Source organism: Hirundo rustica, chromosome 6, assembly GCF_015227805.2.
Source record: "Hirundo rustica isolate bHirRus1 chromosome 6, bHirRus1.pri.v3, whole genome shotgun sequence".
In the NCBI taxonomy this organism is placed as follows: domain Eukaryota; kingdom Metazoa; phylum Chordata; class Aves; order Passeriformes; family Hirundinidae; genus Hirundo; species Hirundo rustica.
The window spans coordinates 8199762-8270174 of record NC_053455.1 but is presented as its reverse complement, the minus strand read 5'-3'; the positions used below and the strand labels follow the sequence as shown (position 1 = coordinate 8270174).

Sequence of the window (70413 nt, the reverse complement as noted above, 5' to 3'; positions counted from 1 at the left end):
GAGAAGCTGATTTGTTACTCACTGTCTTGGTGAGATGAAACAAATTGCAGGAAATTGAGCTTGGATGGATGCATGGATGGATGGGAACTCTGGCTGACACCGAGTGGCACTGAGTCCGTGCTGAATCCCTCAGGTTTTAATTAAGGGGCCTTTTTCCTTCTTGTTCAATTTCCCTGCTTTAAACCATATGGAATTAACTGTCCTTGGACGAGGGAGGAATGAGGTGAGAAACTCCACCAGCTTTGTGCTTTTCTTGTCCTGCCAGAGCTAACTTCTGGACAGGATCACGGGTCTTGCTTTCGGTGGTCCCCTTCTCTAGGCATTATGAAGTGCTGCACTGTCCTGACCCTTGTCTTTAATTCTCCAAAACAAGAAAATCGTTAAAGAGACACTCAGTGTCAATAATTTATAGCAGTATTATCTCTTCTTGGGCAATTACTACCTGAGAAAAGAATTCAAATCTGTTAATCCTGAACTGAAGATTGTGGCAGAAAGTCTGGTCCTGGCAGAACCAGCAGGAGACTGAGCCTGTCCTGCCCATGCCCTGCTGCTCCCACAGCGTCTCACATGCAGCTCCTGACAGCACAGGACCTGCCACTACTGGCCAGCTCAGAGCTGGAGGCCATCTGCAGGGAGAGGATGTGGGAGGATTGATTTTTTGGAAATTATAATCCCTTTTAGCTTTATGCCCTTTCCTACATGAGAAATACTCCTTTAAACAACAGTTCTACAACCTTCCTGTTCATATCAGCAGCTCCACAGAATGTCCCCAACAGAACATCCCCACCCCCAGCTCCCAGCAGCTCGGTTTGAAGGGATCTTGTTAAAAGTGACAGCTCTTACTCGACAAACCAAAAGCGGTTTGAGTTCAAGCCAAGTAACTTAAGCCATTTGGGAAGCACATATGAATTGTGGATGAACTGCTTGAAAAGACAGGATGGGGAGGCACAAACTGCTCCCATCTCCCCTTTGCTGCCTCCAGAGCCTGCTCGCTCCAACGCAGTTCCATGTGCACTGTGAGCACATAAAACCCACAGACAGCACCCTCAGTGGCTGGAATGTTGCACACTGGGGCACAAGAACTGTGCAGAGCCTCCAAAGACCCCTCTGCAGCCACCATTTCCTTGCATCCCCCTGTCCTGTGGCAGCTCTGTGCTGTAAGATGTGCATGATGCATCATCCCATGAAGCTTTTAGGTTTGTTCCCTCAAGCTACAGCAAGACCCCGTTAGACTAGACCTGTGTGGCTGCCCTTTCTTAATGGGAAAAAAATCTCCACTACATTTCTTATATTGTTTTGGTTTTTTTTTTCTTCTGGATCAAATGTAATTTGCCCTGCCCTGCAATGCAGAATTTCACAAATTTGAACTGACTGGATTGCCTATCCAATTGCATAATTGTTTTGACTACAAAAATCTAAATAAGGAGTTTCCAGAGATTTGTATTTTGCCATGTTTAAGTGGGTTTGAAGTGCTAGAATTCAACTGAGCTTTAAAAAACCCAAAAACCCCTTATGCTTTGGAAGATGTTAACTTTGGCTCCTATAATGGACTAGCCATAATACTAAACACATGCTGTCATAACTCAGGAAAACAGAGACACACTGACTTTTTTTTTCAGTAATTTTGGACATTGTCTCTGTGTGTAACTTTATACACAAATAAGAATTCTTTCTCTCTCACTCCACCCATGCATTTTTAATATTCTCTCTGGAAAGGGTTTCCTTAAACACTTTAAGGAAGCTGCTGCTTCTTCAAAGACTTTTTCCTGCCTCCTCAGTTAAAACAAGAACTTGGGTGGCCTCTTTGCTGATAAAGGGCGTCAGCTCTGTGAGCTTTGGGGTTTCAGCTCTTTCTCTCCCTGAGCATCTGTCCTGGCTGATGCCTGCACACACGCTGAAGGAAGCAGGTGCTCTAGAAAGACTCCAGGAGAAAATGTTTTGCCAGCAATGTTCCTGTAGCATTAACTGCAATGAGCAGAAATTTAGAACTACTTTGGCAGCACACTCATGAGCACTTTGAATCCAGAGACTACAGCATTTTACAAATTGCTGGTTCTGGAGGAGTGTTTTGGAGCTCAGAGAGCTCTGATAATGCCCCAATAACCTCAGTGCAGTTGTTCCTCTCTCCAGTAGGGCACAATTTGGACAGTGGGTCGCTGTCCAGCCGGACTTGTCTATCCTTGATTCAAACATGCTGGAAAATGAGGGGGTTCAGCAGACAGGATGGGTGGGCATCTGGAGAACATGAGGTACAGGGAGGGATTTGGGGAACTGGGCTTGTTTCAGCCCTAAAAAGCAAAAGCTGAGGGTGATTTTTCCTGCTCTCCTCAGCTCCCTTGTGGCAGGGTATTGCATGATGCAGTCAGACTTTTCCTGGAGGTGCACAGCAATAGGACAAAACACAATGGGCAAAAGTAGGAGAGTGAGAAGCTCATCTACTAAGGAAAATTACTAGGAGAACTGACAAGCACTGGGCAAGGCAGAGGAAGGGAAATCTCCATCATGGAAGATGGTAAAAACCTGGACAAAGTCCAGAGAAACCCATATAGTTTGCTCTGCTTTGAGGAAAGACCTGAACTAGATGACAGCTAGAGGTTCCTTCCAATCTGAATTTCCAGTGTTTCTGTTATTTCTCATCTATTATTCCTTTCAATTTTCCTCTGTGTTTGTAGTTTCATGTCCTTTGCCCAATCATTTTATCTGAAACATGCATGACAAACAATTTTGTCTGGCCCAGATTTCAGGATCTACTGAATGATGATTTTGGGATTCGGCAGAAGCGGCCAATATTTCACCTTAACAAATGTCTCACTTCTACATCATGGTTTGCTTGTTTCATTGGCATTCCAATCTCTAAGAACTCCTGCTGTGATACCAGAGTGGTAAAATAAAAGAATCTGTTACACATGTAGGGATGGTGAGAGTGTCATACACCACTAGAAGATTCTGGAGCAATTTCATTAATTCTGCCTTTACACACGGACTTCTCTCTACAGTAGTACAGTTCCTCCTTTTGATTGCTCCAGCACACTACCAAATGTGAAGATAGGGATCTTGAGCCACCTCTCTTAACTCAGTGAAATCTGTGGTCTAATCCAGCAGCCTATCAAAAGCACTGAAATAGAGACCCAGGAGGAGCTTTGTCTCACAGAGGTTAGAGCAAAGAAGAGAATAAAATGGACTGCCAACATTGCATCCAGTCAAGCCAGTGAGAGGAATGACAAGATTTGTCTTTACAAACAAGTCCTGGGTCTGCTGGTAGATAAAACTAGCACTGAGAGATAAGAGAAACAATGGGAAGGATTCTACTGATTGATGAATGGAAAAGAAGATACTTGCCTTTACAAACAAGCTGTAGGTTTGTTTGTAAATGAAAATGAATATTGAAAGATGAAAGCAACAATGGGGAAAACCCCATCAATCCCATAAAAATTAAAAATTAGCGGGGGGTTATACATTAAATGGGGAATCTTAGGCATATCGGGAAGTCTGTACCTCTCAAGTACCTCAGCCAATGGGGAAAGAGAGAGGGAAATGCGGCCGGGAAATTGGGATAAAAAGGAGGCTGCGTCCTCCGAAAATCTGAGAGACCCCAGGGGAAATGCCCCATGGCCTCTCCCTTTATTCGAATAAAGTAAAAGGACTCCTCTGTCTCCTTTTTGGACATAAACCTCTGGTGTTCATGGATTAATTTTCCTAACACCAGGAATGCCAGGCCTTCTCTGAAAAGAAGCCACAGATGGTTCACTCATCTTTTTTGTTGCCATTGGTAGGAAATAAGAAAATGTTCCTATTCCTTCTACATAAATATTTCTAATACATCGATATGAGGGTGTAAGAGCATGAATTATTCCTATGCTTGCCAAATACTTTGATATCTCTGTAAAAAAAAGTCTGTGAAGGTTTTAGCCATTATTAATTACCATAATCATTGATTTTTGCAAAATATTGCCTGCTTGGAATAGCGCAATGTCACTATAAGTGCTACAATGGAGCAACATAAACCAGAGCATGGTCTGTGTTTCTCAGGCATGTGTGAGACACAAACACACCCAAACATACAGAGCAAGCGCTCTGTGGTCCAGCCATCTCTCCTTCCTACCCTGGCTTCAGGGAGACAAAGGCAATATTTAGGAACCTCAACGGTTCCAGTGGGCATTTAACGTCTCAGTAACCAACAGAGGAGCTGGTGGGCCAAAGAGATGAGCCACCAGCAGTGTGTTTGCTCAATCAGTGCCTAACAGCTCCTCCATGTGCTCAAGCAGTGCTTTATGAGCAAATTGTGTCATTTCCTACTAAGTTTGCACAGCACACTTTGGTTTGGGATGTCGACCTGTGGTTTGTGTTGGCTGCATCCAGCCACCCATTTCAGCATCCCTGCAGCACTACAGGCTCAGGAGCTGATGGAAGAGTGTCATTAGCACAGCAATGTATCCCCCCAGCTCACAGAGAAATCCACCATCAGCGCTGGGCACTTGGGCTCCTCAGGCAAGGAGCAGGTCCTCTATGTGCAGGATCACCAGGTTGCTAGGGGAAGAGCAGAAAGGACTGCATAAACTTCACCCACAGGCAGTGATGAAACACCTTCCTAGTTCTGTTAGCCTGGGCCTTTATCCATTTGGGATCCATATTCTGCACCCTGTCAAGAGAGGGGCCTCAGCACCCTCAAGGGCTTTTTCTTAGAAATAAATCCAGTCTTTTCTTTCAAAATATGTGAGACAGCATCGTACTGAGGAAGGAGGAGTATGCACTCTTCCATGAGGAATATTCAGAGCACTGAATGCAGGGGGCAGCCAGCACCTGTCCCTGACTAAGGTTTAGGACAGTCTAAGTGACTTTCAAACTAATTTTCAACCTCTTTCTAGCGCTATTCATGCACTACATCTGAAAATCATCTGCACGAGCAGATGAGCAGGAGCAAAGTTCATACTACAGGATTCCTGACTCTGAGGGCACTGCCATAATATTGTACTTGCTCTCTTCCTGACAAGATGTGTCTCGAATACCTCTCAGGTGGAAGCTGGGACAGACATTCTCTTTGAGGACACGGTGGCTTAGACCAAGGGATCTAAGGAGGAATGTTGTCCCTGGTAACTCTGAACATGGGCATGGTGTCCATCAGCAGCTTAGTGAAGGGGATGATGGTGTGCAGTGCTCAGATCCAGGCCTTGCCCTGTTTACTCACAGAGAGTGATCATTTAGCTCCGACTGCAGACTCATCTGTCTATTTAAGGATGTGCTGTGTTTACCTCACAGCATACCAAGGTCCCTTGGGAGATGTTCTGTTTCTGCTGCACTTCCTCCCAGATAATGATTGACGTATTTTCTTTATTTCTCTTTAGTATTTACACCTGATGGTGGACGACAGGTATAGCAATGCTGGCACAGCCATGGCACAGACTCTCTCCCATACAAATGTAATCAGCATTTGAGGTTACACAGTCTTAAATGACAGACAGTGCCTTTCTTGTCGATAGAAAGGTGCTTCCTGGCCAAAGCAGCCTGAACCCTCCCCAGCTAAGTACAATCCTGATCTGTATCCCTGTCTCTTAAGTTAGAAGCTTGGGCATGTTTCACCTCTGAAATTCCTGGAGCAAAACCTTCAGGCCCTGGTCTGCTGTGATTGCTGGAGAGAGGGTCTGCATCTCCAGAGAGCTCACCTGGGCAAGACTCTGCCCAGGTGGAACTCAGAGGCAAGAGAGTGGTGGGGAATATATCTCTGCAGCACAGATGTCAGCATGGAAAGGCCAAATCTGAAAACCACTAGAATGGTTTCATAAACAACATGGAGGATAATTAATGACCCCATTATGAAGACACAGTTTTGGAAACAATTGCAAATTGACTTTTGGCAGACATTTTTGGCAGAACCGATATGAAATACCGGAGAGGGCCTCCCAGGATTGAGATGTTTTTGCTGCACACAGCATTTGCCCATCGATTCCTGGGGAAGCCGAGGGCCAGAATCACTGAATGGGTAAGGCTGAACTGTCCCATGGAGATGGACAATATTCCTTTCACATCTGCCAAGCACTCACTTGCTCTTCCTTGAGCTCGCCTCTGCTGCAGTCCCTTCAGCCGCACACTGTGTGTTGTATTTCCTTCCCACGTTTCACAAATCAGGTTTCATGGCTAGTTTGATAGGCTCTAGGCTCTCTGACTGCTTTACCCTTGTGTAATACAACCATTTCAGGTGCTTCTTGGAATTTTTAGGATTTCAGATGAAGACCCATTAAAAACTCAGTTTCTTCAAGTCTTTTCGTGCTGAGAAGCCTCAGCCTTCTGATGCATTTCGGATTGTAGGTCCCAAGTGATTTGCTGTCTCATTAAAAAAAAACTAAAAAAACCACAAGCAAACCAACAAAGCAGGCAAGGAAATGACACACATCCACCTCTTTTCTCAAGCAAACAAACAGCTTCAGAGTGGTTGTTTGGGTCACAGCTGCCTGAAGGGAGCTGAGTGCTGAGCTCCAGCCTCGCTCACTCAGGACACCAGAGGGATGCTGCCCCTTGTTATAACCAGCAAGCAGAGCTGAACCTGTGGCAGTCTGACCACACCGAGACACACATCTGTCTGTCACTTCGTTCTGCACGAGTCCCTATTTTAAGTAACTGTACACAAAAGCCACTGCAGCCATAGCAACACCTTTTTAAACAAACTGCTCTTCAATGTAGTTTTTTATACATATATGTAACCCCTTCTTAGGCAAATGTAGGGGGGGTTGTGTCTCAAGGGTTAGAATTTAAGCATGCATCTATACATTGATAAATATATAAAGATAGAGATAGATAGAGGTACATACATGTAATGCAGAATTTTGGTGCTGCTCTGTAAGTCAGAGTTCTGTGAAGATGCTCAGTGACTCAAAGCACTGCTCATCACCCTGTGGGAGGGAGCCCTACCTGGAGAAGGCCAAGTCACCCCACTGCCAGCTCAGCCACCTGCCTGGCAGCAGACTAACCCAGCAGAAAAACAGGGAGTCTTTTTCTGCTGGGTTAGGAAGCTGATCTGGCTGGTGGGAAAGCCCAGTGAATGTAAGAGCAAGCTGGAGGGAGCAGACAGACTGGAGGACAAGACATTGCTCTTTCAGCATCTTTTGGTGAGATAATTCAGTGCTTCCAGCTGTTCTCCTGGAAAAGCCTTTTTCTCTCTCCCTTGACTGTAGAAGGAGCCCAGGGAAACCAGTCTTCCCTGTCTCAGCCTTGCTAAATACCCCTCACGTTGCTTACACCAGGATTTACGACAGCTTAACTAAACAGATCGTGGGACCGATTAAAGCGAATCCATGGAATGCGGGATGCGTGGATTTCCACTGTTCAGACACATCAGTTGGCTTTAATTTCTTCCCTCTTCTTGTCCTCTTTTGCAACTTGTCCGAAGGAGCATTGCATGGCCCTGCAGCTTGAGGGTTCCTCAAGTTGTTTCTGGTATTTGCAGACAATTTGTAACTTGGGAGGGTTTCAGAGGAACAGCGCAGAGAGAATATTAACACACTTCAGAGTGGAATTACGTGGCTGTGACAGCGAGAACAGCTTGGACATTTCACCGCAGGCCCCTCTCAAGTAGGAAGATAAGAACATAATCCTCCCCAAGGCAAAATACCGTAGTATTTCTTACTTGTCACCCTGTACACATGAAAAAGGCCTTTCAAAATTGCTCAAATAATATGAAAATAAACATTAAACATTCTTCTAATGTGTGTTTTCTTTAAGATTAATATTTTGCAACTTTATATATACACTGCAAATAATTTAGTCTGATTATTTGCACTGCCACACGCACCTACTCTTTAGCACTATAAATCCACCTCAAAAATGTAAAAATCTGGATTAATTCATTCAGAAGCTCCCCTTGAAAATCTGTAAAATTACTTGATTCATTTTTATATTACAGAAAGATTAATTGGGAAAAACTGTTGGATCATTTGGAACAACCAACGTTTGATGTGAATTTATCATATCATGCAATTATTTCATATGTTGTATTAAGGTAAATTGCTGCCTAAGAGAAGGAAACAATATTTTGTGATGCAATATTTTAGGATGCAAAGACTTTGCAAATCTTTTTTTTCTGATTTTAGCTATTCCAAACTTATGATTATGCTGGTAGAAATTCTGAGCAAATGAAGGAAGGGTTTTTACTGAAACACACGGGGATGAGCTCTGTAGCCACAGAACAGACGCAGTATTCTCAAGTCTCTTGCTGAGCCTTGTTTCTTAGAGTGTCAGGGGCTTCAGGACTGACCTCTAGAAAGCACAGTTGTAAAATCATGGATTCTGTGTCTTGTTGAGAAAGTTTCTTCAGTTCATGGGAAAAGAATAGACATAGAAAGGGGTATAGTGCTAGAACCAGGCTCCACTTCTGTACACACATCATTTCTGCTGGTTGTAATTGATTCAAGACTCTATCCATGCTATACAGCAGACATTTAAAATCAGTTATTTGGTCTGGTTCACTGAATGTTGAAATCCTTGCAGTAAATGAAGCCAAATTAGCTAAGACGCTGCAGAGTGTGGTGGTTTTTGGTGGTTTTTTTTTTGGTTTTTTTTTTTTTTGTTTTTTTTTGTTGTTGTTGTTGTTGTTTTGTTTGTTTGTTTGTTTGTTTTGTTTTTTTTTTTGAGATGTAGCAGAAGAAAAGGGTAAAAACAGCAGTACAACCAGGACAGAAGAGAGAACTGCCTTACACAGAGTACTCCTAGTGGCAGAGTGCCTGCCTGGCTGTCTGAGGAGGGAGGTGCAAAGCATCTATTTATGCCTGTGGCTGAACCACCATCTCATGGACACGAGCCACCAAACTCATGGGCAGTTCAGTTTGAGAAGAGGAACAAGTGATGGGCAGTCATGTTTTTACCCTCATGCCAGTGGGTGAGAAGGGAAAGGACCTCTTGCTGCCCACCCTCAGGGTGAAGTGACAATGAGGAACACAGGGCATGGCTGGGCTCACGGTGTCCTTGTGCGGAGCTGGGTGAAGCCTGGGCAGCAGATCGCTGCAGTGTGCACAAGGAGTGATCCACCAGCAGACACACGCTCCTGCCGAGCAGATGGAGCACAGATCCTCCCCAGACCTACAGCTCATGCTCTGCTGGGTTAGCAAAATCCCCAGCATGAGGGGCAGAGCGCACACACGCTCCTGGCAGCTGAGCTAACCGGTCTGGCCAGTAGTGACCAAGCCTTGTTCAGTGAATCGGCAGGATGGAGGGGTTGGAGGGATGGAGGGATGGAGGGATGGAGGGATTGGAGAGATGGAGGGATGGAGGGATGGAGGGATTGGAGAGATGGCTGCTGGATCCAGCTCTTTGGATGCTTGTGACCTAAGAGCAGCAGATTTTGGCATGTGGTTCACAGAAGAGGGTCAGAGAGCTCCCACCACCACAGCTCCATGGCTAAACTGGCGTTTCCCTTGCAGTACCAACATTTCCCTTGCAGAATAGCGTCTGAGGATTGTTTTCTGTCTGTGCGACCACCTGGGATGCTTTTTCCTATATTACAGGCTCGACTTTGCTGCTTTTCTCTTCCCACAGCATATTGGCCCTTCCAATACTCAGCAGTCCTTCTATGAGATTTTCCCACCATAATTCGCCCCCCTGGGGTAGTATGGAAAACAGGATGCTGTAACACACACACAAAATACACCATCAATCTCAACTGAAGGCTGAGGAAGATTGCACTTCTGTCCTGCATGAGGCTCCAGCCTGGAAAACAGCAGCTTGGAGCTGGCTGTGGCTGGGAAGGGCCCCTGCAGCAGAGCTGTTGGGATGTGCTGATCCTGATGCAGTGACTGCACGCATTTCCCATCTCATGTCACTGACTTCCAAGCCTCTCCCTGGGGCTCTCTGGAAGTTGCTTTGTGCTGCCACAGCCCTTCATGCAGATGTTGTCAAATGAATTCACAGCCCTTACTTAGTGAGGAGCTCTCATTAACTGGAACTAAATTTAGCCCAGTTCTTCCATGTTCAAAGATGCTGTATAGATATGCAAAATGAATACATTAAAAATTAAACAAGGCAAAGATCAAAAATACTAACCTTACCACAATATGTTCAGCTCAGTCTTCTCTGTATTCTCAATATTTTTTGCCAACCAGCTCTACCATATAAATTTATTTGAATATGGAAGCCTTGGTATCATTATTTCAAAAGAGAGGACATTTTTTTCCAGTTATAAATTTATTTGAATATGGAAGCCTTGGTGTCATTATTTCAAAAGAGAGGACCTTTTTTTCCAGTTATAGCAATGAACTGATCTCACTGACAGTACACATCCAGGTGTCAGCAATAAACTCAAAAATCTGAAGTGTTCTAGTCACCTTATTCAGCAGGGTTCCACTCCTAAACAGCACATCTAAAGGGGTTGTAGGAAAAGAGCAACTGGTGAATAGACTGACAGGCTAGTCTATGGCTAAGTATTTCATAAACTTTAATGGCTCACTAGATTTACTTTGAAAGAGCATTTTATTTAACTAAATGCCTTTTCTTGACATGATCCTATCCATATATAACTTAAGTTTTTCCCTGATATGTTCATACCCTTGTAAATCATGTCTGTACTCAAGCTAATAATAAATATTGTATAATGAATATTATACAATATTCAAAAATATAAAAATTAATATAAAGTGTGATTGAACGTCTCAACAAATGCTTTTTTTTAAAATGAACTATTGGTGTATCTGTGCATCTCAAGTATATATTTTGCTGTATTATTAATTGACACAAACCATGTGCTTTGATGCCTGAATTGAACAGCCTTTTACTGCAACTGTTTCCTTTAATGTAAAATGTGTGTGGCATAAGTTTCATTGCTAATTGCAACCTTATGATAATATTCTGCAGAGTCCTGCTGACCTCATTCACAATAGCATAAGAAGCCGAGGCCAGCTGCTAATAGACACATGCTAAGCCTTTTCTCTTTGGTGGGTTGTTTTAGCATAAATAGAAATGAACAAAGTCTAAATCTTAAAATGTGAATCCTTGGGGACCTGGGGAGAGTTTGGATCTAGACTCAAACTTTGAATTTCCAGGCCAGACCCAGGTGCTGCAGCAGAGGTTCTCTGCTTTTGCCGCTGATTTGTTTTGCTCTCAGAAATGTGACCTCAGCAAGGAGCAATACAAGCCATTAAATAAAACACATGCTGCCCTCTTCCAGCTGGAGCTGTGATAGCGTCGTTAGAGCAGGAGGGATTGGCTGTGTTCTCTCCTCTGCCCTCTTTTGATTTTGCTGTAAATTGTCCAGCCTTATATTTATGGTGTTACCGGCGTGGAGCTGGGAGCAGCCGCCTTTCCCCAGCCAGCTCCTGGCCATCAGCTCCTGCCTCAGAGGTTTAAACAGTTTTCTCTTTGCAGAAACAACTATCATGTGATCCATTTGGTTGTATTTCTTTTTACCACTTGCAACACAGACAAAACGAGGCTAAAGCCTGACTTCTTAGGAACTGCGTGCTGCAGAGAGCATCTGGAAACACAGCTCAGGGAGGTGCTTGAATTAAGTTTTTAATGCAGTCCATACGATGCAGGCACAGTTCTAAAACAATTGTGGTGTGGGACACGTGAGGGGAGGGGATAGACAAGGTGAGAGCACAGGAAGGATGTTCATAGCAAAGATGGGAGAGAAGGATTCATTCCCATACAAACTTCCAACATTCCCAGGCACACAGGGTCTCACTCCTGGGGTTGTCCTGTGCCAAAGACAGGAGATGGACTCGATGATCCTTGTGGTTCCCTTTTATCTCAGGGTATTGAATGATTCTATGGTTCTGTGGCAGCCTGCCTGGCTGCTTTGGGCTCACCTGCACCCCAACGTGATGGACTTACTGCAGCTTCACCAGCTGCCATCTGTCACCTGTCCTAGCCCTGGGACACACATTCTAGCTCACCCAGCTATGTCTGAGATAGCATATTCCCAGCTCCCAGGGGCATAAGCAGGCAGAGCAGGGGTTTGGAAGTACAGGAGGCAGTTTGCCTCCTCTTGAGAAATTGCCACCTGTTTTATTTGACAGCTAAGCCTGTTGTCTGTACTGCAGCCATACTGCTTTACTGGAGAGGTGGCACCCTCTGGTAAGAAAGGCAGGTGAATGTCTTACACACAAATACAGAATTCAAACAAATTCTGTCTTTTTGCTATTTAATTCCACAGGTTTTTGGGGTTTTTTTGCAAGGATCACAGAATCACAAAAATGGGTAAGACTGGAAGAGATCACAATGGGGTATTTTGGTCCAACCCTGCTCGAGCAAGGCCATCCCAGAGCACATGGCTCAGGATTGCATCCAGATGGTGCTTGAGTGTCTCCACTGAGAGACACTCCACACCTTCCCTGGGCATCTGTTCCAGTGCATGGTCACTGCCCAGTAAAGAAGTTCTTCCTCATGTTCAGGTGGAACTTCCTGTACATCAGTTTCTGCCCGTTGCCTCTTGTCCCGTGGCTTGGCACCACCAAGCAGAGCCTGGTTCCTCCTCTTGCCGCTTTCTCCTCAGTTACTGATAGGCATTGATGAGGTCCCCTCTCAGCCATCTCCTCCCAAGGCTGAACAGCCCCAGCTCCCTCGGCCTTTCCTCATAAGAGATCTCCATCCCTTCATCATCTTTGTCACCCTCTGCTGGACCTGCTCCAGGAGCTCCATGTCTCTCCTGTCCTGAGGAGCCCAGAACTGGACACAGCATTCCAGATGCACCTCACCAGGGCTGAGAATGGGCAGGATCACCTCCCTGACCTTCTGCCAATGCCCTTCCTAAAGCACCCCAGGATCCTATTGGCCTTCTTGGCCACAAGGACTCACTGCTGGCTCATGGACAGCTTGTTATCTGCTGGGACCCCCAGATCCCTCTCCACAGAGCTGCTTTCCAGCAGGTCAGTCCCCAGCCTGTGCTGGTGCCTGGGGTTGTTCCTCCCCAGGTGCAGGACCTGCATTTGCATTTGCTGAATTCCAGCACGCTCTTCTCTGCCCATCTCTCCAACCTGTTGAGGTCTTTCTGAAGGGCTTCACAGCTCTCTGGGGTATTGGTCACTCCTCCCAGCATGGGAGGATGGCCTGTGTTCTCCATTCATACTGCAGTGCTACATTTTAAGCGATAAAATGACACCTTTACTGACAATTTAATGCCACAGGGGTTGGAACATGGAGACATCCCTGAGGGACTTGGTGTCTTCTTTTAGAGACAGCTAACTTAAACCATCTTTAAAGGTGTTTCCCACTGTGCAAGGCGGAGTGGTGATGTTTCCCCCATGCAAAGTGCAGTGATGACCACTAGTGCACCAATCCTACAGCCCCTGCAGAGCTCACTTGCAGAACGAAGCAGCAAGATCCTTGTAATTAAGGAGCTACAAAGATGCTAATTATCATGATTTTGTGTTCTTTCACATGCTGCTTGGAGTGGGGACTTGAGTTTTTAAAATATTTTTATGCTAATGCTTTATTTGATGTTTTTTTCCTAGAGATTTGCTAAGTGTCAAATGCAATGACTTCAAGTTGAAGCACAGCACTTCTAATGGAGTGTGTGACCTTTCCACAACCTCACTGAACAGCACCGATGAAATTTCCAGGCAAGCTAATTAATACACTGGTACAGCACTGGGCGGGTGAACCTCTAGCAGCTTAACTCTCAGCCGAGAGGATGAAATCCTCCTGCCCTCCCCACACCCACATCTCACTAACAATGATGGATTTGGGCCCTAATCAGGCATTAAAACAGAGGATTAGTGAGCTGCAGACCACAGCGATGACGGCTCGGTTTGCAGGGCGTGCAGGGGACTGGCAAAAATTGCCAAGCATGCTCCCAGTAAATTAATGTCTCTGTACCTGAAAAAAACCTCTGTGGGAGTAGAGACTGTTTGGCTTAATGCATAAATGTGATGATTTTGAAAGATCAGCAGAAAAAGCAGCACAGAACAGGAGCTTAATGGGAAATTAATTAATTAAGCATCAAATACAATCCAAGTGTGGTACCACACCCCACTGTCTTACATTTAAACAACTCCCTTTTTGAAGATGTGGCTTATGTAGCAGGTTCAGGAAGTGAAATTTCACCTGTGTTCAGAAAAGGACATATATTCTCCACAAGGAGAATATATTCTCCTAGTTTTTCTGCTTTGACTACACTCAAGGCAAGGAGAAACTGAAGTAGGAAAAGAACACAGCACTAAGAGAAGCAGGAGCTGGAGGTTTCAGAGCTAAAAAAAAACTGAAAAAAAAGTATAATTGTAATGTCTAATTCTCTGCTTTAGGATCCTTTTCTTGGCTGAGTTGATCATAAGAAGCAAGATATTTAGATGGCCATTGCTATGTGTACAATAATAAATAATTTGGCGCAGTAAGTACTGGGCTTGCGCTTCAGTCATGGGAGGTGCTGAGCTCTCTCCACCTCTGGCTCCTGCCACAGGCCTTCCGGTGGGATGTGTGTACAGCAGCTTGGTGGCTCTGGAGGAAGACGCTGTTGTCAGACCGTGTCACCTCTCCAGAGCCTCTAGAAGCCAGTCCATCACCTTGGATATCTGCCAGCCCTGCTGAATGTGGGAAGGAGCCATCCAAACTCTTTGTTTTACACACACATGGCAATGTTTGCTGCATGGCTTTGAGGCAAAACCATCCATCCTGGATCAGGTCTGGGCAGGCAGATCTGATCATTATTGGTATTTTCACATAGCTGCTGTGTGAATTATTTCTCCTGCAGCTTGTAGCCCCTGTGGAATTGCTTTTAGAGGTGTGCCAGCACTCCTGGGCAGTCTGGTGATATTTATCACTTCCCTGCAGATCTGAGCCCAGAGCTGTAAATCCTTCAGAAGCTTTGCCCTCCCACCAAGCAACCTGTATAGAAAAGCAGCACTCACTGTGTTGGAAACAGGAGTGTGGATGCAGGTGCTGGTGCCAGCTAATGAGGGGCGGAGGCATCTTACAGAATGGCCTTGAAGGGATCTTCAGTGGTATCCAAGAATAGCACCCTGGAGCCACATCAAAGCACTGTCACTGCCCCAGGTCCTCCAGCATGGAGACAGAGTGCATGTGAGTAGCTGCTGCTGTGTTGTGCTCTCGTAGCAAGTGAGTGTCTGCCTTGCTCTCAGTGCAGTGTAATAGAAGTTCAAGAGGATCACCTTTATTCCCTGAAATCTGTTGCTGGCCAGTGCTCTCATACAGTCATAACATTAGCAATCTCCTGCTTCTACCAGCAAATTATTCTGCTACCCAGGAAGCCTTTGTCCCTCTCATGTCCTGCTCACTGAATCAAAAGCACCACCACTTCCATCAGGGGCCCAAGTCCCAGCTTTCTGAGTTTCCAGGAGGCTGAAAGCAGAAGAGAGAACAGTTGGCAAATGGATAGTAAGAAAAAGATCTGATAAAATAACTGAGGGGTTCAGCAAGTAGGACTGACAACAGAAGGGAAAGCAGCTGAAGAGAGGAAAGGATTTCAGACTAGAAGCGTCACTGGATGATGAAGTGGTGGCAGAATGGAAGGCGGGCAAATGCTGGCAAACGGGAAGGTGCCTGTGGCACTTGGCCCTTTTCATATAGGCACAAAACCCACTTTGGGATCTTGTGGGAGCTCTGAATGGTTTGAGAGCCTTCTTTTAGCTCATGTGCTGTGTGAATTGCTGGAAGATCCTGAAGTAGTGCTGCCCACTGGATTTGGAAGATGACGTTTCCCTGAAGTGCCAGAGTGGATCGGTGTTTCACTGCCTTTCCCCAGTTTGTGCTCCCCAAAATCACTCTGAGAATCAGACTAACTGCCAAAGCAAATGTGAACTTTGCTTTGGAGCCACCATGGTGGGTAAACAAAAACACTAAAGGCAGCCACTGAACACAGGGCACTGATGCCTCTTGCACATCTTGATTTTTTCAGAGGTGGATTACAGCTCCTGTACCTTTCACACCTGAGACAAGAAGTGAAGGACATAAAGTTCATCTTCCACCTCCTGCACAGGATGTCACTTTCTTTACGGGTAGGTTCTTCCACACTGACAGCCCATCAATGAAGGGGTCCCATGGGATGGATTTTCTGTGGTCAGCACATAAAGCAGGTTATCCAATACCTCTATAAAGTGGAGTGTAGAGGAAATTAATTACTTTCCCAGCTCAGGAGAGCTGACAGATGTGTTGTGTGCACGAAAGAGAGACAAGGGAGAGCTGCCATCTGCTGTTGGAAAAATCCTGGTTCGTCTTTCAGCCCAGGCACTGCTAAGAGCTGCAGGTGGCTCGTTTGTGCCAGCAGCTCCCATCACACCGGGTTAGCACACAGAGCAATATCCCACAGGGGAAACAGGAATCTGCTCCCGCCACGCACTGGGGAGGAGAAAAGTTTGCCCTGAGGATCTGCCATTCTCATGTTTAAATCAGGAGGAAGAGGATGGATTCACCGACCTTTCGAACCATCCATACCAGCAGTGAAGGGAGAAGAAGGTACTGCAAACTCACTGAGCCTCCAGGAGGGGCTTCAGTGGAAAAATCAACCACATCTTCAAATGTAAACCACAGACAGCCAATTAGATCGGTATTTAGACCTGATCTCTGCAGTGGATTTTCAAAAAGCTGAGCATTCTGTATTATTGTAGAAATGAAAGAATTGGTGATGTCCCGCACTTCTAAACTCTGGGCACTTAGGGTGAAAAAAAAAACATTAATCACTAATTGAAACGGCAGCTCATTTATTGAAATGCCATTTTGAGTCATTCAAAATTATCTATTGGCTTCTGAAAACATGTTTACTTCTATTTTCTAAATGACATTTTATATTAATTCAGCTAAACGTAGCTATTATTTTTTATAAGTAAAAACATCCAAGTATTTAATACAAAATAAAGAAAATATTTCAGTCCTTTAAATAGCAAGTTAATCTTGTTTAAATCTTCAATTAAGAAAACTCAAATTTGAAAACAGATTTGAAAATTCTGCATGCAAAGGTGTCTCTTGCTTATTTTTTTTTAAAGAAAAAATGAATAAAGAAAAAAAGCAATCCATAAAAAAAAAAAAAACAACAAAACAAACCCACAACAATCCTAGTCATTTACAAAGGAGCCACACAATTCAATAATCGAAGGCCAGATCTTTCATAAGCAAACAATTTCATAATACAGCAGCACAGTGCTGATTTCACCTGAAAGTCAACCCTTTTTAGTTATGATGTTGAATTTTTTCCACTGCAAATTGGTATTTTTCTAAGGGATAAAAAGAAAAATATAATAATTTTAGAATATGTGTACTAAACTCAAATAATTTTCCAGTAGGAATGCTGTGAGGAGCAGTAATAATAGTTAAAAATGAGTGTTCAGTCAATTAAGTTGTTTGCATTGGTGAATTTTTGAGTAATGATATTCTGCTCTGGTAGATGCATACGTGTCTAAATAGAAGCTTACAGTTCAGTCCATGTCTGAAGCTTTTGACTTCTTACCCTTTAAAAATGACTGAGTTATTAAAAAAATACAAAAAAACCAAACCCAAACACCACGGTGATAGTTCAGAAAGAAAATATTGATTTAATGCAGTAATTATGCACAAGGCCTGGTCTGACAAAACCATAAAATTCTTTTTTTTCCCCTCAAACAAATAACAGGAATTTTATCCCACTATACTTCAGGGGGGAAAATTCTTAATCCAACTCTGTTGATGTTTCTAACTTAAACCAGTGTCACTTAAAGCAGGAGCTGGTGATCCCAGCAGCAGCTGTCACACTCTCAGCTGTGTCCAGAGGACTGAACTCAGGCAAGGGCAGATAAAATCCACTTTTCAGGGGGCCTGTTCCTCACACCAACCCCCTTTGAAGCGAAAACCCTCCAAAAACACAGCAGTGCAGGTTTTTCATGTGTTTGTGTGGGTTTTCAGCGGCGTTTGCCTGGGAGCAGAAGGCAGTGGCTACACCCAGGAGATGCTGCAGCCAATTGTTCCACTGCAGGGACCCAGAGCTAGCAACTGGTTTTCCCAAGGTGGGTTGTAGGGTGTGCTGGAGAGACGCAAACAACAGCCTGGCGTGGCCAGCCCTTCACAGAGTTTCTGATGTTGGTGTGGGAAGAAGGTGCTAGAGCTTCCTTCTGTTGCCACACTCTGGTGTCTAAAGCAGCTTCTGGAGATCCCCAGCCCTCCCACAGCTCCTGGCTCTGCCGCAGAGACACCTTGAACTCGGCAGGGTTTGCAAAACCCACGCAGCCCTTCCCCTCTGCATGCAAAGCATGGTGGAGGAGAGGAGCACCTCAGCCTTCTGTTTGTGGCCTCTCCCTTCGAGAAGACAAAGGTGAAAGCGGAAAGCTGAGCAAAACAGCCTCAGCCACTGCAAAAAAAAAAAAAAAAAAAAAAAAAAAAAGCTGTTCTCCGTTCAAAACTGAAGAGAGGGCTGGAGCCCCTGAGGTGCCCACGGCACACACTGGCAGCAGCGTGGGGCGGTGTCGGCGCTTCGGGGCTGAATCACAGCCTGGCCCAGCCGGTCGGATATCCTGAGAGCTGCAGGCTGCCACGGGATGGCCACGCAGGGCAGGAAACAGCTCCAGAGCAGAAAGAAAACAAATTAAAAAAACAACCAAAAAACCTTTCAGACAGTTGCCAATAAAGTTTCTTTGGCTCTGTGTCTGGGCATCGCTCCCAAATCCAGCCTCTGGCCCTCGGATAAAGCACTACAGCCTGCGATGAGAGTCAGATGCGTGGGAGCAGTGCATGTGTCTGTGTCTGGGCTGGAAAACACATGTACTCTAGCGCCTAGAAAAAGCTTTTTACTTTGGGCCTTGCTCCAGAAAACCTCTTTCCTTGCTTTTACAACTGTCCCCTGTTCCTTGGGATTACCCAGATGTTTAACCCAGCCTGGGGACAGGGAGCTGCGGAGTTTCCTCTGTCATTCCCTCAGACCCCCAGGCCTGGGAGCAGCCAGCCCACACCTCTGTTCCTCAGGAGGTGGGTGTCATGGGATGGTCACCCAGGCCGTGGGGTGACCTGTGTGCAACACTGCACCTACAGCTCCTGGCTTTACCTCTTGGGAGGGCATCAAGCCTCAGCAGAGAGGGGGGACAGCCAAATCCCTCAGAGGGCAAAAGAAGAGAGGGAGGAAGAGGGTTGTTGTTGGTCTGTTCCTCCTATTTTACCTTGAGGTTCTGTTAATGGGGGGATCGACTGTCACTTTTTGTAAAATCCGTGTCCTGCAACTTCGCAGTTCTGTGGGAATTTTAGCTAGCCTCAAATGAAAGGCAAACGGGAACCACCACCATCAACCCGCGCGTCCTCAACCTGCCGGGCTGCAGCAAGAATCTGGGGGAGGGAAGAAAAAGAAAAGAGTGAACACTTTTCTTTTTCACATCACAGTTTCAACCCCAGCCCCTTCCCGGCCGGCAGGGGCGGCTGTAACCCGAGGCCCGGGGGCGACGATGGAGCGGCGCTGGTCGAAGCTGAGCGAGGGGAGGCAGCGGGCGCTGAGGATGAGCTGAGGCTCCCTGTCCTCCATGGGGAGGAGGGATGGAAGGCTCGGCTGTCCCCGGGCGGTGCCGCCCGCCCCGACCCGCCCCGCACACCTCGGCCCGCCCCTGGCGACCTGCGGGGGCGGCGGCGGTGTGGCCGCTGCTGTGTGGCCGCTCCGGTGAGGCCGCTCCGCTGTGGCCGCTCCGGTGAGGCCGCTCCTCTCGGGCCGCTCCGGTGAGGCCGCTCCGCTGTGGCCGCTCCTCTCGGGCCGCTCCGCTGTGGCCGCTCCTCTCGGGCCGCTCCGCTGTGGCCGCTCCCTCCCGCGCCGGTGACATCGCGGGCGGAGCAGCCGCTGTCCCGGGTGAAGCGCCCGCGGCTCCGGACGCGCGTCCCCCGCCCTGTCCCTCCCCGGGCGTCCCACCGTGTCCCTGCGGGCAGGCGAGGGACCTGCCGCACCCCTGGCCCGTGCCTGCGAAGGAAACTCAGGGGAAAAACACACATTTGGTTCTGTTAAGCACCGAGCGGCAGAGGAGCGCGTTTAGTGAGTGCTTTTTAACCCGCCCCCCCCCTCCCCCCCCCCCCCCAAAAACAACAACAGCTCGGGAAAATGTTTGAGGAGATGGGGTTGATCTAGCATGTTCAATGCAGCGCTGTCTGTATCATTTACAGATGCCAGACTGAATTTATTAGATCTGCCTCAATTACCTGAATAGTTCGAAATACGATATTTTTACAGGATTCTACTCGTTGGGATGGGGCAGCCGGTTCAGGCAGAAATAGCATTAGTGGAGTGTGCATGAAGTGGATGGAGTAGTTACAGAAAATATTTTTAAAGTGTTGGATGCTGACTGTACATATTTTGGTTTGTTTCCAGTATCCTCAGTTAGTACTGAGTTAAAAATCCAGCAACTTCTGTTATGTATTTGCTGAGTATTGTTCACTGATTTAATGGCTTTCTTGTGATGTGGGCAGATAGTTCAGTGTAAATTTTAAATAATTTTGCCTGCAGCAATATTCAGCGGATAATGCTGGAATGTGTTTATTTTAACCCAAGCGTTCTTTCTCCTGCCTTATCAGCTATCTTTATTCCTACACGGGCCTTATCACAGAGGTATTTATTTATAATCCTTTCTTTGCAGGCTTAATACTCTCCACAGAAAGTGAGGCTGAATAACGTGCACATGCCGAGTACTGGAGGAGAGGCTGAAGGACATCCTGTTTTGTTTCAGCAGTGTTGTTATTCTTTGGGGTGAAATGAAGAATTTTATTTTGTTTTGGAAACACTCGTATTTCTGATGCAACTGAACTTCAGTAACCTTTTTGCAGTACAGATTTCAACAAATTATTATTTTTTTTCTCTCTCGAACAAAGATGCAGAACTTGTCGGTGGTAGAAAGTCTTGCTAATTCAGACATATCACACTTCGAGCCTCCAAAAGACCTGACAGCTGAGGCAGGTGGCGTGTCTCTCGATGAAAGTAGCTGTAACTGGAATGAAAGAACAAGTAATGAAGAAATTTTTAATCTTGAAGCAATGCGGCAGAGCCTCCCTGTAATCAACAGCAAAGGGAGAAGTTGCGAGGGGTTTTCTGAGAGCAGCTTTAGTACCTCGGAACCCAGTGGTTCCTGGGGTGATTTTGAAGGCTTCAAGGAGCCCTTAGACAAATCGGAGAGATTCAGTCATAACCTTGAAGTTTTGGTGAAGTCAGCAAAAGCTTCTGGGGCCGATCTGGGCGTAAACAGCGGAGGCTGCAGCATTTCTGGTGCCCACGCGTGTGCTGAGCCATCTCCGTGCCGTGGGATGCAGGAGGCTTCGGGCTCTCTGAATGAGGTACGTGTTCACAGCACACCGAGGAGCAGAAATGTTTGTGTCACTGCTTCCTGCACCCCCGGGTTTGTCTCTGTCTTCTCTGCAGAGGGTAACGCTGCACATGCAGAGAAATTGTCCAGCTACTTCGCAGCTACCTCAAGTGGAACAAAAGGAACTTCTTTGCTGTGCTTGACAAATACTTAGGCTGTCCTGCTGGAGAGCTTTAAAGAATGTAATGCACTATTTTGCTTCTAGGCACTCGGAATAAGTAGGCACATAGGCAAGTAAGCACGTAGGCACCGTGAACCTTGCCCTGAAGGACATGCAGCTGGAAATTTAGACAAGAGAGAGCATAAGAAAAGACGAATCAGGAAGGTGGGTGACAAAACCAGGGTGGACAGAAATTCTGTGAGTTGCCTGCAAACTTACAGAAGTAAATCCACGTACCACTGAGCTAGAAATTGGCAAAAACAATGTCTTTTGTCAGTTGGTATACTCCCTGAACAAGAAATCAATAGAAATAATATAATTCATTTTATAGCATAGGATATAACATTCACTCTTGCAATGTTAGAACTAAAATTCTGAGTAAATAATGCAATGAATTCTTATCAACACACACACAAAAAGGTTCAGGTAAAGGGTTATATCTTGTTGGAATAAACGTGTTTCTGTGTGGACCAAACATGCAGCAGCAAAGGGGAGGAAAGTAACAAAAGGGAAGAAAGAATATAGAAATACTGAAAAAAATCCCCTTGTTCTTACTACATTCATCCTGAATGATGTTAGAAAATTAATCCACGAACACCAGAGGTTTATGTCCAAAAAGGAGACAGAGGAGTCCTTTTACTTTATTTGAATAAAGGGAGAAGCCATGGGGCATTTCCCCTGGGGTCTCCCAGATTTTCAGAGGACGCAGCCTCCTTTTTATCCCAATTTCCCGGCTGCATTTCCCCCTCTCTTTCCCCATTGGCTGAGGTACTTGAGAGGTACAGACTTCCTGAAATGCCTAAGATTCCCCGTTTAATGTAAAACCCCCCCTTAATTTTTAATTTTTATGGGATTGATGGGTTTTTCCCCATTGTTGCTTTCATCTTTCAATATTCAATTTCATTCACAAACAAGCCTACAGTTTGTTTGTAAAGGCAAGTATCTTCTTTTCCATTGATCAATCAATAGAATCCTTCCCATTGTTTCTCTTATCTCTCAATGCTAGTTTTATCTACCAGCAGACCCAGGGCTTGTTTGTAAAGACAAATCTTGTCATTCCTCTCAATGACAACGTTTGAAAAAAGAGAACAATCAGCTAAGACTTCCATTGGGTTAATCTGTAGCAGTAATAACTTACTGCTTGTAGTCTGTTGGGTGAGTTTAAGTGTGTGTAGGGAACTGAGACTTCTCTGGAGACAGGATTTCTTGCCCTTTGCCTAGGAATTTTACTTGTTGCAGAGGTATTACTAGGAAAAACACAAAGATGCAGGTGGGAAAAGCCGCCCACACTGAATGAATGCAGATACACAAAATACCTGGTTATTGGTGTGCACAAACAGAGAATTTAAATATTTTGTAATGCTGGAAATGGGGGACAAGAAATCTTCTGTTGGAGAAAGAGAATGTCGTAATGATTGAAGCTGAAATGGAATATAGCAGGCTGCTTGGTTTCTTTCCAAAAGCAGCAGATCTTAATCTTACTGAAGCCTTTTCTTTATTTTGCATTTGTTAAAGGCAGAAGGAAATGTCCAGTACAAGTTAAATAAGTCAACCATGCTTAAAGTTTCAAGTTGTCTTTTCTTGTCTCAAGGTACAGAGACAGCCACAGAGCTGCTGGAGATCCCTTGGAGTGCATAATATATGTATGGCTTGTCCTTTATCCCTGTGCTTTTTTCATTGTTAATCTGAGATCATAAAATCTTTGGACTGGGACTCTGGCTTCTGTATGATCAAGAGAAAAAAGGCCAGGTGGCCAGAAGGGACCTCTAGAAATCATCTCAGGTCACAGGTCTGACCTTCAGTATTTATTGCTTCAGTTAATTAAATTACATCACTTGGGATCAGAATAATGTCTTTTAAGATGGAAACAATCATTAATTTCCTTGCAGTAGCTGGTTATTTTGCCTACACAGTTGAACACTTCGAGCATTTTTCATGACCTCTTTAAACACTGGCCTTTGAGAGAGGGACTGGTGCTACTGGTGCTTGTGTTTAAGCCATGGGGTATTTTGATATAATAGGATATTGAGGATTTATTCAGAAAGTACTGATGTGAACTTTGTACATTGATCTTTTATAATTAGTACAAAGCCACAAGATAAATGGAAATATACCCAAACTTTATTTCAGAAACACTCACTGAAGTAGACAGTAATAAAGATAATAAAAAAATCTCTTTGTCTGTCTTGGCTAAACTATAAGACAGTGACTTGTATGTGTGTTGGAGCAGCACCAAATCCCTAAAGAGAAGCTGCAATGGAGGCAGAGCTGTGCTTCCCTTGATGCACTCCCTGGGGCTGCAACTTCCCCCATCCCAAAGCCAACAAGCCAACAGCAGCTGCCTGGCTTTTCCTTGACTCCCAGTCTACCTCAGTTTTGGTACCTACTTGGAAGTGGGGTTTTTTTGTTGTTTTCTTTTGGTTTGGTTTTGTTTTTGGTGGTTGTTGTTGTTGTTTACCTTGACCATGTATGCTTTAGCAAGTGTTACTTCACAGAATTCTTGAGCATCTCTCAGGACCATCCATGTTGTATCCCTGTTGAAATAATTTACAAATTGATTGAAAATATCGTGACACTTGGGGCAAGATTTAAAGGAATTTACCCAGGAGTCTTTGAATGTCCCAGCAGTGAATCATCAGGACAGGATTTTAGCAAGGCCATGTGTGAGGAGAGAGCAGCATGGGGCACAAATTCTGTTCCTTGAAGCATGGTCAAAAGTGCAGAAACCTTCTACCAGCTCTGTTGATTTTGCTCACCTCTCCTTAGGTTAAATCTGTACTCTCTCACTATTCACCCCACTTGTCTGAGTTCAGTGTAATGACACTGTAGAAATGTTTCAGCTATTTGAATTGCCATTAAATGAAACTATAAAAAAAGATAGAGTATCCATGCTTAGGGTTTTCAGACTAAATTGTTGATTGCTGGGCAAAACCCCCAAATTGACTGGTCCCATTCATGAATTTTCACATAATGTTGCTGCTCCTGCATTGCAGTCTCTGGGCAGGTGGTGAAGTCAATTAATTTGCTTTTGTTTGGAAAATTGTAGTAATTCCTTCCTTGAAGGAATAAAAAGATATAGCTCCCAAACCAGATGGCATGCCCCTAGGATAGGATGTGAATTATGCATGTTTTCCCTTGTATATGTATTTCTTAGTTGTCAGATAACCCTACTCACTAGTGGTTACTTCCACTACGCCTGTCTAGATCTATCCTGTGCTGTGGTCAGTTCTCCTAACATCCTCCCCATCACTGCTTGAGGAGGAACAAGGATTTAAATCTGGGTCTGATTTTTAATTTAGGCTGGAAAAAGTTTGGTGCAAACCCAAGGATATAGAAACATCCTCACCTCAGCTTTTTTTGCAGACTTGCACTGTGTGCAATTATTTTTGGTAACTGTAGCATTTGGCAGGTGTGTTACATTTGAATACTGAGTTAGCAAAACAAGCCTTTGAACTGATGAGTACATCAGATTTGACCTGGACTGAATTAGCTGAGCAGAGTCATAAGTGTTAAATATGCAAATCTGTGACTGAGAAACTGGGAAGTTGAAGACTAAGTTTCATCAGAAACTCTGGGACTCTTGCTTCCTCTAATTCTAGGTACTAAAAGTACTCAAAACACTGAAATATGAGCTCAGTCCCTCTGATATAAATAAATATAAATATAAACATAACAAAAATATATAAATATATAAATATATATTTATACAAATATATAAATATATAAATATATAATATATAAATATATAAATATATATAAATATATAAATATTTGTGTGTATATATTTATATATAAATATATATATATTTATATAAATGTACAAAATGTAAAATATAAACATATAAAATATATTTATAAATATATTTTTATATAAATAGATAAATATAGATTCTAAAAACAGTTAGACAATCTCTAGAATATTTTAGTCTTTGGACTAGGTCCTTCATGAACTATGGTGATAGCCTGTATGGTGTACGTAATAAAAATCTCTTTTTTTTCTAGGAAGACCACAGCTATGAGGAGATATTTAAACTGGCCTTTCCAGAAGTCTTTGTACCACAGTCCAGAGAGTGCATAAGAAGCTTAGAGCAAGTTCTTGATTCAAATAATGAAGATATTTGGATTCCTGAACTTTTGAAGAATCAACTTGGGTAATGAGTTTAGATTAACAGTTTTAAAAAAGAAAATGTTCCTCGTCATTTGCACTGTTTGTTTCATAATTTAAAAATCAGTGGTGCACTTGAAAATCTTTTTAGTACCATGTTTTCAGCGTATAGATCTTACCAGTTTTGTAGCACATTGTTAAAGGAAATGGATGGTGTTTTAGCCATTGGAAAACAATGAAGGGAATATATCAAAATTACAAATTCCTGCTTAGGGTTTTTCCTGCTGTTGGTGTGTCTTATGACTAAGCCTCTGGAATGCCAGAACCCAACAGGCAGCCTGTTCTTCCTGTTTGCTTGTAGTTTCTTTACAGCACATCCCACTTATTTCTTCATCATTGGAGGCTGCTGCTTCTACTAACAGCTTACTCGCTTTTTTTTTTCCCCTCCCCCCTCAGTTTTCCTAGTTGGTAACTTCTTCCTATGTTTAACCAGATGTGCTTCAGTATCTGTGGTGCATCTGTCTTATTTCCTGGGCTATGTTAATAGCAATTAGTATCATTAACCAAGCTTTCTCTTGCAACAGCTGGAACACTTCTAGTTTTGTTACATATTTTGTAAAGATCAGCAGCTTCAGAGCAGTATTGAAGTTACTGAACAGTGTTGCAGTTATTTTTTCATAACTTGGAGGCTTTGTGTCTAGAAAGCAGTGTCAGACCATACTTGAGAAATGTCCTAAGACTCAGAAGAAGCACAGCTAAAACTTTTAATGTGGGCACCCTTTCAGCCAAGTTCCCTGCATATGTGTTATATTTTAATCAGTTTCAAACTGGAGAAATATAATTGTAAAGGGGACTGCACTACTACAGCAAAGTGCCAAGTGAAAACAGAAATTTCCTGATCTACTGTGATGAGTAACTATGGTCAATGACAAGTGCAAATTGAGTAAAGCCCAACTGAATTTTTATATGTGATGACTGCAGTGTAAGAGTCCAAAGTACCACATCAAGAGAACTCTCTCCTCGCTGTTTCAGCTGTGAGTGCCTTTGGCTTGTTTTGTAGGACAGGTGCTGCAGAGGTGAAGTGTGACCTGTGGGATGGAGAAGGACTTGAGAGACAGAGCAGGCAAAGTGCAGAGCTAACAGGGCTGAACTCTGCCCACGTTTCACAGAGGCAACTGAATACTGCGACCTGTTGGCATGTACCAGTCCCTGAAATGTGCTTCTGATGCCCTTCTTATCTGAGGAGCACAAACATACACTTATGCTGACTTATTGCTTCCGCTAATTGCCATGCCAGCTCATTAGTACATTGGGTGATAGTTTGGACAAGTGTAGAAAGAGTTTTAATACAAGTTGCTGTTTAGACCAAGGTTAGTATAACTGTATGTAGTGAATATAACTGTTGTATGTGTTCACTGGAAACCTCAGTTTAAAACCTCAAATTGTGTTTTGTTTCCTAGCATGGGTTCTGGAAATGTATGGAGAGCACTCAGAGACTCTGATAATACCCCCAGCTTAAGACATCCCTGGTGTAAATCTCACTGCCAAGAAAACCTCCTGAGTGTTCTCGGGATAGATGCAAATCAAAAGGTAATTGAACAATGGTTTTCCATCCTGCCAGCATAAACACTGGGTTGGGAACCTGATCTTCTGTAAGCTGTACATGCAGATGCATGAGGGACTGGATCTGGGTGAGTCACAAAGGAGGTTTTTTTAACAGGGAGTTTTTAAGACAATAGCTTAGTGTTTTCTCATCTTCTTGTGTAAGTAACTAAGAAATTGTGCAGGATCACACTTTGATTGTCTTTACATTGAAGCCTGCCCAACACAGTTCCCTGTTGTTAGGTGGTACACTCAGCTTGGGTAGAGATGGAGAAGTAGCTTTCAGGTGGTAGAGATGGAGAATCAGCTCCCTGGTGTGACTGCAGTAGGATTTACTTTTTTTGCTCAGAGTGGGAGAAAACTGTTAGGCTCTAATATCTTTCTGTTAAGTGAAAAGTGAATCAGAGAGGCTGTAACAGTAGTTATTGGATGTTTTCACTGGGAAGAAACTGAAAGTGTGTTCAACTTCCCCTTTCCTCACATTATTCCTCTGTCTGCTTTTGTGGGGCTTGAGGGAGAGTATGTTTTAAGTTGGATTGAAACCAAACCAACAGTGTTGGAAGATCTCAAATAGAACTGTCTTTGTTTGACAGTCTCTTCTGTTTTGAGAAGATACAGGTGTCAGGGATGGTTTAGAATTCAGTTATTTTGCTGGGATTAATTAGTCACACGTAATTTTCAGAAGTAACTATTTCAATTGATCATTTGAATGCTGAAGCACGGGGTTGGCAAGGTAATGATTTTATGGGCATATTTGACTTTTCATGCAAGTTATATACAAACAGAAGGACAGTTCTGAAGGTAGAAACCTATTTTACACTTGAAAAGGTAACTTTGTGGAACAGTAATTTAACAGAGAGAGAATCAGAGATATTTCTCTAACAGCTAAACTCCCATTCTGTTCCTTTCTTGCCCCCCAGCATTAAATCAATGCCCAGGCAGCTTAAACTTACATCATTACTTCTTATCTGTTACTGGAAAACTGTATTGCTTTTAACAATACTGGTTAAGATGCATTTCTCAGCAGTGTTTTGGTGCTAGTTAAGGCTAATTCTAATTGGAAATGGCTCTTTCATTAATTAAAGTCACAGATTCATGTGTGTAGGTGATGCCTTGAGGGGCTGCCTGGACCAGAGTTAGAGAATAAAGCAGATATTTATTAAAAGGCCCTCAAAGGATACACCTTGGGCAGATGGATGATGGTCACCAGTTTTCTCAGGCAGATGTAAGTTTGGCCTATTTGTATATCAGAGGTTAATAGTCCAATTGTAGCTTCAGGTAACAAAGTCACATTCCCCTGGTTCGCTTCTCTCCCCGATTCACTTTTGTTTATACTTTTCAGGACTGAGGCTGTGCTGATGACCTTTGTTCTCAGGCCTAAAAGGATTGTTTAGTCTGACCAAAATCTGAAGAAAGCTGACTGGCATTCTAAACAGAGTTCAGAGTTATACACTGATGCAGTACAGAATCTGAAAAATATAAAAGCTAAAACTTAAGGCATCATTCGTAGAACTGGTTGTGGCATAAAATGGTTTTTATGCAGAGGGGGACACATGACAAAATACAGCTTCAGAAAGTAAAATTTAGTGGTTGTTATTTGAGGAAAACTTCTCTTTAGCTTATATGTATTGAAATCAGATAGAAATGCAGAAACCAATTCAGAAATAAAATGTAAATTATGGTTTTTTTAGGACATTTCAGAGAACCAGGCTGATATTTTTGAGGAATCAAATGTCAAAGATAATGAGGACTTTGGATTTGATGGATTCAGTGTTAATGACTGCAAAGCATTGATCCAGACCAAGGTAAGAATTGTGCTGGAAGTGAGCACTTCACAGAACCACAGAATGTATTTAGCATGTTCCTCCCTGCTGTCCCAGCACCTGTTCTCATGTAATGGTTTAGTCCTGGTATAACTCTTGGATATAGAATTGGGTTTTGCTCTTTGAAACCTCTCTGACAGCTCCAGAAAAGATACCTTGGAATTGTTTATTTCTTGTTATAGCAATGCAAGTTGAAAGGAAAATTGTGTCATTCTCCATTGCTGTAAAACACCTCAGTCATCTCAATCTGTTTTTTAGCAAGGTATTTTGGAGAAATATTCTTAACCCAAGGCCCCTTCCTCAGCGGAGAATAAAACTGAGCAGCTGTTGATACTATGGAGACAGATAGCTCAAGACACACTTTCATTGCTCAGTTTTATTCTATTTACTGCCTTGGACAGTGAAGTTGTATAACTGTTCTGGGAACCTTGTACATAAGAGATGATAGGCTGGAGAATTCAGAAAAAAAAAAACTTACAAGGACTGTCTACCTTATTCCTTCACAATTCAGTTCTGCTTTCTTCAGTGAGTACATGAAAGGGGGATCACAGTGGCTGAATCACACTGGAAATGTGTAAAACACAGGCACAGGGTTTAGACAAAGGAGTGGTTTGAGGCAGACAAAGAAGGAATCAATGTAAAAAGAATTGTGGTACAAAGTTAAGGTAAAAGGACAATATTTTTCTGGGAAAGAACAAACCCTGCAGCTTGGTGTCTCAAAGAAAAATTCATTTAAAAATATATGTTGCTATTTCTAATTTAAGGTAAGTAAAATCATACAATGGGATATTGTCTATTTAGCATCATATTTGGGATTTTTTTTCCTCTAAAAAATTAAAATAATTTTTAAAAAAATTATTTTAATGAAAATTTATAAAAATTAGGTTGACATATGCAAAATGATTAACCTCCTCTAGGATGGAAAAATTAACTAAGCTTTTTCTTTTTCACTCAGCTTTCTGTGTCACCAGACTCCAGACATGGTCAGCTTTTCACCTGTAACCTCTTTCTGAAGACCACATCATCAAATGAGAACACACAGTGTATAACAATCCCAAGGAAGAAGCAGATTTTTGCTGCACACAACCTAAAAATGAGATTTTTTAGTAGTGATGTTTGTTGAACTAAATACAATTTTTAGCCTTTTTTTTTTTTTTCTTGTTTCAAACTGAATACAGTTTACCTTCATTTTGTTACTGACTTGGTACTATACACTACAGATGTTCTTTAGGAAAATGACATTATTTCTGTATATGAGGGACTTATGGCCACGTTATTAGAAGATATTTCTCCTGCTCAGTTGTGAAGCCAAATTTTGTAATTTTGCTCTGCTAAGTTTTGCTGCAGAGTCGTTAGAGTAAATTTACTCTCTTGGAGTAAATGATGCAGCTGCAACCACGCTTCAAGATAACTCTGGTGGACCCTCCTGAACTCCTGACCCTTCAGGCCTTAATGCCTCTACAGTCAAAACCCTTCTTTCCCTGCCAGAATCTCCACAAGTCTCAGGTGTGTTGTACTGTGCCTTGTGACCATCTCTCCTCACACTTGCTCCAGTTTGGATCTGCTGACATCTGTTGCTTTGCCACTGCTGGGTGTAATGAGAGGAGCCTTCTTCATCTGGGGACTTTCAGTGGGGTTTAGTAGAATAAAAGGGTTTTAATTTCTGTCTGGTGATGCCTGCTGTGGTGATAGGGGTGGAGGCAGCAAAATGCTTCATTCTGGCATTGGTTTGTGGCTGAAATGAATCACCTTCTGGAGCTGATTGTCGCAGGATGTGCTGGGGTCATTCAGCCACACTTAGACCCTGCATACTCCGCTTCTAAAAGCTCAGCAGCGTTGCAGTTCAGGATTTGCATAATGGTGTAAATTCCTGCCCTTTTAAAATTTTATAGAAACTATCGACTGGTGCCCATCTCCCTGCATGATTGAGTGCCCCAGGGGATGCACTTCACTGTCATTCACAAGAATCCTTGTTGGTTCCCTGCCATCTGCAACAGCTTTATTTATTCATTGGCAGTAACTTTTACACAAGTTACTGATCTCTCTGCTGCTCTGGCCATCCTGAATATGAAAATTTTATATGGCTTTTTGTTTAAAAGAGTTGCTAAGCATGGCAACTGATATTTTATGTGTTGAAAGCAGGGAACAAAGTTGAGTGTTCCAAAACTAAGTTAGTTAATTATTTAATGATGAGCCTGTTCTGTTCTTAGAATTAAGAATACTATAAAGCACTGGCAGACTTCAATCCTTAATCTAGTAAACTGTTCAGCAGTGCCATTACAACTGCTGTAATAATTTCAGTAATGCTTATGATACCTCAGTGCTATTAGCATGGGATGAACTCTGTCCTGCTTACTCAGTAGATAAGACAGGGCATTTGGAAAAATGCTCTTTTAAAGGGGCTCTGCATCTTCCCTGGCCCTGGAGGGAGTCCTGCAAACTGGAAACTTCATCTGGATACAGGAGCAGGGTTAACTGAAAAAGTTAACCCTAGATTTGAATTAATTTTCAGTTTCTCTTATATTCTTTCAGAGCTCTTAAACATGTATTAAGTAGATTGTAGTCATAAGCTTGCAAAACGTTAAATTGCCGGTAAATGGTGAATAAATAGTTGAGGTTGGTAATAAACATCATTAAAATCAATTACAAGATTGAAATCCCATTTTTATGCTTCCAGACACGCACAGGGGCCTGCAGAGGGGCTTGAGGGGCCAACTTGTAATGTGTGTAACATTCACTGATGCATCAGAGCTCTTTCTTTCTTTCTTTCTTTCTTTCTTTCTTTCTTTCTTTCTTTCTTTCTTTCTTTCTTTCTTTCTTTCTTGCTTTCTTTCTTTCTTTCTTCTTTCCTCTTCTTTCTTTCTTTCTTCTTTCTTTTCTTTTCTGTCTTTTCTTTCTTTTCTTTCTTTTCTTTCTTTTCTTTCTTTTCTTTCTTTCTTTTCCTTCTTTCCTTCTTTCTTTCTTTTTCTGGGCTTTCAAATTTGCCTTTGCCTTTGTGAGCATTGGATGACCGTATCAAAAAATGTTTAGCACTGTCACTCTGGGGGAAGGATGAATACGTCATCTTTCTCTCATATTAGCAGATTTTACAGCCCTGTCCAAGGTACAGAACGGAAAGTAAGAAGGGTTCAGCCCTTGTGATTCAGCAGGGAAACAAACTACTGGGGTTCCAAAGGTGATGGGCTCCACCTTCCAGGTCTTTCTCTTTTGGACAGATGCTTCGGGCCACCTGAGCCCTCACTGCCTGTGAGCACTGGCTCTGGGGGACCTTGTAATTCCCTTTTCCAATTTGAGATTAACAAATCCATCATTCTGGGGGAAAAAATTAGCAAAATTTGAATGGCAAAGTAATTCAATTCAGCTTCAAGGTTGGGGAGTTCTGGCAACCCTCCAGCCCCCACCAGAATTTGGACACGACCGGCACATTTGGGCGTACCCTCAAAGACAAAACCGGACTCTCTCGACTGACAAAAGATCAGGGAGACAAACCAAAGTGTAGCCCAACCATTTTTAGACACATTTCATAGTAAAAACGTAGCCTGGCCTTCCGTGGTTATCCTGGGAAACGAGGGGTGCCGGAAGCGCCTCTGACGTGTCCTGCACAAGCGGTGGCTGTGGCTTTCCTTGAGTCATTTCCTCGTTCCTGCTGTCCCTGGCAGGCAGCCCAGGGTGCCAGCGCACGCTGCGTCCCCAGAGGCACGCCTGCACCACAGGAACCCGCTGCTGTGCTCCGGAAGGGCCGAGCAGAGGAGATACCACTTGGGGCCTCAGCAGGTTTTAAGCTACGAGTTTCACCGTTTCTCATCTTAGTTAGGAGCTCTGAGCTGTGAAATCCTGAGTTTTGATGAACTAAACGTGTTACTGAACTCCGTGTTTGCGGAAAGCAAATACCGCAGATTTCTGACATTTGCTTAGGGTTTTGAAAAGGTGAAGACGAGAGCGAGGCAGGAGTTCTGGACAGCAGAGCTAGACAGGACTTCTCTTTCAGCATTCCCTCTTTCTTCTGCTGGGATTAGAGGGAAAATATACCCATAGAACAAAGTTTTACGAAGTTCCAATCGGCAGTGTAATTACCGAAATGCTTCCTTTGTGGAAGGAATGTTGTACACATTCCTTTGCAAAAAAAAAAAAAAAAAAAAACCCCAAAACCGAAAAAACACCTCAAACCAACTTCATTGTGAAAGACTGAAATTTTTTCTGTGCATATTCAAAAATGTGGAATTCAATAAATTATTATAATTTTTAAAAGAGTCAAGGGGACAGTCAGACTCCAGGATGATTTCTAACAATACTATAAGCCCACCATTGGTTGCACATGCAGAAAATGGAGTGGAAAAAACAAATAAATCTTGTAAAGGTGTAAGGTTTTTTTCAAAATGCAAGATCACTGCAGGATTTAAAGCACTCTGTTTTTTTTTTTAATGAAGATCAGCTTTAATAGTTTTAAGAATGGGACTTCCTGGAGTACTCTTACTCCAGTTAAGCAACAAAGGGAATTTGGCTAAAACTGAGCTACCTTGAAATTAATTATTAACTCCCAACTTTCCCTGTGGATCCAAGTTTAACTTTCCAGATCCACTCTGGAAAATTCAAAAGAGAAGAAATTTCTGCTCCTTCTACTGAAATATGTCTGAGAACCTCCTAAATTGCCTCCCACAGCACAGCCTGGCTTAGTGCTCTGCTGGGTGGAGTAAGCAGGCCCTGATGAAGGAAAAATGTATGGAATGAAGTTGCAACATTTTTTGCTTTTTTCAATCAAGGCAAGATGCCTGTGAACACTGGGCAAATCCTGAAACACCAGAAATCCTCCAGCTTCCCCAGACATCTGCTTTATTAAAACACAGACACACTTCTGCATCTTCTGAGCTTAATGCCTCACTTCTAACATTGATTTTGAACAGCTCAAAATCAATTTTGCTGCTAATTTGTAACTCATCTTCCTCACAGAACTAATGGATAGGTTATTTAATTTTGTGTATTTTACTGTTGCTTGTGCTGGAAAATTAGTTTTTTAAAGTGTCACTTCCAGCACACAGATTACAGAGCTGGACAGAGCACTCTGGGTAGCACCCACACCTCCCCAGCTGTCTGAAGCAGCACTGCACTGAGCTGTGCTGCCCTGAATGCTTTTAAATTCTGATCTTTCAGCGTGGCTAAAATCGATGCGAGTGCCTGAAAACCTACACCACCTTTAAACAGTCTCAGCTTGCTCTGAAAACTTCAAAAATATTTTCTTTAAACACGGAGCTGCAGCACACCCTCTAAAGGCAGCGTTTTCTGCTCCACAGACACGGGCTCAGCTCTGTGCTGCGGCATCCGTACCGGCTTCCTAAGAAATGAGTCAGTCCAAGAGCTGATGCCACGGTGGTCACACCACCGGATTTCTGTGCAGTTGCTTTCCTTCTAGACCTGTGCTTTTCACACTGTGGTCAGCAGGCTCCAAGAAAAAGGGAGGAGGAAGTCAGTAAGCAGCAGCCACTGCAGTCTCATCAGTGAAAGTTGCTGGGGAGTGCTCTATCTCAATCTATGCATCTTTTTTCCCTTTAAATGGAGGGAACTTGATGTAATTCTTAAAATGGCACATAAAGAGGTTCATCTCTGTTTAAACACTTAAAAAAAGAGGGGAACTGGCAATTCTGCTTCAATTTAAATCTTCAGTTTACTGCAGAAGGGTCAGGATCTCATTTTAGAGATCTACAACAGGAAAAGGATAGAAACCTCTAAACCTGAAGCTGCTGGTTTGATTTGTACAAGCCACCTTTCACTAGCCCAGCGTGGCAGGGCTTTTGTCCAGCCTGACAAAGCACAAGGGTCTGAAGAGTCACCACTATGTGTGTCAAGGACACTTGTATGTGACACTCACTTGCAGGCACATCAGCCCCTGAAGGGACGCCAAGAACTGCAGGGCTGGGAGCACCTCACAGGGCACTGTGACAAAGCCCAGAGGACAGCTCAGTGCTGAAAACACGTGTCACCTGCTCCCAGCAGGAATCCCCCGCCCCACCGGCTGGAAAAACACTCTGCAGGCCATCCCTTCTTTGGTTACAAAGGGGGTGTGAGGGTGTAGTGCTTTCTAGTGAAAGCTTCGAGCCAGAGCAAAGCTCCAGCTTGGATATTAATAGCTGAAGTAAAGAAAACCTATGGATTGTGGTAAATGAGTTTAACACGGTTAGAAGGTTCCAAATTCTGAACTGCAAACTCAGGCTCCCAGGCTGGGAGGATGAGATGCTGTGTAAGACAACAACAACTGAGCAATCGAGGAACAAACATCATGAAGACCCCAGACATTATTATTAATGGTCTGAATTATTATTATAGGCATAAGTGCCCAGGGATTGGCACCCTGCTCAAACTGTGGTGCTTCCCTAAAGGACCATCCTTCAGGATACACGGAAACGTCATCTGGAACCCTGTTATGGGGCATGTGTAATTTCTGTACAAGTTAGTAAGGTGTTTAGTATTTCTAGGGACAAAGGATGGGGGAGAGGGGGCATGTGGAGAAGGAAAAAAGGTAAAAATACCTAGGGAAAAAGTTATGTCCTTGTGAGTGTAAGACCAAAGAAAAGGTGGCAAGGTGCCAAAGATTTTTTTTATGTTTTGTTTTTAACACAGTCACATACTGAAGGCTCCAAAATATAACTGGTTTAAATGCAAAACTGTGGCTTTTATTTCCAAACATACAATAAATAGGTCCACCACAACTAGCCTCTAACTTCATTTTACATGGAAGGATTTTAAAATTAGTTTGTGCATATTTAAAAATTAAACTTCCCTTTGCACATAATTCCAAACATAACCGAACTGCATTACACACCAGCTCATGGTCTTGGCACTGTGACACAAGCAACCAATTAGAAACAGAGCTCTGTAGCCAGGACTTGTACAAAAATTGCATTTTGAATTGTTGATAAAAGAGCTACCAACAGTTAAATCTTTTGCTGCAGTATACAAAAAACTTTACTACAGAAATGTCGAAAAGCAAGTTGTCTTCTCTTCTGTTTCTGTAGAGACTGCAAGGTAAGTGGATTTATTAAGTGTTCACTATTTGCTATATGATACAATTTTCATACCAAAATATCTTTACTGCATAGTAACATTCCATACTTTCAATGCAAAAAGAGATTAGATACAGTCTTTTTATTTCATCCCTCATCACTGAATTTAAAGACATTTTAACCGCATCTCTGTTTCATCACAGTGCAGAAGGCCCGTAATATTTCAAGGATTTATTCAGTCATATTTTTAATACAAAAGTAGAGGCTGAGGAAAAGCCAGAGTAGTCTATACACAATGCACAATCTGTGTACATTCTGAAGCTGTACCTCTTCGAGAACTAGTTATACACTCTTCAAACAAATCCCTTTATCCAGCAATTCAAAATGCTTTAGATCAGAAGTTTTATATTAGAATCAATACAATATATGCATATAAATACATTTATACCCTTCGGTTGCTAAACAACCCAGATGGCTGCGAGGATGTGACCTGAAATGGTTCTCCATTGGCCTGGGATACCAAACTATGTCGGCAGCTAACTGTTAACCAAGAGAGTCACAGTAAAAAAAGGGAGATCTCTGCACAAGGTAGGAGTGCCACAGCATCAGTTAAGACTAGAAATACCAGGTGAGACCCTGGCCCCTTCAACAGGGCCAGGATTTCAACTTCTATGAGATGCAACACACAGGCAACATTTTTTCCCCTCTGCCAACGCTCCGTTCATAAAAAAGTCTCAGCAGAACAACAAAAACCCCAAAAATACAACAAACCAAAGCAAAGGTTTTACAACTGCAAGTTTCCAAGACAGGTGCTGCAGCTTTCAAATACCAAGTTTTATAATTAAAAAAGGAGGAAAAAAAATAACAAAACCCAAACCAAAAAAGCAATGTGCAAGTGTGAAACTCAGAAGACGATAGCAGGGATCGATCTAGACCTCGGGTCAGGCTGAAACACAGAACCCAAAGTGCCTGATGGAAAAAACAGTTCTCACTGCAAATCTCGCCTCCAGCTGAGCAGGGTGTTTGTGTAGCTGTATAAAAACAGCCCTGCCCCACCCAGGACGGCCTGGGGCAGCAGCTCCAGGGTTCCAAAGCCCAGGGAAGGGACAGAGGCACCAGCACTGACTCCCCACAGCCCCACGGGTGCTCCTGGGGCTGTGGTCTCAGTGGTCTCAGCTTGGCTTCTGAAAGGATGCAGAATTGTTGGCTGAGTATCCTCCAAAGGTGCTAGAGGTTTTAAGTTTGAAGCATTTCTTCCCACAACGCCAGGTATACAAATGTGTATCTTTTTAAATAATATTGCACATAAAAATCATCTTAAAATCTGTAGTGAAAGCAGGGTTGAAGGACAGTGTTTTCCAAAAGAGAATAAAAAGCTACCTGTACATAGTAAGTTTTAATTTAAAGAACGCCAAGATTATTCAAAATCTAAGCACGTAATACTGACAGAAAATTGTTAAATTGCACAATCTACATATAAATTAATTTGTAAATACTTAAAAGTTTTTAAACATTGAATACCCTTGATTTTACAAATCAGCTAGGTCACTGTCAAAGGATCAACTTAATGAGTTAGAAGTACTTTTCCCCCCAGAAAGAAACAGAAACAAAAAGATTTGCAGTCTCAGATGAAGCACTGGAAAGAGTTAAAGCATTTCAGCTCAGAGGTAGTGCTAAACACATCCAACTAGAAGTCCATTATATTTGAACTATGATGAAATAACATAGTAAAATGTAGAAAGACTATAAAATTTACAAAAATAAATAGTTCTGAATGCTTTAGAAAATGCAAGAGACTTTGTTGGTAAGTGTCTTGATCTGCTTTTCTGACCAAAAGAAAGCAAAGCGTGTCTCATTTTTAAAATATACCCATCTCTCTAATGTGTCTGCAATCCACACAATCTAACTCTGCAACTTGACAGATGCCAGCTTGGCATAAACTCTGATATTAAAAATAAAGTGGAGGCTTTGTAAAAGACCACCTCATATGAAATTTGCTTTGCATGTAAATTCTTCTGTCAAATTAAAAATTGCACATAAAAAAGTTTATTGAAAGAGGCATGAGGGGTGATGAGGGTGTGTGCCCATTGTTCCACATACACCCTGGAAGGAAAATGATGATTGCACAGTTCTGATAAATAATTTTCTTTAAAAAAAAAAAAAAAAAAAATCTGCCACTTTTTTGGTTTATAAGTTTTGGAATTATTTAGAAAATCCTACTACGGACAAATTATTATTTAGTTTGCTTTTTAAAGAATTCTTTACAACTATTCCAGTGGCTTTTATCCTGAAACCAAATCAAAGTGGCAGTTTAAAAGTGTCTTTGGGTAAAACAAGTATCAGGATCCAACCAGAATTTCCATTATGTGGTCCAACTCGCTCAGATCTGTTCTGCATATCTGAATGTTGTTTGCTGAGGAAGAATTACAAGATGGGAAGGTTTTCAATGGTTCTTCCGTAGCAAGAGACGGTGATCTGGGCGGCATCAAGGGAGGGCAACAGAAGTCTGAATCATACATTGAAGTGTCAATATCTTCAAAAATGTCATCTATTGCCAAATCCTTCAAGTAACTGGTTGAATTTGAAATCTCAAAGGAACCAAACACACATTCAGCTCCCTTCAAATCCTGTCTATCATCTTCTAGTTTCAGACCAGTATTTTCTGGAAACTTTGGCTGGTCATCTCCAGTAGGAACCAGACAAGTAGGTGGGCTTATATCTTCTACAAAGTCTAAATCCTTCAGAATAGACGAAATAGCAGATGACATGTCGTCGTCTGAAACGATCAGCAGGCTGTTTTCAATCGGGTCTTCTACAGACCGCAGGTCACAGCAGTGAGACTCCTGCTGACCAACACCTGAAGGCAACTGAAGGGAAATCCCAGGTGACTCCATCCCTGTGTAGCTGTGAGAAGCAGGAGCAATGCCAGGGCAGATATTCACTGGCTGCTGGTTGCTCTCTTGCCTCATCTCCTCCTGGATCTGCCGCACGGTGTTGGCGATGAGGACGGAGCGGTGCAGGTTGGGCTCCACCAGCATTTTGTACGTCTGTAACTTGGTGAGGCACATGTTGAGCACCAGCTGCCTCTTGAGCGGGTAGGGCAGACTTCGACTGGAATCAAAGGCACTCGAGAGACCAGCCATGTTCTCCTCATAGTCACTCAGCTTGCGCTTTAGGCCTCTCCCCAACATGAACCTGGAAGACAAAAATTATGAATTAACCTTGGGCAGGCCCAATAGACAATTAATCATGTAGTGTACGATGTATTGGTTAGCTGAAACTTTTGATGTCACAGAACATCAAGAGACTGAAACAAATCCTACACAATAATAATTCAATTGAAAAGATGCAATTTCCAGCTATGCTGTTTCATGGCAACTTCTTTTCTAAACAGGAAACATGGATGAAATATATTAACTCTTCTTTTAAAAAGCTATATACTTCTAAGTGTAACTGACTGTCCACATGAATAAAATAGATGCTTATATTAAGGATCAAACAACTCTACAAAGTATTTCATAAATTTTATTTTAACATTCATTCTTAGGTACAGCAAGTAAGACTTGAAGCTAGTTTTCAACACCCATTTTGATCTCATTAAGGCATTCTAATTTATTGTTCAGTGTCTCTGAGAACTCTGTGTAGGACTGATTCTTCTCTTTTTTTTCTTTGGTGACCCAAAACTGTTTTACAACAAGACCAACAGCAGACCCCCCCATGGGATCCTTTATCCATTCCACAGCTCCATAGTTTGGTTAAATGTGGGAGGAAATCTGGCTGGGCCAGTGAGCTCACAGACAGACAACGAGTGCTCAAGGCTGATGGCTCACAACCGGCTACTGACTCCACACTAAGAACATCAGGCAGGAAGCTATCCAACAGCATTTTAAAGGTGACCAATTTTGGTAAAATAGTTAGGAAAAAAATTAAGAGTTTAGTTGCTTTCATTCTGCTTTGTGTGCTCTTGCACTGACATAAAGTAGGTCTAGAACAATGTGGTACAAAATCCTGTAGACAGACACATCTAAAATATAAGTGATCCAAACAAATACCTGCTTGGGTACTTTGCATTTACCATCCCAAGTCTAAAGAGTTTTATTAGCGACAAAAAGTCCTACGCAATCACTCATATAAACACAGAAAATGAGTATACTCTGCACAGAAAACCCTGGTAAAATCTTAAGTTACACATATCCTAAAGACTCCATGAATACAGACACCTTGTTCTCAAACTATTAAAAAAAATTAAGCAATCATAAATCAGACACCAGTGGCAGATTAAGGGCAGATCCTTCAGGCACAATGATCCAGACCCTGCACGCTGCCGAGGGCCTCCCAACTTCCTTTTCATGTGAGCACTGGATGCTGCCAGCAATAGCTCAGCTGATGGCCGCAGCTGCCAGCTGCTAGCCTGTTGCTAGACTTTTGGGGACAAGGAGAAGGCAGCAGGATAAAGCCTCTTTTACTTTCAGGATTTCTCCAGATTGCAGGGAGCATGGCAGGGCTCCATGCCTACATCCATCTGCCCAGACAAGGCTGTTGGAGAACTCGGCTCCGCTGGAAGAACAGAAAACAAGCAAGCAGTGCATCCTCCACAGCAAGACTCATGAGAGAAAACAGACAGCTGCTACAGGACTTTAGGTGTCAGACTTCTCAACAGTTCATACTTTTGTTTTAAGGACGTATCAGGATGAAATTCAACTTGTCCTAGGACTGCATTTTTACTTAGCAGGGAGTAGTCTGGTCTATCTTCAGTTCATGAACGTAGTCAGTCTTGAAACAGCAAAATACTTTAATTACTTGTAGTTTTACTACTGCTGCAATTTTTTAACTTTGGAACTCAGCTCTTCTGCAAAGTTTTTCTGCTAAACAGCAGCAGCTGAATCTCTTTAAAAACCAGAAGGTGTCTGGATGTGGCATGCCTGTTCACCTGGGTCATCTTCCCACACTGATCATGTATCGCTCTCCCGCTCCGGCACCCCATTAAGAGCAAACACACCCAGCCAGTGCTGAGCACTCCATTACAACAAAATCAGAACAAATAGGGATACAAAGTTCAGGCACAAAATACAGTAACAAAGTATTCTGGGGAGGCAGTGTGTGCCTGTGTGTCAAGGATCCTCAAACTACTGACAATATTGTCAGTAACTGATCATTTTTGACACAATCCATGGAAAATCTCATTTATGCAGGACAAGCAGACCGTTGCTAAATATACCAACTCTTGTCATGAAGACAATCATTTATGCAAATCCAAAACTCAATAAAATGGTGAACTCTCCATTTTAACTAGCATTTAAATGTTGTGTACTACCTCACGCATTACCTCATAGCATCACCACAAGAACAAAAAATTATGCATCATAATAGCTGTTTCTTCACTAAGCACCATCATTCCCATGCACTGCACACTTAGTGGGGGTTGTGTGGTTGGTTGGTTTTTTTCTCTCAATTAATTAAACCGACCAAAATTTGCACCCATAAGGGAAGGAAGTTATGACCACGCAGGAAACAACAATTCTGACATTTCATACATTCAGAACGCTTGGTTTTGATAATTTACTGCTTTTAGTATTTTTTTTAACATACAAATTTATACTCTGTTAGACATCTAGGACATAATAGTCTTATCTCTTTGAATTATATAAATTAATTCCTAATGTCTCAAAAACGTGCTAGTATTTAAGTTTAAAGAGCAAGCAGACTATGACATGCAAGGACATATAATTTCACAAAAACAACTTAATATGACATGTTTTACTTTTCAGTTCAACCAGCAGTCTAGTTAAACTAAATACTTTATGCTCATACAGGCAGACACCCCTCTCTTCATTCCTCAAATTGCCTTCATAAAATTTGTCCCAGAGCATTTTAGAAATATGTAACAATGCTTAAGCATGACAGCACTTGACTATAAAAATGAATTGCAAGAAACACTATTTGCTCCAGCTTCAAAATGTTTCTACTTAACATACTCCCTACTCTCAAGATGTGTTTTTAAAATAAACAAACGTAGCACCACCTTACCTTTTAGAAATTCTGTCTAACACTGATTTATTTCCTAACAGGAAAGATTCCCTACTCTCCCTCCAGGAGATAGATGACTTTGGAGCTTACACAAAAATTTGGAAAAGGCTAATAAAAACCAGAGTACCATTGGTACAGTGGATTTAAAAATGACTAGTGTCATGGTTGCTACAGGAGACATTAAATTTCAGTTCTTGTCAAACACACTCAGCTGCTGACCTACAAAAGACACAAAGCCCCTTTGTTAGCAGCTAATCTACATTTTATCAGGCCTTTTGCTTTACTTTCTAACACAAGAATTTCTGGCGGGATCAGATCCTTAACAAACTACAGTGTATTTTCTAAGTAGCTTGTTCTTCTGTAGCACTGCATATTGACACCTCATCCCAAACACAAAATTCGGTCAGATGCTCTCTTTTGCAGCATTACTTTACAGCAGAGGATGCTGATGGCATTATTTAATTATGCACAGCTTATTCCACTTCAGTTTTTGGTAGCAGGGCAAACAAGCAGCCGTGCACACACAGACCCCCAGCTGCCTGCTCAGAGCAGCAAAATCTGGGCACACTAAAGCAGAGTCTCCAGAAACTGTGCTCTCCTTACTCCAACCTAATTCCAGGAACCTACTCACATCTCAAAATATTGGATCAACTAACTGGATTTTGGGATGTGCCAATCTGATAATTCTCTAATTTGTAAGTAAATAAACTGAATAAAAATTAAAAGTTTGTGCCAACTTCAAATGCGAGGTCTGTACATAGCTGTTAAATTATAAAAGCAGCAAGCTCTAAGTCACCCTATTCTTGAAATCAAAAAAGTTCCACAACAGATTTTTTTTTCCATCCAGATGATCTATTTCAGAAGCTTTTGTCATGAAAAAAAAAAAAACAGGAACAATGAGGAGCAACACATCTCAACTTTTTTCCTGGTATTTTCTTATCCTCTCTCATTATAGTAATGAGAACTGAGCCACAGGCCGTTTATGGCAGAATGCTTTTTTAATGAAAATAATTTTTCATATATAGAGAAAAGGAAGCAAAGTGAACTCAGTATTTGGGAGTACCAAACTGTCTATTCACATCACTGAACTACAGTGGAGTCTATGTAGAAATTCTGTCCTTCCAGCATGCTCCTTCCAGTCCTCCATGGAGGACATTTCATAGCAACTCGTCCCTGCTAAGATGGGAAGAAGCATCCAAGCACTGTAATCCTACACCATACCGGGGTTTGAAAAAACTTGGGAGGGAAGAGGCACATCCCTGGTTGGCAAATCCACACAATACCAAACAAACAGGCCTGGCCAGGGTGCAGCTACTCAGAAGAAACATTCCAGGCTACCAAGAAAAATCCACATTGCGATGTGTTGTGGACAATACAGGGCCCGTGCCACCATTTCAGCTCCATCTGTCACACAGTCTGACTGTGCAGCTGCCACTGACACATGGTTGGGAAGTACAGCTGGGAACACTCTCAAGGAATAATGCAACATGTGAAAACCTTCAATTACTTCTATCTGGGCAAACTACTACTTAAAAACTTTTTTGGAAGATGAGGGGGAAGAACTAAAGAGAAAAGTTAAACAATGTTTAGAACTCAGGACCTCACAGAGCTTTAATTTTCGGTAGAGAAGAGCTTCAAAAATAACGAGTGTATCAAACACAACTGCCAGGGGTAGTATGGTCTGAATATGAACTTTTCATGCACAAAACAAGCACTGTATTAAAATACACAACAGTTATTTATTTACCACTAAATATGTTTAAATAGTAAGACCATCAATGAAGTGCCTGGCCTTCACTATGCAAGCAAAGATAACTGAATTCATAGGGGCTCCTTTTGGCTTTCCTTTTTAGAGTATTATTAAATTCAAACTTGCTTGATCCTTTCTGTACAGCCACACTGCTGCATTTTTCAGCCCAAGACTGTCTCAAAGTGAAATACTACTTTTTCTTAGAGGAAAAAAATACCAGCTTTGCAGGTGTGTAAGCACCTCATGAGTGAAAGCTGCCTTTCCAGTTCGCAGTAATGCAACTGAAGAATTAAAATCAAAATTAGAGGCTCCTTGCTGTTGTAATTTGGGCAATTCCCTCTCAAACTCTCCTTTGTCTCGTAAGTGTAGAAACCATGTAAGAGTAAAAACAGACTGTGCAAAACAAACAAAAGAGTAAAAACAAACTCTCCCTGTGCTGTAGACTTGTGTTAGTGACTGACCAAGGCTGGCTGATAACCTGGTGTTCTGCTCTCCCCTCTCTTCCACGGACACATCTCACAAGCACACAACTATCTGCAGAAGTGCAAAGGAAGACAAACACCCCAAGAGTTACGGCTGTTTCCCAGAATGATTCGATTATTCTGCACATTATTTTTAACTATAATCCTTCCCCTACCTGACACACATTTTTAGGCAACACAACTTCATGAGCAGTTTTAATTAAGTGCTGGACTGGCTATTGGCTTGTACTTCACACAGAAGAAAGTGCACAAGAAAATGGAAAGGATGAAGGTGCAGTTAACAGACACAGCACAAATCCCTTCCTCCCATCCAGGCTTAGTGCTGATCACTTGGACATGCCTTACATAACGGTGTAAGCTGTCAGAGCACACAGAACATCTCTGATCTGGTGTGCCCAGCAAGTGCTGGAGATCCCTACACCACATCTCTGCTGTTACCCAGAGAAAGTGAAGGAAGGACTAAACCCCATAGAAAAAACCAAAGTAAAAAGCAGTTCAAACCTGAAGATACTTCCAAATATACAAAAGTGTGTTTAAATCCATTGGCTCCCCACCCCCCCCCCAGCACTGCCCCAGTTTAGCCAAGATGAGTAACTGCTGGAGAAGGCACAAGTGACTAAAAGTGTGCATACAGGGAGGAGCGCAGTCCTACCAGCTTACTCCCATACCTAAACTCCTATGCAACAACTTCACAAGAGTCAGAAACTACCAGAAAACAGCTGCTCAAAGACAGACTTAATGTCAACTTTTTGGTCAACAAATCCTGATCTGTAACACACCCACCATCTGGTACAAAGCAACTGGATCACAGAACCAAGATAGCTACTGTTCAGACTCAAGAAACCTCAACAAAAACAACAAACAAACGCGCACACCAACCCTGAAAACAAAAGAGAGAAAAACCCCACACCTAAGGATTTCCCCACATTTTTGAAAGTAAGACTAGCCTGAATAGCATTCATTAGGTACAGGAAAGGAATGAGAGGAAGACTAAGTTTAGCACAGAATTATTCTGGAATTAATAATGTTCCCACTGTCATTCACTATGTGTGGAAGTAGAAAATAAACCTGTAACATACACAAATATTTTAGGAGATGAAATGGTGTTTAGGAAGCACTTGGAAGTAAGTTTTACCTTGATTTAAAAGTTAGTTTGAAACCCCCCCACAACAACCTGCTTATGTTATGTCTACTGGGATCTGGAAAATTCCTGCACTTAAGGACATCTTCCTAAGTTCCTTACTCCCATTTCATTTCACAAAGCACTGATAAGAGCTTTGCTTTACAAACTATGTAAGTTTCAGAGCATGGCATTTCACTCTGGAGAAGGAACTCCTCTGTTAGGATCTGTACCTTCTACAGCTAAAACAAGTGGGTTCCAGCACTTAGTAGAGAGAAACTTCCATTCTTAAAAAAAACCCAAGCTAAACTACTATCACTCTTGTCTGTCACTTGTGAATCTTGTTCCACATTTATTAATAAAGCTCATGTGTATATATTTAATGAGAGTGCATTCAGCAACTTTTTTTTTTCCAGGGATTTTGGGTGGATTTTTTTTATTTTAGTGGAAGAAGGGCCTGAAATCATTTAAACTAAGAATTAATACTAGCTGGCAAAAGCTAATACATGATCAAGAGTTACTAAACCTAGAAACTCCCATAGTAAAACTAGACTATAATTAAATGAGAACATAAAGACTCATAAAGGAAACACCAAGAACATAACAACCGTGGTTCTACCTAAGCATCTCATTGGAGAGACAAAGGATCATCAGAGCTGCAAATGCAATGACAGACCTCTTCACAGCTTGTTCTAGTCAACTGAACAGTTCTCAATCCCGTATTTGCTTCAAACAGAGATTTTACGTGCATTCACCTACATAACACTGACACATGTTTTAGGGTTACAGTGATCTAAAAGATCTACTAATAAAGGAAGTTATAGCTTATTAAATATTAAAAATTGGCATGCCCACACTTTAACAGAAAAAAATGGACCATTAACAGTAAAAGCAGACAGGAACAAAACCCTCTTTTCCTGATAGAAGACTGTGCATTTATTCTTTCAGTAACCAAATCAGAAATCATTAAATGTTCTCCTGTAGTACACAACTTTACTTCATAGTATCTAAAGTCCCACCTTCTCACAAGACAAAATTGCAACACTCAATTTTAGCAGCTGAACAGTGGATCTTGCCATTAGATTCAAATCTTAGTTAAGCAATTTCCAAGAAAAACATGATCTTAAGGCAATATTCTTTATTGCTTAGTAATAATTCCCCCTTATGCAGGAAAAAACAGTAATGGAAGTTCAAAACACTCCAACCAAAGAGTTTTTACCTCACTTTATATTACATATCCCATTTTTAAAAGATATATTTCAGTTTACCATTCTAATCCACAAATAACATCTGCAGCCCATTATTAGAACATGCCCAATGCACACATGATACAATTTCATAAAATCATGCACGTAGTTACCCTTAGAAAACAGAAAGGAGTCCAGGCAGGAAGATTCTGGATTTTGCATAAAGTGTGGTCATCCAAGAGTCTTGAACTATCCCAGAGGCCAAGACATCCACCGAGGTAGGATGATGCGACTTAAGAGGAAAAACAAAACCAGAGTATTTAATTATTATGTGGTGGGTTTTATTTTTTTAAACCAGAAGTATTAAGCACACATAATTCAATACAACTTTTAAAATTATTTGTGCTAAATTCTATTAAAGCAGATAAATATGGGTAAAACCCCCTAAAATTCAAGAATACACTGAAATAAGAGGACCTAACAGCTTCACCTGTGAGCACATAAAATGTGAATTATCTGTCATAAATGAGTATTACAGAATGCTGATCCTCTAAGTGTTAGGCTTTAGATAAGGACTGGCACTGCTACTTCCTCAGGTTACTGAACATCAATTTACAATTGTTATCATCTCCAAAATTACATAATCAGGAGAGAGAATACCATGTATTGTGAAGAACTACATTTCAGATTTATCTCCTAAAGCTTACAGGATGCAAAAGCAGTTAGATTTTTATTTAATTCCCCAACTTTCTTCTTTCTCAGCACACACAAAACCAGTATGAGAAGACAGCTGACAAGGCGTCCTATGATTGTGTCTGATGTTCAGTGTGGCACCATTTCCACCAAACCCCTGATACAGCAACATCTGCAGTATGGCTAGAGACCACATGGATTAAATCATGGATTAGCTCAAGGCATTGGAAACTGGGAAATGGGAAAAGGCTGAAGTGACAGTAAACTATGGACTAGGCTAGGAATTGTGGAGGGAATTGCACGATCCATGCTCTTGAGGTCTCACCTCCACCTGGAGAATCAAAGCTATGAATTCCAAGAATTAAAGCCCTTGCAGGGGCTAACAGCCTGCAGCCAGGATGGGATGTGACATGCCTGTTTGTGCACATCACATACACAGACACCTGACCCAGCTACGGCAAACCGCTTCACAAATGCACCGCAGGAGCAAGGATCAGTACTACCCAGATAAACACAGGCCTTGTGATCAAAAATCAAGAGTTCATACATTATTTCACAAATCTTAAAATAATACATAGTGAAAGGCAGTCTTACATTCAGACAGACGGGCAAGTAAACGCCTACAGTTCATCTTACATAGCAACTCATAGCCTGATGCTACCAAAGGGCTCCTCCGCTTACAGAACCTCGGAACTGTAAAGATGCAGTAAAACAGCAGTAAAATGCCCGTGACCTAAGCAAGCCAAATCTAACCCACAGCAACAAACACATTAACATCTCCCTCCTCCTCCTAGAAGCTGACTTCTTTCCCAGTATAGTGATATCCATGCTATCTTGTAAATAAATTAAAAAAAAAAAAAAAAAAAAGCCCCAAAGAAAGAGCCAAATGAAGATTCATAACCTATTTGTTCTGAAACAGCAGCACTTCAGATGGTCACTACTGTGGTTCAATCAAGTGTACTCGTTAGGTCACAGGGAGAGGTGTGCAGTCAGTGCATTCTCTATACACTGAATATAAAAACAAGTGCTTTAGAATTTTAGGATTCTTTAACTCTAAAACAACTTCACAAAGCTAACAAGCATAGTAAAATGTTGAAAAATTTTAGATTTTAGCGCCTTAGCTAAAACACCCCAAACCCAACAAAATTAGAAGCACTAGATAAAAAAAAACAGTACTGTTACTTGTGTTTTAGAAGTCCAATATTTTGCTAGAAGGAGATGAAGTCAAGAAGTTTTCAAATTTAATTTCTGTATTAGATACTTCAAAGGATTCCTGCAGAGAAAACTGTGGAGGTTTTGACTTTTGCCCTGTATGATTTCACACTGGGTTGAGTGTCAGGAAGAAGTACAGAACCAAGATTATTAGGTTTAGTTTTTACAATCTGCTAGAAAAAAAAAAACCAAAACAATAGAAGACACAGAATAGCTGCAAACCCCTACGAATGATATCTCTAGTGGATTACTTTTTGTCCTCCCTTCTTAGCAGTACATGTTTAGGGGTCACTTTAGAATTTTGAGATTATAGCATCATTTCAATGTTAATGGTATTTCCCACATTGCAGTTAGCTGCCTGAACGATGGAATTTTAGCCACATCAAAAATTAAGTGGAAAACTACTACACAGAAACGAGCATTCCAACACAGTTTGAAAAATTCCAGGCCTAACTAGGGCAGAAATTATTAACTGCATCTATTTGCGAGTTTAATCTGCAATATGCATAAAGCCCAATGCTCCTCCAGTCCTATCCACCTGCTCGTAGCCCAGACTAACACAAGCTTACTACGCCGAACAAAACCTACTATTAAAGATGTAACTGCAGCTCACACGTAAGTCGCAACTACCAAGCGGCAGCGACCAGTAGTACCAGGATGGAACCGCTGGGATTCAGGGAAAGCCCTTTCCTGCCGCCCTCCCGCGGCTCCTGCCACCATTTGGCCTTTGTGGAAGGAGCGTCGGTGCTTCCTGCGGGCGTCCCGCCCCCCCTCCGCGGCCGTGGGCAGCGGTAACCAGAGACAACCTTGGGCTTCCCGAGCTGCGAAAAGTTACACTCCTCCCCCTTCCTCCGCCCGGCTCGCTCAGACCCCGGCCGGGCTAATTATAACTGCGCGAACAACTTCCACCGCCGGGCGCGCTCCGGGCGCTCCCCCTGCGCCCGGCCCGGCTCCCCGAGGCCGCCGTACCCGCACCCCGGCCCCGCCGTGCCCCTGGCCCCAGCCCAGCTCCCTGGGGCCGCCGTCCCTCCGCACCGCACCGGGGCCCGCCGTCCCCTCCTCGCCCACCGCCCCGCCGGGCGCCCCTCCAGCCCTCACCGGCAGGGCCCCCCGCCGCCCTGCCGGGGCTCCCGCCGCCCCCGCCTCGGCCTCCCGCCGTGCTCGGCCGTCACCCCGCGGCCGCCGCTGCCCTCCCCCTGCCCCCTGCTCCCGGCTCCCAGCCCCGCGCCCTCCCGCCGCCTCCCGACCGGCGCCCCACCTGGGAGCAGCGGAACCCCCGCTCCTTCGCAGCCGGCCGAGCTCCCTCCCTCCGGCGGGGCTGGGACTCGGGCCGGGAGGAGGCGGAGGCAGCGCCACCCCCGCCGGGTCCCGGCGGCCTCGGCTCCGCCCTTCCCGCCGCTCCCGCGGGGGGGGGCTCCGCGTGTGCCGCGCGCGCCAGCTGCCCGCCCTCCCATTGGTCAGCGGCCCTTTCAACCTGCCCGGCAACCATTTTCTAACTGGCCGGCGAGCCTGAGGGGCGGGGCTACGGCTGGCCCCGCGGCGCGGCCCAATGAGAGAGCCGGGAGAGCCTAGGGGGCGGGGCAGCGCGCCCGCCTCGCCCAATGAGAACGCGGGCGCCGCCGAGTCCCGCGTCCCCCGGCGCGGCGCTCGGGGGCCGGCCCCGCCCGCGCTGCCGGTGATGGCGGAGCGGCCGGGCCGGGCTCGGCTCGGACCCGCGCTGCACTGCTCCGGCCGCCGCTACTGCGGGACTTTGCGCCATGAAACCAGCGCGGAGCCACCGTCCGGCCCGGACCCTAGCCCATAAACACCCCCGCTCCCCCCCGCCCCCCTTTCTTTTTTGTATAAACTCGCAGTCCGTCTGTGACCAAAACTACCAAATTTCAGCAAAAGGCACGCCCAGAGCAGCTTTCCTACAACGCCCGGTGCCAGGGTTGTTGGGAAACGAGGCGCACACGTCTCCCGACCAGCCCTAGAACTACGTCAAACATTGCACAATACTCCCATGAATATTCACTTGATTTTTTTTTTTTTTTTTTTTTTTCCTCTTCAAAGATGAGGTGGTTTTGGCCATGCTCAAACCTCGTATTTGCTTTTCACGGGATTTGCGTAATCAAGTTACATTGGCACGAGTGTGTACAAACCAGATTTCAAAATCTGACATTGAAGTATTTGTAAGGATCGATTTTGATCCTTTGTCAAACCCTGCCATGGGTTTGTTACCTGATGCCTCCCCAAAAAGCTTCTTGATCTAAACCCATCTCTGAAAGGGACAAGCTCTAGGACATTAAAACCGAACAAACTCAAGGACATCTGCAGATGGGTTCCTACACTGACGGTGAGCACCGACCAAGTTCACACACACAATTCCATGTTGGTCTCATAAATACTACAGAAACATTTGCAGTTGTCTGGTGGAGATACACTACAACTTCGATAAAAGATCAGCTGCTTTTTGTGTTTATTCAGCAAAGGAGATTTTTTCTTTTAAACCCTCAGGTCCAACAGATTTTAACCCTTGTGTCTCCTGCTGGGCACTCGTGAAGGGGTAGGAGTGTGCAAAGCCTGACACAAATGCAGGAGCGAAGGGCAGACGGAAAGCTGGAGCTGAACCCCGTGGGTCCCTCGCTGACGAGGGGACAGTGTCTCCAGGACCCCCTCTCCTGCAGCGTGATGCCCCCAATTTCGCAGCCACAGCTGTGTTCTGACCTCACTGCTGGGGGTCATGGAGCACAGAAGGGGAGCGAGTGCTGCCATGAGAAGCACTAATGAATCCTTTTTGACACGCTGCCAGAGCTGTGTCACCTCCCCGAATGGCTGAGGGGTGACACCCCGACCCCCATGGTCCATCTGCTGCACCAAGTGTAAGTGTCAGCACTGAGGGGGAGGAGTGGACCAAATATTTCCCCCAGAACACTTTCTTCCCACCACGCACTGTAACTTATGTGAAGGAGTAACTCCGAGATGTTCAGGAGTCTTCTGTCTGCTAAAGTCAGCCAGGGACAACCAGGAGGATTGCACCAGGACCGACCCCTGCCATATGCTCGGGATTATCTCCAAGGAATAGACACAGGATAGGCACACAAAGGTAGCTGGTGCAAAAGGGACAGGTCTGGAATCCTTATGTCTAGTACAGAATATAAAGGGGCAGTTTAACTAGCAGTACCACCAGTGTCCCCATAGCTTGAGCCAAGATGAGGCTTTGCAGACTTGACCCTTGCTGGCCAAAAGTCTGTGACCTCTGGGCAGCCCTGCAGCACCAGTAGAGTCCTGGACAATTCTCCCTTTCTACAGCTCAAGGCAATGCTTGAGCCTCTGGCACAGCCATTCTCCTCCAGTCCAGCAGACCTTCCAGAGAGACACAAACACCAGTCACCTTGCTCTCCTCACTCTTTCTTGAGTTATTAATCTAAGGTGGTCAGCTGTTCTGTAAGCAGTTTTTGTTCTGAGCAATAGAAAAGGGTGAATGTACCTTCTCTAGCAGGTGTTTCTAGAGAGGCCATTTGTTTCAAGCATGCTACAGAAAGACTAGCTACAGAGGAAACCTGAGGTTGCTTAAATGCACGCATCAAAGCTTTGGATTCATGGCTTAACACTTGAAGAAGTTATTAGAAATGACACAGTATATGGTGATTATTTGCAAAGGGTTTGGTCACTTTTTTGCTAGTGTTAACAGTGGGATTCACATAAAAGAACTGGAACCTCATTTAGCTTGGCAATATTTAATGTCTTGTGCTAGAGGAGCCATGCTTGTCTCACACAGTGAAGAATGCAGAGGTCTGAGCTCACATACAAGGTCTTCTTAACAAAAAAACTTCCTTTAAAAGGTCCTTACATTCTCAAATGAGGTCATGTTCTAGGAGTTTAATGCTTTCCCATTTTGACTTGAACTAAGCTTGAGGCAAACAGAGGATTGCATATGAACTTTTAATGATTTAAACATGGCCTTTCAGTATGACTATACTCACTGCAGCAGGCCAGGATGCCATTCTCAGGAGCAGCCTATTTGCTTTTGCAGCAAATTTCACATAAACCAGGAAAAAACACAACCCTCAAACCAATCAATGTCTCTGTATAACTCATCTGAAAGGAACGCGGGAGGTTTGCTACTTCTTCCTACCTTCATACTCGGCACCTATTCAGAAACATGGTTCCAGGAACACAGGAAGTAATGAAAACTGCTTTCCAATGGATTTATGCCTGTGATTAATTACTCTGTGTCTAAGGTACGAGCTTTAATTGAAGCTGGTCTCATGCCTGGAAACTTATGTCTCTCCCTCATCTGGATTACTGGGTATCAGTACAGAATGTTATTTTCTTCTGGTATCTCCACACTTGGAAATATTCTAAAAATGTAGCGACTGTGAGATCGGCCAGATTTGATTGAAATAAATTAGCTATCCTAATGGCAGAGCTGAATGGCAGAATGATCCTGTTATGCCATCCTTCCACAGGGAAGTGAGAAAGGCAGAGCATGCTGCACTAAAGCCCAGTTAGTTTCAACATCTCTTTTTGGTGGTAAAGCCTCTGTGAACAAACTAATCCTACACTTACTCAAGTGTATTAGAAAAAGATGGTTATTACAAAACCTAACAACACCTTACAGAGTATTTCTCAGAGTAGGAAATTAGCCACTGTTCTCTTTTGTGAAAAGAATCACAATTTACAAGAAAAAGCACTTTCCCCTATACCTTCCAAACAAAGCAAATGACAGTACCAAGCTTCAATTTAAACAATTAACCATTCAACAATTTTGTCTTAAACTTCAGTCAGCTCACTGGGCACAAAATAATCCAAACACCCCATGTTTTCCATATCTACCCTTTCTCTCAGTAATGATTTTAAACATAGAAAAACAAATTTGTTACAAGTACTGTGGTGTTTTGTGGTTTTTTTTTTTTTTTTTTTTTTTTTTAATCAACATACCTGCTCTTCCCTTTGGAAGTCCTGTTTTATAAGCTTGAACAACCCCAACTTGAAGTTGCATTACTTTTTCTTGATTTCCTCTCCAAACCTTGTCTGTAAATGGAAGATGGAAAATAGTATACACAGTTCCTTTGCTGCAGCGTTTTACTATTGCAGTACATAGTTGCATTTCCCACAAGGTCTGTGGGGACTTCCAATACGTGGGGATACAATTTCTGTTTAATTCCAGTTTTGCAAGAAGTCATGTAATCACCTGTATCTTCAACTGCTCTTCCCTAAAAAGATGACAGTTGAAATTACTCAAATACTTCCCTTGCAATGTAGAGTAGCCTCTAGCATTAGGTTTTCCTGTTGACATGTTTGTCATGCTTGAATGTTTACCATAATAATTCTTTGGGTCATAAACCACTCATTTTGGGGGAATGTTGGTTAAGCAAATGAGTAATTATTGGGTTTTTTTTAAGAAAGAGCTACCATACAAACTTATGAAAATCATGTCAAATAATGAAATTTTTGTATTTATCACTAGCTTAAAAAAAAAAAAAAAAAAGGCACTACAAACACCTTTCCTGACAAATTATACAATGGGATTTCGCCTATCCATGAAAATTCCTTGGAAAAAAAGTAGGAAAATTTAATCTTAACTGTCAGCTTTGCAAGAGACAACAAAAGAAGTTCAGACAATCCTTGCAAAACCATGTGTTTGATAAGTCAGATTGACAAAAACATGTATGTTCCCAAAATGTTTATTTCATTTCTTTGAAACTTGGTGGTTTTGTACTCTTAGTATTAGTCACAGAGCATGAAATAACACTCATTTAAGAACTGATGAGCAAACAAAATTTGTCATCAGAAGTCTTATTTTTTTTGCATATGGGACTATACATCCTAGGCCTGAGATACAAGCATACTTTCACTTTGAACAGAAGTAATTTTTGGAAGAATTTGTCTTATCATAGATATCAGAAAACAAATGTGTTGGGATTTTTCATTCTAACTTTTCAGTTTGTTTACTTATAAGGGAATATGGAATAAGTTGCAGGGCTGTAAATCAGTCACACAAATCAATATTCTGAGACACAAAAAATCCATAATGATCTGGTAATTACAATATTAAACTATACTGTCAGTCAATTTACAATAATGCCTTTTAAAATGCTTACTATAGCAGCCCAGACATACCTGACACTTCAAAAAAAGTCTAAGGACAGCTTTGAGAACAGGTAATTCCTGGTGAGTCTGAAGGTTCAGCTCACGTGTGAATCCCCAACCCGCCCCAGGGTGAAACCCTTCACTGCTGCGCCTCCAAGGCAGTCTGGTCAGGAAAGGTGCTTTTTTTATTCAAAGACCTGATTCTATCTTCATTGACCAAATTTGTCCTTTAGGCAAATATAGCTATGGTCAGACAGGCAATGTCCTTTGCTAGGCAAACTCCCAGAGCTGCGGCAGAGAGAGGGGGTTAAAAGGAATGAAAAAACACCACAGGAACAGAGAAGCAATAAGCAGACAAGCCATTGTTACAGCAGCCTGGATCCTTGCACTTCTTGCCTTTGCAGAATGCCAGAGCTCTGATTTTCTGGCAAGGGAAAAGGAGAAATAAAATCACAGGCATAGGATAAGGGGAGAGATACTCAGCGTTACCTGCAAAGGAAGCAGATTGGGTATTAGCTATGTGCTTGACAGTGCTTTCTTTAGTGTGAGTCTACAGCCCAGTGACACCAGGCAGACCAACAGCCTTGTCTGACACATGGCATTGATGCTGTGCAAGCTCCACGACTCCTCCCGAGGAGCACGAGAGAAAAAAGGCTGCCAGGAGTGGCAGCAAAATCTGTCAGAAGCCTTTCTTAATTTAAGAGGCTAAATTGTGTTTTTTTGGTTTTTTTTTTCATTTTCCCATTTACATGTAGAAATTAAGAAAATCCCTACCAGCAAGTATCACCTCTCACCATTTGTAGGAACAGATCACTAAAGAAATGAAATGGCAGTTAGAAAATAAGCTGCTTTTTCTATTATTCTTTTTACAGAATGCAAAGTCAGACCAGTTGTAGGCACCTACCAGTTCTGCATGGTGACTGTGCAAGTTTCAGCAATAGCAGTTATTATACCTGCTGAGCCAAGATATCAGGCTTGTAAGAGCACATAAGATTTGGCATAAGTTTTAAGAATTTAATAAAATAGGATAGATATTTCTGTTTAAATGCTTAACTCCACAAATGACTACTTACCTTTCCTGTTAAGCCAAGTTATCTCTATCAATTGTTTTAACTAGGCACAGCTTCCTCAGTAAAGGAATGCACCCAGCTAGATGCTTTGTACAGTAACAGTGTTATAAATACACATCTGCATTTGACACACAGTTTAACAGTTATGAACAAGTTATACTGATTCCTATCTGTAACATGCAGACTGATGCACGCTAAGGAGGGGAGGAAGAACATTTTTAAAACATCTTAACATGAAATTGCTCATTTAATGAAAATAGAGGGTGTGGGGGCAGAGGAGAACAGCCACAATTGCTTAAACCTGTGGTTTTTCAACACAATTCAGAGCAGTTTTGGTTAAGTTTCCCAGAGGAACAGAAGATATTTAGTTGTTCCTATCAATGCTGATGTTTCCTTTATAAAACTCTGAAACTGCCTGGCTCTCTGATTTACCCTAAGGCATCTGCTGTCCAGTTCAGTGGTTCACATACAGAAAAGCATAAAGAAAAATTACCTGCAGATTTATGACTTTTGAAGGAATTTCTGATACTGCAACAAACAGTACCAAATAACCCAGCTTTATTTCACTATGAGATAAAACAGTTTGTATCGATATTTGGATCCTCCTGAATCAGCATTTGTTACTGCAATACCTGTGAGTGATCTCTCTCCATTAAGACAGAGAGCATGGGCTTCTCCTCGGTCCAGCTGTATCCTACAGACTGAACTTGCAATTGCCTGTATGCTATTTTGTCCTTTAACATGATGTTATTAATTGAAGTGAGAAAGCAAAGTTTAACTACAGCAACTACAAGTTACCTTATGCCAAATTTAGTACAAGGAAACATCTTCTTCCAGTTCACTGAACACTCACACCAAGTGCATGGTTTCAGAAGATGGGGCCAATACACATTCAGCTGTTGAATTTGCAAAATTTAGCTAAATGGTATAAACTTTCCCCAAAACAGCTGATTCCAAAACACATAAGCTCAGTGGTCTCCTTATTCTTGAAGTGATACTCAGATGTTCTTAATACCCCTTTGGAACCCCCACCTCCAATCCCCTTTGCAGGTTTGAGAATCTGTGTCATAGGTAAGGTCACTCATGGGAAGGCAGAGCCTGTCACACACAGCAAGATTCTCTTTTCTTGTTCAGCAACTTGCTTGGTTCAGCTCTACAGAAAACAACGATGTTACTGACAGATGTCTTCCCCTGGCACAGCCATGGCCAACACATTCCAGAAACCAATCTGTATCTTCCCCCTTCCCTACTCCCTGCTACCTTGGGGGACTTTTCCCCAGTAGCAGCTTCTGATGGTAAACGTTTGTTATTTTAATAAGATCATACACTATATTCAAATTATCCCTTTCCCCAAAAAAAGTCCTCCAGGAAGAAGCTTAGTTATATACACTCTAAACTGAATGTGCTGGAAGAAAAGACCACCATCCCATGTTGTATTACATTTTTTTGTTATTTAAAAAAGCCAAGAAGAAAACCTTGGTAAGAGTGGAGCATATTAATTATGACAAGACATCATGACATACCAACCAGTGAGACTTAAAGGCCACTAATAACATTTTTTGTAGTAATTAGTGCAAGATAGTTATCCCATATAAACAAATATTTGATGGTAGACTTCAATGATAAACAATTCACTTGATGACATTTACATATAAATACACATAAATAAAAACCTACATCATTTAGGTTTGTAGTTAACAAAAAGTATGGTCTGAAATGAATTAAGTGTAATTGTGTCTAGCTGGATGATAGTTCTTCCTAGAATGATACTCAAGTATGTGGGTATGAAAAGCATAAATGTACAATTCTCAATTTATTAAAGTACTACTCTATAAAAGAATCATGAAAACTGCTCTTACATTTTAATGCAAAGTATAAAATGTTATATTTACATTTACATACACTTTACTGAACTACATTGGGTAGCTCATGGTAAAAAAAAAAATCCCTTTTTGAAAATCTTGCAAAAAATACATCAACTGCAGATATAATCAAAAGTTACTAAGTTAGCAGCTGACATAACATCTGTAGTAAAAAATATATTTTAGGAAAATACCTGGAAAAATCTAAACACCAATAAACACTTTAAAACTATATTTGAAGTAAAAATTCTATCAAAACCCAGAAGAAGCTAGCAAGGATAATAAGAACTATTGCATACTGCTCTTTAAGAGCCATGTAGCAATTTAAAAGAGAAGCAGCAGGTATGGTAGGAGTTTTGTGGTGTAAAAAAGTGGAAACTGGAGGAAAACAGGAAACCAGTTATCCAGCTTCTCTGTTTATTACCATTTTTATGGGAGAAGTATAAGAAGATAAGGGAATCTCTCTTCCTGAGGATATCCTCCATCAAAGGCTAAAACAAATTGGTAAAAGGAACCCAATTTCAAGAGCCACGGACCCCCAACATAAAAGCATTTACCATACGTACTTACAGTTCAGTGGATGATAAATCAGATTATTACACTACAAGTTGCAGGTTAACTTTAAGAGTTAACATTATTTTGCAATATGAAGTGCTTTTAAATATATATATCTATATAATATATAGATATTTGTAAAATACTCGTGCAGATTTCATAGAACAAACTGTGGAAACTGCTTTCTCAAGTCTTTTCTTCCCATTAACAGATCTTTATCTCCTACACAAGGAGGTTCAGGATTCAACAAGGATTTCCACAATATGATCAAGGTCATTAAGATCAGATTTACAATTAGAGTTAGAAGCTGTATTTGTTGGAGAAGAAAATGTTTCAAGACTATCACAGTGTCCCATTTTTGTGTTGCTCATCATGCCAGTTAGCATAGTATCAAGATCATAATAAGAATTGTCAACTTCTGAAAACAGATCTTCAACGGAATTAGGACTTTTATTCTCCAGTGTCTCAAATATTTGATCTAGAGATTTTTGAAAGTTTCCTTTATTTTCTTGTGTATTCTCCATTTCCCACATGTTGCTTTGCAGGTTTCTTGGTGCTTGCACTGAAGAGGCTGTTGACATAGTTTCTGAACTATCCTGTGCCTGGTCACTCTCAAAGTCTTTACTGAAAGTACCATAGGCTGGAACATGCTTTCCCTCAGCTTGATCCCTAGATGAACGACAGAGGATATCTGTTGAAACAAGACGATCTAGGGAGGCCTGCCCTGTACTCTGGGTATTTATCATCTGCCAAGTCCCGTCTTGAGTCATTTCCTCTTGGATCTGCCGTACCGTGTTGGCTATAAGTACTGAACGACAAAGGTTGGGTTCCACCAGCATGTGACACAGCTGAAGTTTAACCAAGGACATATCTAAAAGTGACTGCCGCTGGAGATTATAGGAAGGAATAGCCTTAATACCAGCCAGAGTCCCTTCAATATCTTCTTCACCATCAAAACATTTTCTCTTTAATCCTCGCACAAACATTGTGTCCTATTAAAAACCCAAAGAAATAAAAAAAAAAAATCATGTATAACATAAGCAGCTCAAGAGGGAGGAGGAAAAAAAAAATACTAAAAAAGAGAACAGCAAACTTACATCTTTTATTAAAAAGCAAATTCTTTAAAGATAGGAACATCAGAATTGTCATACCATGTTCTAGAATGGCCAGTGTGGCACAACAGGGGTCAGGAACATGTGGACCGGGTCCCAAAGGCGACACTCAGGAACCAGGGGTGAGCAGGTCCACAAGGCATGGCATCAGAGAGAGGCTCCCAGCTCCTGGCTCCCATTAAGCTCCACACTTGATGGAAGTCAGGAGCCGCTGCCTCGCACAGAAGCAAACATCTCACCGGCTGTATTTCACCTACTGCAGAGGCAGCTTCTCCTTGCTCCTCCCGAGTTTCTACTGGCATGCTTAACCTCTAATTTTGGAAATAAAAATACAACCTGGCACACCATCTTTAAAAGATTTGACCCCTCCAGAACATTAATATGCCTAACAGAGTAACACAAAAAAAACAAAACATGGGCAGCGTATGTGAAAAGATTATCTCATTTTGGCTACAAAGAGAGTAATATCTGCATTTATTCCGTGTAAATTGAGACATTCAGCAGAGGTGCCCAAAGCAGTCCTTCCTACCCAAAGTGGTTCCCTTCCTTGAGTGAGTAAATGAACTGTGTAATTCCAATCAGAACTGGGCAAGTCCAGTGAGGACAGTCACAGTCATCCTCTGTAGGGGTTCTGTACTCCTTTCCCAGTTGACTGTAAGGTAGCAAAATTCCTGCATTTGTAGCTTAGGTTCCCCAGCTAAAACACACAGGGTGTATATAGGGTTTTCAGTATTCACACCTAAAATCACTGGCTGAATTCTCCAAGGGGCGCCTCTCAAGTACCAGCCTCAGCTCTTCTTCTGAACTGCACTAATTTTGACAACAGTATCCTATGCAAACATTGCCGGTGGTCCCTTGGAATACAAAGTAACTTCTTTTTAATGCACTATGTATCACTTCTTTTAGTCTTACAAAAATTGGGCTGCAAATGAAAGCTGGTACCTCATCTTTACATTTACGGTTCTTCCTTATTTTTCTTCTAAGTCTTCTGTCCTTAGAATTCCTGTTTGCCTATCATTTGGGGACATTTTTTTTCAAGGTAGTGACCCAAACAAAACAGTTTTGCAACTAAAAGCTGATAAAACCAAAATACTATTGCAGTGTCTTTCTATATAATTTCCCATGTTCCTTGATAAGCCCTAAACTCTGTCTCGCTTTTCTGGTTGCTGCAGTACATTCCACATATTTTCAAGGCTCTCCCAGCTTTTTCAGAGTCACTAAAAATCCACCAAAGGGCAACAACACTGTTCCTTTCAAAATACATTACATGCTTATCTACTGTGAAAACCTGGGGATAGCACAGTAGCTAGATAAACACTTGGTCTGACTCTGTACAACACTTGTTATATTGCTGTATATATCCATGAAATAACCTTCCTTGGGATTTGCCAACTCTGAAAGGATTTCTTTCCGCTGAAGGTACAAAACTCTTCAGAAATCATAATGTGCAGAGACTACAATATAATATGAACTTGGTCTTGTAGTAATTTTTCGTAACTTCTTAAAAGCTATCCATGGATTAGCTATGTACTAAATACTTTGGACATTTCTTTTAAATTTTATCCTGAAACCTAACATATGTGCATTACTCCTATTAAATACAACACATGTTGTTGCGCAATAGATCCTCTTCCAGATTTTTAGACATTCCTGCAAACTTCCTATCAGAGGATATCCTATTTAATTTTCCCTACATTTGTATGTACAGTAATTTCTGAACACACCCCTCTCCTCCCATGTGAAACAACCTCTAGAAACATCTTTTGGGACAGTGTACAAATCACATATGATTGAATCGTCAAACATTAAACACTATGCAGAAACTTCTTTTATTTGAAGCTTCTTTCATTTCATCTTACATTCTTGTGAAGAGTGATTAAAACTTCAATTGAATGTTAACCTCGTTTTCATACATCTATAATTTGGCATTTATATGCCTTCTAAGGCACACCAACAGAACAAAATACAGGAGAAAACCTGAAAATCTCAATACATCACACAAACTTAGGCGCCTAGAAGCAGAGGAAAAACATTTATCGATTCTTAAAGGTAAACCTTTCACAGCATTCACTGGCTTTTTTTCTAAAACTTGCTTTCAATTAGTATCTTCCATCATAAAGCCAGTTCTTTGTCATCCTGTTCGCCTGACTGCAGAGATACCAGGTTACAGTTTCATTTAAGGAGCAAAAAGTGACCTACCAGGAATTGTGTTTGAGGCAGTCCTTCCTCTTCTCCCATGCTACTGAGCAAGAGTCCATACAGTAAAAGTGACAGCACCACCTGCCAAGCACAGGGAAGCAGGATGTCAGGCAGGGACAGGAGGTGCAGAACAAAATAGTTTGGTTCAGTATCTCTGTCCTGTATGATGTGAGCATCATTCCCACAAACATCAATAGTACTATTAAACCCAATGTACAACTAGAGCACAAATGTGATTTGGCCAACGATATCCCCAAAATCTGCAGCAGGAGGAAAATGGCAGTTTAATTCCAAGTCCTAGGCTACTGCCCTGACCTTTGGACCAGCCTCTCCCTTACGCCTACATCTTTGCCATTTAAAGAGCAAACAAAAATTTTTCACAAGAGCATTAAAGTTTGCACAAACAAAAGGTAATGAAAGCAAGTCTTCCTTACTTTTACTAGAAAACTAGTTTTCACCTTTGTTGTACAAACGCATGTGTTTCTCTGTAGCATCTAGAGAAAAGGAGGTGGCACAAACACAAAACTGTAACACAGCAAAACATGAGGGAATTTTCCTTTACCAGCATAGAAACTTTATGACTAAGATTTACTTTGCAAGATGACAATAACAAAAGTAATGACAGTAATTAAACTCTTTAATTATAAAGGCTGAGTTTTTAAAACCCATTTAAAGCATAATAAGATTTGATATCTCAAATACAACTTCCTATCACGTGCTACAGTTCCCTTAACTACAAAAAAAAAAAAAAAAAAAAAAAAGCGCTGTTCCAACAGGCTACAAAAACTTTTATAATACACTATGGAAACAATTCAGATACTTTTCTAGACATGTCTGTGCAGTACAAGATAGTTCCATGTCTGCAACTGAAGTGCATACCTAGAAAAGAAACAAATAAAAAGGATGCACATATGGACATCTTTTCTTATTTTCTGTTTTGTGTAGTAATAAACAATTTTTCGAGATTGCTTGCTCTCAAATGTGGGGGGGGGGGGGGGGGGGGGGGAGAAGATGGCTGACAAAGGATTTGGGGGTGGGAGTGCAGAATACATGTTTTTCCTCCAGAAGCTGCATATCCCTTAAAATACCACACCGGGCAAAAAAAAAAAAACAAACCAAAACAAACCAAAACAAACCAAAAAAAAAAAAAAAAAAAAAAAAAACAAACAAAAAAACCCCAACACCTTTAACATTCACAAGCCAAAATCTTTTTACTTGATTCCAGATATTCAGACTAAATTATGTTATATCATGGAAACTGTATTTCAAGCAACCCAGTCTCATTTTCTTTTATGGACTGTGCTCAGAGCAACTTTAGCAACAGTATCTTAAGGCATCTGAACTACAACTTCAGTCAGACACCATATCAAATCAATTACCTATTTCTTATTTCTGGCAAACATTTTATGACACTATAAAAGTTCAGAAGTTTTTGCTCTCCAGGTACACTTTTAAAACATTTTATAAATGAAAAGTGATCTCTTTGAGAGCTTGTGTCTGGTAGCTCTTTGAATCCCCAAATTTCTACTTTATTGGAGGGTAGGTGACAAGAGCATAAAACTAATTTGAAAAAAAAAAACCAAGAAAAACACCCCAAACACCTCCCCCCCTCCCCCAACTACAGGTAAATATGGTGTGGTCATGAGAAAAATAAATTGAAATCTTTTCTGCTGCTATTTGGTGTATCTGACAATTTTAGAGGGAGAGAATGTGGCCATTTCCCTAGCAAAAGAGTGGACAATATAGGAGGGGACCTTTCTGTTGGGACAAGAGCCATTATCACATCCACAAACTGAATAATGGGATGCTGGCAGATCAGTCCAGTCTGTAATCTACATACTACAGAAGGAAAGTTTTCCCATGCAGTATAATAATCTGTAAAACCTGCTGCATGTGATTCCAGGTTCTTCCCTAGAGCAATAACCAAACCACGTGGACCTCTGTTAAGTATAAACTTGAAGAATATGCCCATCACAGCAGTCATTTTGTTGGGTTCTATAAACTGGCAGAGATGTGTACCTCAGAAACCAAGTTCTCACTAAAAGCATATTAACTTGATAGCTATTATCAGATGCGATTAAAACCTTGCACACAAGTGACCTCCTGTAGACTTCTCTGCATTATCTCCAATAAGCACTCATCTCAAGAGAATGCTAAATTTAAAACTTTAATTAATTAAAGTCTAAGTACCTTTTCCTATTGATTTATGTATTAACATACTCATAGCCATTATGTAAAACCTTTTGGTACATCAGAGCGAGACTGCTGCTGCTTCAGAGTCAAGGTGTTCAATATCCTCCGATAATTTCAAGCAGCGTCTTTCTCTGCCCAAGAGGCAGCATCTGGACGAGCTACATCATCTCCTTTCTTCCTCTGCTACCCCAGTGTCATGAGCCCAAACTTCGTGTGTTCAACTAAACTGCTGTTTGAAAGAGATATGGAAAAAAAAAAAAAAAAAAAAGTCAAAGAGACAACAGCTAGATGCAGCATAGTGCACTAGGAAAAAAGAGTTTTGTTGTTTTGTGCTTTTTTTTTTTTTTTTAAATAATGGCACAGTATTATGCAATTCATTACAAGTTTTGCTTTTAGGATCGACAAATTCCCAGTCTGCTTTACAAATAAGGCGCTTGAAATTTGATCCAGTTCTTATTAGAGCATCAACTTCAGAACTCCAGGTTCACACTCAATCCAGACTCATACAATGATATGCTGCCAAAGATATAGTTAAGTACTTAAGGGAAAAAGCTGCTTCCCATTAGTTGGGGTAACAGAAGATAGGGAATTTCAGCAGTGCTTATCTTTAGGAGAAAGCAGACAAGACCTACCTAGGCAGTGCTGGAGATTCAGTGAAGCACAGTGCTGCTTTTTGTACAGTGCTGCCGTAAGTACAGTGATGCTGGTTAGCATGGGAAGGCAAGAAGGGGCCGTATCTCCCCTCTAGCACTCTAATCCTCTCCACTTCAGCACTGGCTTTTTTCTAAGAACCGTGGGAAGAAACCAAAGCTCTTTGTAACAGTGGAGAAAAAGACGGAAAGAGAACTACTCCTCTTTAACCACGCACGTGTGTGCCCATACGGTGGTGTCGAGGTAAAAGGTGGGATGCAGACACAGCAGAGGGCTGCTAAGGCCAGAAACATCGCTATTCAAACTGAAACAAAGGCCCCTATAAAGCACTGGGGTCTGCCCACCCCCGGGGCGTAGGGAGCTGGCAGGCACCTCTCCGGCACTCGAGAGATTGGGGAAGGGGTTCCAGTGCTCGGGGAAGGGCAGGCTGGGCAGCTGGGGCAGGAGCTCGTGGAAACGCAGTCGGAGGCCAGGAGCACTGAACGGGGGGAGCCCACAGAGCCGGGGGGAGAGGCGGGACCGGGGCGGGGAGCAAGGGGGAGCCCCCCGGTGGTGGGAGGGCAACGGAGTGCCCGGGAGAGACGCGGACGATGAGGCAGCGCGGTTGCGGAAGGGACCGAGCGGAGGAGAAGTGCGGCACGGGCCCCCTGTCCTGCCCGCCCCGGCCCCCTCAGCGCTCCCGGCGGTTACTCATCGCCCCGCGCTCCCGCCGCCATTTTGAATCGACCCCGTCCCCTCCCCGGGTTCCACCGGCACCGGCTTCCCTCGGAGTTGACCCAGCCCAGCCCGACCCAGCCCACCGTACTCACCGCCTGACCGCTGCTGTCGCCGGCGCACGTCCACGCACGAATCCCCGCTCCGCTCCCGCCTCACCGCCCGCTCCGCGCCTGAGGGACGGGCGGGGCCAACCGGCCCCGCCTCCCCCCGCCCGCCATCTTATTGTCAAACCCCACAAAGGGACCCGCGTCCGCCGGGGCGGGCCTTCCCCGGAGACCGCGCCCACCAGGGAGATGTGGCCGTAGCTATTGGCTGCCGCCAGGTCCCGCAAGTGTCACTCTCCTCTGCGATTGGTTATAACGACCTTCTGTCCTGCCCTCGGGCTCCGCCCCCGAAGGCTGTGGGGTTGCCATGGCAGCCGGGCCCTGCCCCTCGGCCGTGAGAGGCTGAGGGAGGCGGGGGCGGGGGCGAGGCGGGGCCGCCCCGATTTCAAATCGCAGCCAAGGCCCTGCGGCGCGTCTGGGCTGCCGGCCACGGGCTCCGGCGGGAACGGGTTCAGACCTGGCTGCGCTGCAGCCCGCGGGAAGCCGGGGGAGGGGAGAGGAGAGGGAATGTCGGCCTGGGCGCTCCTCGCCCTCAGGCGCCACTTCCCTCTGGGCTGGGGAGCCCCGGCGCTGCACTCCGCGGGGCTGTCAGGAGGCCTCAGCACTCCATTAGCAAGGCCTGTGGCATTTCCTGTTCGGGCCCGGCCGCCCAGCCCCGGGTGTCGCAGTCGGAGCCAGGAACCCGCGTGCTTGGGGCAGGGGTGATGTCTCACACCCCGCAGGGAGCCGCTGTCTGAACACGAGCCAGCAGTGAGTGCCCAAGTGGGCAAGGACAGCGGCGTCCTGGCCTCTATCAGGACTTAGCGCGGCCAGCAGGACCAGGGAAATGACCTGTACTGGGCACTGGTGAAGCCACACCTCGTGTGCTGTGCCCGGTTGTGGGCCCCTCAATTCAGGAAGAATATTGAGGGGCTGGAGTGTGTCCAGAGACGGGAGCAGAGCTGGTGAAGGGTCTGGAGCGCACATTTTAGGAGAAACAGCTGAAGCAGCTCATGCACGTTTAGCCTGCAGAAGGCTCAGGGGGGACTTTATCACTCTACAACTCCGTGATGGGAAGGTGCAGCCAGGTGAGGGTCGGGCTCTGCTCCCAGTGAAGGAGTGACAGGGTAAGAGAGCACATAGCCTTAAGCTGTGCTGTAGGGATTTTAGGCGGGACATTAGGAAGAATTTCCTAGCAGAAAAGGCGACTAAGCACTGGAATGGACTGCTCGGGGCGGTGGCGGAGTCCCTGGAGGTGCTGGAGGAAGACTGGACGTGGTGCTTAGTGCCATTGTCTAGTCGACAAGGTCCTGTTTGGTGGCAGGTTGGACTCTATGATCTCCGAAGTCTTTTTCAACCTGATTGAATCCTAAAGTTGCCACCGCCCTGCTGGGCGAAGCCCCCTCCCCAAACCTTGCTCGCCGCTATGACCCCAGCCCGATGCAGCTGCACATCTGCAACCACTCAGGCCGTCCCAGCGTCTCCCGGTCGCTCTCCCGGCCGAGCAGCTACGTGCCGGCTGCTCTGGAGCAGCCCGGGGGAAGGAGGGGCGGCTGGCCCGGGCCGCCGGAGAGCCGCAGAGGCGGCAGCTGCTGCCTCCCGCCCTCGGGGCGCGGCGGGACGGGGAGCGGAAGGAAAGGGAGAAAGGGTGGGAGAGGCAGCAAGAGCTGGGGGATCGGCGAGGCTTGTGGCTGAGGCTCTGTAGGAAAGGCTGGGAAACATCAGAGCTGTGGCATCATACAGTAAAGCAGGAGGAAAAAACAATATCTGCTTTTAGGACACGACAGTTCATTCAATCATCTCTTGTCACTTCATCTGGCTCTTCTTTGTAGAAGTAGCCCCAAGTTCATTTGCAATTTTGAAGTTGCCTTCAGTTTGCTCAGAAATGCCAGCTCTCTCGTGAAGCTGTGCATTCAGGTAATTATTCATGCCTGAAGCCTCTACACAGGGTCCATATCCTTTATTATTATGGATCACATTACTGACCGTGGAAATGCAACAATATTCACCTAAGAAGTTATCTCTAAGTATACCCTCCTTGCAGCAGTACATACCATTGCTCAGCAGAAGGTATGCACTATGTGGAGATATTTCCATACCTTGGCATCACACAGATCTGAGTTTCTCATTAATAGCTTGGCTGATGTCTGCACGGTTATGCCTCTGGTTTCACATTGTAACACAAAATTCTCCAGGGAGGTTTTCCCATGATGGACATTTAAAACCTCCTTCACAACTTCATGTTGCTCTCACTTCAAACTGGAGATCCTTATATTGGATTCTGTACAGTCAAGTAAGATGTCTCCTTTCTTTTGTTTATTTTACAATATAAAACCTATAGCCTTTGAGTTCAACCAAATCAGCACTGCACAACAGGCCCTCTAGAACACAGTGACCAGGACAGATGATAACTTTGTAACAGGCATTTACAGCTATCGGTGGATTACAGTGAAACTATATTTCTAGGTCTTTCCCACAATCAGCTACAAGCCCAGAATCACACCATGTTCTTAGATGTCAGAACTCAACCTCAGTCAGGGCTCAACACATCACACAAAGTAACTCAAATCATCTTCCTCCTTCTCCCTGTCCGAGTCCTCCAGATGCACTGGGAGATGAGCCTGACATGCTCTACAGCTCGTGCTGTCTGGTCAAGCTCCCGTGACTCATCACATACAGCCCACAGCTCCCACATTGGTATCTGGTATCCCTTAAGCTTCAAAGGTTCCAGCTGTCCCATGACTCACACAAGAAAGGCTGAGTTGCACAACTGCTTTCAGAGCTGAGTACTCCATACCAGGCCCCCCAACAAGAACCTCAAACACATTTGTGCGCCAGATTTCCTGCCATCCACGTGGTGCAAAGACTTCGTCCAGGTACTCAGCTGTGAATTGTGTCACCTCTGAAGTTTTGCAGTGTTAAGGAAGAGTTTGGACCTTAGGTTCTGAGCCAGAGTCAGTTTCTTTCAGCTCGAGGTGGTGCCTCTGAAGAGGGATCCCAAAGAAAGAAATCCCTGGGCCTTTATATCCTCACAGTCTGTGCACATGATCTTCTTGTGCCCAGTGGTGGTTTATGGTTTGTAGTCTTCCAACAACACAAGGAATTCTTTCTCCATGTCCACATGGGCAGGCCATTAATTGTTCTTATCTTCCATGCTGGGGCCCTTCAGGATCTCAACTCTTATCTGAAGATACCCAGTGTTTCTCTGTTTACTCCCCTGCTTAGCTGTCCATGTTAACAAAGTTCATTTAAAGTTCCCTGACACCAAGCTTTGAGCAGGACCCATGCTAAACTATCAGCAAGTTGCAATTAAACTTAACCCTAGACAATTAATTTCTAATATTTTATAAGTAAGCAGTGTAATCCCCAACATGCAGTCAGCCAAAATGTAATGCTGCTAATCTCTAAATTCCTCGTGAAACAAAAGATGATCAGTGTGAAAAATATCTGGAAAAAGTACATTCCTGATGGCTACATTCTCTCCTAAAGCAGCACCTGGTTTGTCACGATGATGCCTTAGTCAGTCCAGGAGCCGTCACTCCAGACACTCAGCATATTCCTGGAGCAGATCTGGGCTCTGCCTGCACTCCAGACACTCAGCATATTCCTGGAGCAGATCTGGGCTCTGCCGCCTCGGCTGCTCCCGCAGGCCACCGCCTCCCACAGCTGGCTGCAGCAGAGTCTGACCCTCCTCCCACGGCCCCCGGCAGCCCCAGCTCGGCAGGAATTCAAATAGGTATTCCCACAACAAATCCTGCAAGAACCTTTGAGCCTCCGTGGAGGCCCCTTTCGAGGCAGTGTGGGGGCTGTTCCCTGAAGGATCACAGCTCACAGAGTTCATTTGCATTGCTCTTTCTAGTGATAGCATCATCTGTATAGAGTAAGGTACTTATGTCCCCTCTCCTTATGAATTTTTTTTTTTTTTTTTTTTTTGTGTGTGTGTGTAGCTACAATGAGAGGATTGCAACATTTTTGTTTGTGTGTTGTTTTTTTTTTCCCCCCCAATAATCTCTCCAGTGAAAATGGAGGATGTCTTATGGCTTAAGAACTACATAATCTATGTTTCTGATTAAACCAGTGAAAGAAAAATTGTGAAAGATTCTCCATCGTTGTTAAAAATCTGAGAAACTAGCGATGTCTCCTCATTTGATTATTCTCAGCAGAAAGCAACTCTCACATGTCACATGTGTGAGAATCAAAACTTGAAAAGTCAAAATGGAAAAATCCGGACAGGTCTTTGCAAAACAACACAGCCTGAAGTATTTACTAGAAAGCTGGAAGATGAAACTTTGTCTGCAAAACAGCCTGACAAGAGAAACGGAGATGAAGAAAGTAACTACGTACAAAGAAAAGAAAAGAAAAGAAAAGAAAAGAAAAGAAAAGAAAAGAAAAGAAAAGAAAAGAAAAGAAAAGAAAAGAAAAGAAAAGAAAAGAAAAGAAAAGAAAAGAAAAGAAAAGAAAAGAAAAGAGAAAAGAAAAGAGAGGGAATCACTGGCTAGGTTCATCAGGAGAGCTTTAAATCAAAAGGTAATTCAGAGCATAGGTCCAAAACTTCTAGACAATTGGGAGGCATTGCACCTAGTAAGATACTGCAGAGCAGCCTGCCTGCTGAGGAAATGAGTAACATGGGTGACAGGGAAAATGGTGCAAATCAGCTAGCAGGTCTCTCTGGGAAAGCTGGGTCACCACTGTCACGCAGTTAAGATCTCCATGGTGAGTGGAAGTCTGAAGGGATTTAAAAGCATTGGCAGCCTGTATAAAATATGATGGGATCGTCTCTTTGTCTGAAACAGGAGGCACAAAGGCCGGTTTAACAGGAGTAGGCGTTGCCTCGACCTTTCCAAGCAGGTCCGAGGTGTAGGTTCGTGCTTTGCGCGTGGAGGGAGTGATTGGAGCCGCAGTCCCAACCTCAGAGCAGCAGGGCCGGGTCGAGCGGAGCCGCTGCCCTGAGCTCCCTTCCCTTGGCTGGGCAGCTGATGTCTCGTGCTCGCTGGAAGGACGGGCTTGGCTTCAATCCCAGAGAGCTGCGTGCGCTCCAGCCGTGCCGCCTCCCCAAGCGGAGCATCCGCGGCTGCGGGAGCTGTGCCGGCAGCCAGCCCCGGCTCTCCGCATCCCACAGCCCGCCTGCTCTGCCGCCAGCCCTGCCCGCCTCTTCCTCCAGCGGTGCCTGGTACCGGGTGGTGTGACCTGCGTGCCACGGGCGTTGGAAAGCAGCCGCTGCTCCCTCCCGCCCAGCCCCCTTCCTTCCCGTCTGGAGCAAGCCTGTGCTGGGCTGCGCTTGATGCCTCGGGAGCTTTGGCTGCTCGTTTCTCAAAGCTTCTCAGCCCCTGCTGAGCTGGCCAGACTTTCACACACTGGCTGTGACGGGAAGGCTGTTTACAGCTGGATCATGTTTATAAAACCACAGAAATTAACAGAAACGTAGTGTCCAGGAGCAGTGCTGAAACTACACTTTTAAAAGACATAAAAACCTCAAACCCAAAAAAACCCCCCCAGACATGACTCAGCCCTGAACTGGAAGC

General features: G+C 43.3%; 3 protein-coding genes and 1 pseudogene across 16 annotated transcripts; 1 reads left to right on the top strand and 3 right to left on the bottom strand.

Annotated features, from left to right (window-relative positions):
- The first annotated feature begins 19762 nt into the window (after positions 1 to 19762).
- Positions 19763 to 31549, top strand: CLBA1 (clathrin binding box of aftiphilin containing 1). The gene is made up of 6 exons (XM_040067530.2): positions 19763 to 19900; positions 20499 to 21189; positions 25381 to 25529; positions 26944 to 27073; positions 28777 to 28890; positions 29864 to 31549. The coding sequence occupies exons 2-6, from the start codon at positions 20731 to 20733 to the stop codon at positions 30029 to 30031; spliced, it is 1020 nt and encodes a 339-aa protein (XP_039923464.1). The 5' UTR covers positions 19763 to 19900; positions 20499 to 20730; the 3' UTR covers positions 30032 to 31549.
- Positions 31550 to 35545: 3996 nt separating this feature from the next.
- Positions 35546 to 49770, bottom strand: LOC120754369 (SERTA domain-containing protein 2-like). 6 transcript variants are annotated; one of them, XM_040067853.2, is made up of 5 exons: positions 49633 to 49732; positions 48064 to 48170; positions 47757 to 47855; positions 46643 to 46761; positions 35554 to 39098 (listed from the first exon to the last, which is right to left on the bottom strand). In XM_040067853.2, exon 5 carries the CDS (start codon positions 39092 to 39094, stop codon positions 38243 to 38245), a length of 852 nt encoding a protein of 283 aa, XP_039923787.1. In that variant the 5' UTR covers positions 39095 to 39098; positions 46643 to 46761; positions 47757 to 47855; positions 48064 to 48170; positions 49633 to 49732; the 3' UTR covers positions 35554 to 38242. The 6 variants fall into 6 exon arrangements, with proteins under 6 accessions (XP_039923790.1, XP_039923785.1, XP_039923786.1 ...); XM_040067851.2 differs by lacking the exon at positions 48064 to 48170 and having other exon boundaries at positions 35547 to 39098; positions 49633 to 49770; XM_040067852.2 differs by lacking the exons at positions 48064 to 48170; positions 49633 to 49732 and adding an exon at positions 48345 to 49304 and having other exon boundaries at positions 35548 to 39098.
- Positions 49771 to 56950: 7180 nt separating this feature from the next.
- Positions 56951 to 64993, bottom strand: CDCA4 (cell division cycle associated 4). Of its 9 annotated transcripts, XM_040068343.1 has the most exons (5): positions 64901 to 64977; positions 64073 to 64224; positions 63488 to 63669; positions 61248 to 61328; positions 56951 to 58928 (listed from the first exon to the last, which is right to left on the bottom strand). In XM_040068343.1, exons 3-5 carry the CDS (start codon positions 63497 to 63499, stop codon positions 58173 to 58175), a joined length of 849 nt encoding a protein of 282 aa, XP_039924277.1. In that variant the 5' UTR covers positions 63500 to 63669; positions 64073 to 64224; positions 64901 to 64977; the 3' UTR covers positions 56951 to 58172. The 9 variants fall into 9 exon arrangements, with proteins under 9 accessions (XP_039924277.1, XP_058277145.1, XP_058277146.1 ...); XM_058421162.1 differs by lacking the exon at positions 64073 to 64224 and having other exon boundaries at positions 64901 to 64983; XM_058421163.1 differs by lacking the exon at positions 64073 to 64224 and having other exon boundaries at positions 63488 to 63666; positions 64901 to 64919.
- Positions 64994 to 67401: 2408 nt separating this feature from the next.
- The window catches only part of LOC120753844 (SHC SH2 domain-binding protein 1-like), a 4950-nt pseudogene continuing 1938 nt past the window's right edge, over positions 67402 to 70413 (bottom strand).

Bases quoted from the DNA above. Each gene is read 5' to 3' on its own strand.
- CLBA1 (XM_040067530.2), top strand. From the start codon at position 20,731: ATGCAGAACTTGTCGGTGGTAGAAAGTCTTGCTAATTCAGACATATCA. The intron at 25,530-26,943 runs GTAATGAGTTTA...TTTGTTTCCTAG, and splicing joins CTTTTGAAGAATCAACTTGG to CATGGGTTCTGGAAATGTAT. The intron at 28,891-29,863 runs GTAAGAATTGTG...TTTTTCACTCAG, and splicing joins AAGCATTGATCCAGACCAAG to CTTTCTGTGTCACCAGACTC.
- LOC120754369 (XM_040067851.2), bottom strand. From the start codon at position 39,094: ATGTTGGGGAGAGGCCTAAAGCGCAAGCTGAGTGACTATGAGGAGAAC.
- CDCA4 (XM_040068342.2), bottom strand. From the start codon at position 61,741: ATGCTACAGAGAAACACATGCGTTTGTACAACAAAGGTGAAAACTAGT. The intron at 61,329-61,681 runs GTAAGGAAGACT...TGTGCTTGGCAG, and splicing joins AAACTAGTTTTCTAGTAAAA to GTGGTGCTGTCACTTTTACT. The intron at 58,929-61,247 runs GTAGGTCACTTT...GGTTTTTAATAG, and splicing joins TGCCTCAAACACAATTCCTG to GACACAATGTTTGTGCGAGG.